Below are 72,089 nucleotides of genomic sequence, written 5' to 3' on the forward strand. Positions count from 1 at the left end.
GGCGCAAGCCCTACAACAAAAGATAAAGTCGCAACAAAGAAAGCAACAACTAAAGCGACTCAGTCTAGCCCAGTCCAAGCAAATCAAGAAAAAAAAGTAACTCCATCAAAAAAACTGATAGTGTCGGATGAAATGGAGTACAATATTGTTGATGACATGAAAAAGACTAGGGCTAATATTACCCTTTATGAATTGAGCAAATTGAAGCATCAACAGAAGATAATGATGAAAGAATTACATGCTGTGCCTATTGTACCTTTGCCTACCACTGTACTCTCTCAAGATTCCCATAACATGGGAAGACCTCCAACTAACGCGATTAATAATATTGATCCAAATGATATCGCCTTAATTGGAGGAAGATGAAGATCTCACACTCCCCCGTTTCTTCTCACTTACGAGATTTTCAACAAAAATGTGCACAATTGTTTGGTAGATTCCGGTGCTTCTTCGAATATTTTACCCAGATCAATATGTGCTAAGCTAAATGTTCAACCACAAAAATCCGCAGTGCGTATAGTTCAGCTTGATCGATCTCAAGTCGAAGTGATTGGTGAAATTAATTAAGTAACCATAAGATTGTCATCTAACCCGAAGGTATGTCAGGTTATTTACATTCTAGTGGCTGATATCCCAGAATTCTATGGATTAATTCTTAGCAGGGATTGGTTCGAGAAACTCCATGGATACTTTGCAACCAATTGGTCGCACATATGGTTACCCTATAACGGTAAACCGAATCAGATAAAGGTTGAACGAGAATTACACCAGAAGTACATAGTAACAGAATTAAAGGGAGAAAATGAGGCAGAATCATATAACAGCAGTATCATAGGTAATTACTCGGTAGATTCTTTTCTCAGTAATTTCAATGCTCATCCATCACCTTACTTAGAAAATTCAGTTTTGTCCCAAGTCGAAATTTTTTCCCAAACTGATAGTTCAAAGTGTGTTAATTTTGTAGATGAACCTGTAAATACATCTTTGTTTTGGAAATTATATTTTGATGGCTCTAAATCTAACAAAGGAGCAGGAGCAGGATGCGTTCTGATTAGTCCAGAAGGAAACAAGACCATGCTTACATGCAGACTCGAATTCAATTGCACAAACAACACAGCAGAATATGAGGCCTTGGTGCAAGGCCTATACAAAGCAATCAGGTTAAATGTCAAGTATCTTCAGGTCTTTGGAGACTCTGAGATTATCGTCAAACAGGTACGTAACACTATACATTGCCTATTAGGTCATTTAAAACACTATCAATCTTTAGTACAAGATCTGACTGAGCATTTGATAGCATTTAATATCTCTTCAATCCCGAGACTCCAAAACGCGAGTGCATACCTTTTGGCTAACGTAGCCTCTAGGCTTATTCCCTCCAAAGATTTTAGTCCAGATAGATTCTCAATAGAATTAATCTTTAGACCATCCATCCTTGACAACATTACAAATTGGAGAGAATTCAATGATGATCCTGATATTGTAATTTTCCTCACTTCTGAAGGATCCTACTCCAATCAGATAATTGACGAAGACCATCACGATCGACAAACACAACAAAATAGCACTGATAATGCTATACCTAAATCGGTGGTTAAGTTAGAAGACTTGTACGATTTGAAAAATCGGTTTAAAAGGTCTACCAATTCAAATCTCTACAGTTCAACTCTGAACTACGAATTAGTAAACCTAGGAACCGATGATAAACCACAAAACATTAATCTAGGCATAGGCCTGGCCCCTGAAGAAAAACTAGCGTATATTCGTCTTTTGAGACAATATAAAAATGTTTTTTCCTGGAATTACGATGAGCTGAAGACATAAGACACTTGTATCATTCAACACACTATTCCTATGATTGACAACGAAAAACCTGTCCAACAGAAACTGAGAAAGATCCACCCCAATTTAGAAAATCAGATAAAGATTGAGCTAAATAAGTTATTAAAAGCCAGAATAATTTTCCCCGTCAGACATTCCAAATGGGTCTCCAATATGGTACCCGTTAGAAAGAAAAACGAAGATATTAGAATCTGTATCGATTTTTGGAATCTTAACAAAGACTGTCAAAAAGAAAATTTTCCTCTTCCACCTATGGAACATATATTACAGGCAGTAGCAGGCTCATACCTAATGTCTTTCTTGGATGGATTTTCAGGATATAATCAAGTGCTGGTGCATCCCAATGATCAGTTTAAAACCACATTCAGAACTAAATGGGGCACATATGCATATCGGAAGATGCCATTTGGTTTGATTAATGCCGTTTCTACATTTCAAAGAGCCATGGACATCACATTTAAGGGTTTAGTCAACAAATCTGTAGTGATTTATTTGGATGATATAACAGTGTATTCCAAGAAGTGAAGCGACCATATCAGAGATTTAAAGCAAATTTTTCAACGATGTTTAAGGTATGGGATTTCACTTAACCCAAAGAAATCTTTTTTCGCATTAAGTGAAGGAAAACTTCTAGGATTCATAGTGTCAAAGTCCGGTATTCACATTGATCCTGACAGAATCAAAGAAATCTCAGAAATATCCCTGCTTCATGATAAAAAAGCCATGCAATATTTCCTTGGTCAAATCAATTTTGTAAAGAGATTTGTACCAGAATTTTCACGAATTGTGTCTCCTTTGCAAACCATGATTAAAAAGAATTCAACTTTCAAATGGGGTCAAGATGAACATGAAGCCTTCAACCTGATCAAACAAGCTATTATTAATGCTCCATCTTTAGCAACCCCGAATTTTTCAGAATCTTTTGTTTTATACACATTTTCCTCAGAAAAATCATATGCTGCGATTCTAACCCAAGCGAATCAAGAAAAAACAGAAGCTCCAATTGTGTTTTTTAGCTCGAATCTACAAGGTGCTGAACTCAATTATTTAGACGTAGAGAAATAGGTCTATGCTGTTTTCAAAACGGTTAAATATTTCAGACCTTTCTTACTCAAAACCCATATTAAGATCATAGCACTGTTTCCAGCGGTAAGAAATATTCTAGTATAGAAGGATATGGGCGAGAAAAGATCGAATTGGATCACTGCTTTACAAGAATATGATCTTAAGATCAAACCAGCAAACATTGTAAGAGGTCAAGGCTTCTGCAAGATGTTGGCTGGAGCATCGCAAATCCCCGAAAAGTCATCCGAAGAGGTACAAATGTATGAGGTAAGCCTGAACGATGCAGAATCATTGTATGCTGATATCATTTATTATCTTAAGAACGGGTATGCTCCATCACACCTGGATCACACTTAGAAAAGAGCTTTGAGATTGAAAGCTAAACAATATCAGCTCATAAATGATATTCTCTTTAGAAAGAATTATGATTATGTTCTTCTTAGATGTCTTGAAAAAACTGAAGCCGAAAAAGTTTTGCAGGAACTCCATGATGGACCAGCAGGCGGACACTACGCTGGAGATGCTACTGCACATAAAATTTTACGTGTAGGATATTACTGGCCTACGCTGTTCAAATATTCACACAATTACATGAGGAAATGTCAAGTCTGCCAAACTACTGCTGGAAAACAAAAGAAGCCGTCCCTGCCACTACAACCGGTAAACATCGAGCAACCATTCAGCCAGTGGGGCTTGGACATAATAGGTGAGATCGTTCCTCACTCTTCTAAGCAGCATAGATACATCCTCACGGCAACAGATTATTTTACTAAATGGGTAGAGGCAGTTCCTCTCAAGACAGCTAATTTTGAAAATATTATCGAATTCATAGATCAATTTATAATCACTAGGTTTGGATTGCCAACGACTTTAATATTTGATAATGCATCATACTTTTCTGGAAATGCAATGACTGAGTTCGCACTTAAAAAGGGATTCAAACTAAAATATTCGGCCAATTACTATCCGCAAGGTAATGGGTTAGCTGAGTCAACGAATAAAAACCTAATCAGGATTATTAAAAGAACAGTTGACCAGAACCAAAAGAATTGGCATAAAGCTTTGATAAATGCTTTATGGGCAGATAGAATGACAAAAAAGCTTCGATCGGCACTTCCCCCTTTAATTTAGTTTATGGGAAAGAAGCGGTTCTTCCGACTCACTTAGTCATTCCCTCTTTGTCTTTAATACAGTACATTGATGAAGTACCTACTTCCTCCATACAGCTAAGGCAAATGGAAATAATCAAATTAGAAGAACAACGAGAACAAGCTAAAAGAACCCATGCTCATCATCAAGCGATAATAAAATCCTCTTTTGATTCAAACAAAATGACCAAATTTTTTTTTCAGATGGGAGATTTAGTTTTAAAATGGGATAAAACTCATGAAGAAAAGGGAAAACATACAAAATTTCAAAAGATGTGGCTTGGTCCTTTTCAGATTGTTGAAGTCATAGGTCCATCAACGTTTGTCTTATAGGATCTAGCAGGTAGAAGGGATTCTTTGCCTGTGAATGGTCAAATCCTTAAAATATATTTTCCATAGAAGATTATTCTTTTGTTTTGTAGAATAGTTTCTTTTTTTTTTCTTTTTCTTTCTTTTATAATAAAATCGGTTGTTAATGGTTACTATCGGTATTCGCGAAGAAGGCACCAATTCTCTTTCAGATTTTGAGCTTTTCGCTTGTATAAACAGAAATGTTTTTGAAAATCTGATCTTTATTATTGACAGACACAGTTAAAAACTTTAGCCTAGATATGATATTAGTTTCAACTTCAAAAAAATTGATGAAAGTAACCTTTAGCGAAGGAATTGTTTTATATCAGCACAATTAAAGGTATCAATAACAAAATAAAGATTCTCTGTAAAACTGCTATTTGCAAACTCTATTGTTGTCGTCCAGAGCTTTCTTAAGGAAAACAATGATATCCTCCCTGTTAAAGAAAATCGCAGCATTCAGAGAGAAAATCCAAGAAACACTATATCTCAAAGAATAAGAGGTCTCATCACGAGCCGACTTATCATGATCACAGATATTATAACTTTGCTGACTTTGCCAAACACTGTCCATCAAAACAGGGCAATGACTCAAGATTATTGAAATCAAAAGACAAGGGGTCTCATCACGAGCCAGCTTGTTCAGCAAAAGTGTAAATCAAGTGAATGACTGTGTCATAATTTGGCTACCAAACCAAGACATTGTTCTTTAAGAATAAAAAAGGAAAAAGTGTCAAAATGGATTTTTCTTTGAGGGTTGTAGATAACCTTAAACATGATAAAGGATCATTGCTGGGTAACAGGTAACCCTGTCGAGGCTATGGACACCTGCTGGCAGCAGAGGCTCTACCTACGGCAAACGAGCATATTTTAAGGCTAGCACACAGAGAAAACTTTATTTTTTCTTTACATGACCAAGTAATGGCTGATGTAGATACAAGGACAAGACTAAGGAAGCAAACAATTAGAAAAGAAAGAAGTTGAAACAAAATATCATTGATAGAATAAGGCATAATGTACTCTGTCTGTCCATAACAAAGTTTAGATTTATGAAAATTTTTCTGTTTTGGAAGTTCAAAGAATTCAATAGAAAAGTAGAGATAACTGGTTCTTTCAAGTGAATCTCCATTGTTGTGACCACCAACAACCCCCCTCCTCCTTTAGTATTAGCAATAACACTAAAGATGTGGGGACCCTCAGTAATAAAAAATCCAAAAAAGATTTTATAAATTTTTTGTATTATACTCCTCAAAGATACATCGCACGGAGAAGAGTCAAGCATTCCTTTATGAGCACATTAAAACAAATGTGAAGAAGTGGCATGAAATTCATCATGTCACATACATTGAGAAGCGCCCATAAATGACTAATATCAAGAAAATCTCTGATGGCCGATATGTGATATCACATATCGCAACATCGCATAAGCAGCACACGAATAACTTGACAAATTGCAGCAATCTGCGATCTGCGATGTCGCGATACTGCGATAACTGCAATCTGCGATCAATGCGATGCCGTGATACTGCGATATATGCGATTTGTGATCTGCGATGCCACGATACTGCGATAAATGCAATCTGCGATCAATGCGATCTATGAGTCACATAAATCACCCATCGCAAATTTCCTCGGCTCAGCACCCAAGAAAAGTTGTCCCTAAACCAAAAAATTGAGCGCACGGCTTAAAGAAAATTAATGAATGTACGTCAAGGTATTCATGAAGGACAGTATTGTGTTTTTCGAAGAGTCAGTTCACTGTGTGTGTCATGATTTTACACATTCGTAGAACTTGAAGTTTTCATGTAAAAATTTATTATGATTACTTTTTCCTTTGCGTGAACTATAGGAAACATCTAAGGAAAAAGGGGAAAGCGCCAATGCTCGGAGAATAGAGAAGGGATGCTCTCATACACGGATGCCACATACAACAAAAACGCAGATTTCAGAGTGTTACTGAACAGATAATGATATCAATAGGTGATTCGACACTCAAGGTCAAGAAACTCATAAAAGCAGCATGTTTACAAAATTCTGAAGCTCATGCCTAGTAAAGGAAAAAGCGCTAAAGGTGGAAAACGCACCAGAAAGGCTCGAATCAAAGAACGAAGGCAGTTTTTGATGCGCGATTAGCGCCTAGCGCTAATCGCGCATCACTAAGAAAATTGTTCAAAAAGCAAAACCCCTAACTTGCTTAGTCATCCACGAGTCCGGAAGCCAAGATAGCAAAAGCAGAGGCAGTTGAAGAGGAATCTGGGCCGTTACCAAGCATACACGCAGTAAATTCGCTCAACCAGAAGATAATTCTCAAAAATATCTTCCAGTTTACTAAATAGAGGTGCTAGTGCTTGTCATTTCTATTTTCGTAGCTCAAACAAAAGCAGAAGACGACCAGCCGACTCTTCCCAGGACAGCACTAAGGAGCAAATGCAGAAATAGTTAGAAATTAGATTCAATTTTTAGAAATAAGTTTGCTTAGATAAAGGGCGGTCATTTTGAATCGTATCTGAAATTTATGTAATTAAGTTGTTTAGTTAGCAATATTTAAACCCTTCTCATGCATTTGGAGAAGGGTCCGGAAATTTGTCAAAAACTTGTCCTCAGAACATGCACTTTTGCACCCTCAGAGGAGGTTTTGATGAATGAATGGATCAAGGTTTACTAATTTTTTCATTTGATGTCTACTACTGATGTTGCACTTCTGTACTCTTAGTAGATATCAGAACAAGGAGAGATAAATCATTATTACTTGAAGCTTATGAGTAGGACCAGTCATAAATGGTACTTTTATCTCTTGGCCATTTCTGCTTATATTCTTAAAGTGATATACAGTTTTTAGTTGTTTATATGTTATTGCATGAATGTGTGAGTTACCATTTGGCACTTTTGTACGGTGGAGTCATTTATTTATGTTTGATATATGAATAACTTATTATGCGATATGTTGTTCACAACTGTTTTGCCTAACTTTTTATGCAAATTGGTTCATCTTAATTGATTTCTATTCTTATGATAGCTGAATGATCTTTATTACCAGTTATTGTCTAAAATCTCTTTAGATCGCATAATAGAAGAAATACACCCCAGGTTAGCATAGATTAGATGTGTTGTTTTCATTAGATTACAATAGCATAGAATTAGATTAAAGTAGCTTAGATCAGAACTCTTAGATCAGCATAATCCAACTTTGCACACACACACCCTTAGATTGGAAACTAGTCCCATTATCCCCATTCAGACCCGTTATACCAAACGGATAAGGAGCTGCCAACCAAGGTCTGGACCGAGTGGGTATCCCCCTTGTTGTCGACCCAATTTTCGAGGCTTCAACAGGATGATGATTTTAGTCAGAACTGGTATGTTTTTGCAAAATAATCTAGGCCATTGGGCATGGAGTCGATGCTGGTGAACTGCTGAAAATGTCTTTTGAGGGAAAAGGTTATGCTACAGAGCCAGACAAGCATCTGTGGAACAATTCTTCAAATCTGTAATATGATGGGATGAAATCAGGGAATGAAAGGCAGCTAAGGATCTTTCACTAAACTGATAGAGGGAATGGTGGGAATATTATCTAGGAGCATTTAAGAATTCCTTAACAACATTCATAATGATAGCATAAATACTAACATGAGCAGTTAAGAATTCATGTTTATGATTAATTCTAAAGAAAACACATTTAACAATAGAGATTGAACAGAGGGTGTACTCAAACAATTCCTCTACTATTCTTTTTCTCTTTTGCTAAGTTAATGAAACATATATTGGAGTTAAGCAAACATAGAAAGACAAAACATAGTTTAGGATAACTTATTGCTCCATCAAACAACACAGGAATTCTGTAGCAGAATGCAGATCATCACTTTGACATCAAACAGTGCAGAGATCAGGAACTTTTCCAGCCATTTGTATTAGATAGTCTGAAAATTTACAAAACAGTGTCTCAGAGAGAAAATCACCAACCCCAAATACGTTGTATGGGGAGGTATATATACAAAAATTAGATACAAAATATCTAGCTGATGAGTTAATAGCTCATAAATTCTATGCCAACCCCTAAGGAATTACAAGTGAAAGAGTAAATGCAGCAGTAAATATTTAGTGCATTAGTTGTCCATCTTGTTAGAAAGTTTTGACTTTTGTGACCAACTGAGTCGGCTGGAGCTGCGCTGTCCAAAATCTGCACGTTTCCATTCTTGGGCTTGCCGTCCCAGTATTTTGCTAAGTCATTATTCTCACCCACTTTGCTAGTTGTCTTCATGTTGCATTAAATTTTGTTGACCTGAGGCTGATTAGGAGAGACAGAATCGAGATCATTGGGGCAAAATTTGCAGCATTGCTTGCCACCAATCTTCTTTAGGCAGTTGGTGTCTTCGTATTTTTATTAGAGTTTCATCTGCCTCTGTGTACCTGTAAAAATTGGGTGGGACCTCAAATAGGTGATTAATTTCATGCTCAATATAAAACAAATTTTCCAGCTTGTCATAGAGGCTCTGCCCTGATGGAGGTCCTGCTTCTTCTGAAGTGCTTGTGGATGTTGTGATCTGATTTGCAATGAAATTGGTCATCCTAGTGGCATACTGCTCACGGGTGAGTAGTCTTCCAGCACCGGTCAGTAGGCTGGGTAATCCTTTGCCTTGTAATGCACCCATTCTAAGCTTGTAATCATCTACCTCAGCCTGCATTTCTTGGCATTTTCTCTCCAAATTCTGCACAAAATTTCTGAGGGTCAGCACCTTTTTGGTTGTTAAAGTACTATCTGTTTTGTTGCTGATGTCTAAGGCTGCCAACTCCTCCTTGGTGTGAGTGTTGAGGAAATGTATCATCCTGCTAGCCTGCTCAGGCATATTTCCTAGTGCTGCTCTGGCCTTTTGGCTTTCGATTTGAGCTTGGCCTATTAACTCAATCTTCCCATGCTCTGTTTTGATTGATTTCCAATGTTTGGTGATAGAGTGGTCAATCCGGGTCCACAAAATTTTCTTTATCTCAGCCAGAGTCTTCTCTAAATTCAATTCCTTTCCCAAGGCCTTTATTCTGTCTTTCAGGGCCTTAATTTCTCTGGTCTGCTCAGCTACTGTCATTTTGGGCTTGTCATATTTTGCTTCAAGCTCAACCAATTTTTCTTTGGCTTGTTTAATCTCTGTTGCCTGAAGCTCCAGATCCTTGACAGCTTTTTTCAAATCATCCATGCTTATGCTAGCCTCAGGAGCTGTTATTGTTGCTGCCACAGTATCTGAAGTTGTTGTAGCCGTTGGAGGGGTCGTTGCTGCCTCTGTAGTTATTGCAGTAGTTGGAGTAGTTTGAGGAGGCTGGGAGGTCGACTCTCCCTGCTTGTTTTGCAGTGCCTTTTCCAACTCTTCTTCCATTTGGACTATTCTTTGATTCATTTGCATTAAGAGGTCCAATGTGTCCTCGGCTTCTTTCTCTTTTACTAGCTCTCCCGTCTGTGGATGCATGGTTGAGGAGAGCCTCATTTTCTTTTTTAGAGCAGCAATATCATCCTCCTTTTTCTTCATTAGAGCTTTGATAGCCTTGGGATTCTTAGGATCATGCCCAGGTCTACAATAATGTCCTCCAATGTTTTGATTCTGTTGTCTTTGGCTGTGGAGGACATTCTTTCTAAATCAAGCTGAGTATTAGTGTTCCTCAGAGACTCTTTTAACTCATGGGCCATTGTGGCCTTGTCTACCAATGTGGCATAGACCATTTCCCCTATTTGCTTATGCAGTTGTATTTGATCCATGGGGTGAATGTCTTTTGCCATAACCTCCAACCTCGTTCTGACATAATCTGCAGCCGACTGAGGCTGTTGTACCTTGGGTTTAAAATGGCAGAGAATCATTTTTTCCTCTTTGATGTCATATGATACCATCAACCTTTCTTGCTTGGCAAGTGTTTCCTTGAGAAATTGGTCATATAACTGCACTCTTAGTAGCTCATTTTGTGCCTTAATTTCTTTAAAGGAGGCATTGATGCTAGCTGGCCTCTTGCTTTGCTGTGTGGAGGACACCTCCATGCCATGCTGTCTTTCCTTCTCTTTTTGAAAAGAGTTTGTGGCTGTTTGTTGACTGTCTTCTCTATCTTTCCTTGGGCTTCCAAGGATTTCTTCACTGATTTCCTCCACAATTGGAGAATCAACCTTTTTCCTCTTGGCTTCGGGCTGCTGAGTGGACCCACTAGTAGGTGTGGACTCATCTCAGTCTCGTTTTCTACCTCTTTCCTCATGGACAGGAGTCTGCAAGGGAGGCACTATTGGTGCTTCTGTTTGTTGTGGAGGAGCATGTACTTGAGGTTGCTCCATTGAAGAGGCAGGCTGTTCTGTGATCACTTCCTTTTCTGCACCCATTATCTCCTTGCCCTTTGCTGTACCTATTGCTGATATAGATGGTCCCAAGGCGACTGGTGTGGCTGCAGCAATGGATGTACCTTCTCCAATTTGATGTGGCAGCTTGAATGTTACCTGCTGCACAGAATCCAAGTCAAGAGTTTTTTCTAAATCCTTGACATTTTTTTCCATTATTTACTCTTGAGTTAATTCCTCAACTAATGTACCTTGCAACCACTCATCTTGGTTGGCATATTTCTCAATTTGTGGATATTTACAGTGGTCATAACCTAGCAGCTTGTATTTGACTCTTCTGGCACTGATAAAACCTTCCGGGTCATAAGGGACCCACCAGAAGCTCCTCTTTAGCTTATATTTGTCCCTGAGAATTTGATCAGCATCTTGCCAACCTTCTTTCTTGTTCATGAAGAAGGGGCCTAGATGGTCTTTGAATTTGAGGTGGGCTTTCTTTTTGGCACTATGAAAGTGGGTGAGATCAAAACTAATGAGTTTCCTATAGTATTCCAAGGAAAACAATCTCATTGGTACATACCTTGGAAGCCTGTAAGGAAAGAGCTCACAACCATAGATTCTGATGACAATATGGTTTTGATATAGGTACCAATCACCTATTTTATAGCTCTTGGACAGCTGCAAGGTCTTCTGAATCTCAAATGACAATCTGGGAGGAGGGGATCTCATTAGGAGGCAAGAGACTGAGTATACAAATTGGTCAACAAACTCACAGTAAGAAAATGGAGAGTTTTGAACTTCATGAAAGACCGATGACCAGAAGATGACAAACCTCTTTTCACCCCTAGAATCCAATTTCTTGATGGGGCATTGGAAGCTTTCAGACTGGTAATACATGAATAAGTGGTAGATATATGATGAATATTTGAATACTCCCTCCCTATCCACTTTCAATAGCTGGTCATGTATTTTATTGGCTATAAACTTGGCAAAGTTATACTTGTAAGAGGGGGGCTGGCCTGGACTATATGCAGCTAATAATACCAACACTGTTTCATCAATGTGCTCACTAGTTTTGAAGCCTAGCACATAAGAGATCATATCAACTAAAAGCTTGCCCACCTCATTAAAATGGACATATAAGAAAGGAGGTGGGCCTGTAGGCTGGCGGTCTGCCCTCATGAATGTCTTGGTGATTTTTTCAATGTCAGCACTGGAGAGTTTGGAGCCTGCATCTAGCAAATAGTTCATGGAGAAGGGGAAAACAACTGAGTCTGCTTGAAATTGAGCATTTGGTTGATGGAGTCAGGATTAATGTGGAAAAGTATGCTCCCAGATGGAGACTTAACAGCTCTTTGAGTTGGCTCATAGTTCTCAGCAGATAAGCGGATGATCTCTGGAAAAATATTAACAGATGGGAGGAAGTAATAAGGCAGATTAGACTCCCATATACCATACATGTCATTGTTGCTTAGATATTTGTTTCTCAACTGGCAAAAAGTCCGCAAGTGGTTTCTTTCACCAACAAGATCTTGGATAAGGTAATCTCTATCAGCAAGAGGCATGGCTTCAAGCTCCTTGTTTGGTGGATTCATAGGAGTGGCACTAAGAGCTGATGGAGTAGCCATTACAAAACTTTCAAGTGTTATCTTTAGAATGAAGTTTTTGAGTAGAACAGGCTAAGGATGATAGCTTGTGAGGATTTGAAGAGGAGTGGCAGAATGAGTCTAGCTGAAGCGAAAGTCTTCAATATTTTGTTGTTGTATTGAAAAGAACAATTTGCAGAGTTTGATTTGAGCTTTAGTTTCTTTTGGAAAACTCTCTGAATTTAGAGACAGTGAGAGAAAATGCAGAGGAGAAAAGGATTACAGCTTAATGTACTGAGAGCTTGAAGCGAAACACGACAAAAGGGAAAAATGTCGGGCAGGTGTGAGACTATATAAAAAATTCAAGCCCGAAAATGGATTCTAGCACGGTGAAATTTTGAATAGTGCGTGGTTCTCTTAAACAGGGGGTGCATTAGATTATTTAGGCCAACATTTACAGGACAACACCATTAAATTTAGGAGTTTGTAGGCAATTCAGTGAAAAAATTCCAGAGAACGGGAAGAACAAGGGCAAACAGGTGGAATGCGGCAAATACCTGGATTAGATAGCGCTGAGGGTGGTCGAGTTGATTGAAGGGTGAAGATTGACGTCGAATTTGTAGGTGGCGGCGTCCAAAGTGATGAAATTTGAAATCTGGAGGCAGTTTGGAGTGAATAGCAGAACAACGTAGTCGCAAATTTTCAATGAAAATGACCGAAAACGGTCACTTTCGGCATTTTTAACAAAACATTTGGTGCATACACGCTTTTGGCGCTTTCCCGTGATGACATCAGCATGACGTCATCAACAGGCCCCAGGTACAGATGGGTGACGTGGACGCTGACTGGGATGATGATGTGGCGGGACACGGTGGCACAGCGTGGGTGCGGGAGGACAGCTTGGCGGGCGACATGGGGCAGCGGTGGGGACCGGGTGTGACGTCATGGTGATGTGACTGCTGACGTAATGGGCGGAGGGCGGTTTGTTAGACGGTGGTTTCTAGTTTCCCCGCACCGCCTTTGAGCAAAAGCGGTTTCGGGGGGAGAGGCCTCCGAACACCCTGGGCTGTCGACATGTGGCGGGGGCCGGCGGGAAAACCGCCCATCCCACGGACGTTAAAGCCCAGCACGTTGTGGGCTGAAAACACTCGCCCATCGTTGGATCAGGCGCGGTGGGAGATCGACGGCTGGCGGGGCCTTTGGTGCGGCATGCAAGTTCAGAGTAGGACCCACCTGTAACTAAATAATATATTGTAACTGCGGGTTCTAACTTTAGCTCAGGTGGGTTTTTTGGGGTAGGATTAATGTGGGTTATTGCGGCACAATGTTTAATCAAAAACATTTAAACATTTAAGATTGGGTTTAGACCGCGGGGTAATTTGCAAGGGTTTAGGTGAGTGGGGGTTTAAGTATGGGCTATTAATCTTAACCAGAGGTTAGATTAATTCCGGGGTAAGGACGCGGAAGGGTTGATTATAGCCCCAAATGGACTAATATCTCCCATAACTGTGTTACTTAGCTATAATGCTAGGGGGTGGGATAGTTAATATTTTTTTGGGAATTTTATATAGTTTTTTGTAGAAAATAGGGGTGGGGATGTAACTAGGGAGCTATATAATAGGGTTAGGAGTTAATATGGGTATGTGAGGTGAAGTGTGAGGGAGAAATTGAGCTTGAGAACTGAAACTTAGAAACCAGAAATGGATGAAGTATGAAGTGAGGGCTTTACACAAGAAATGTGGCTTCTTTTTTAAAGAAGAAGGTCACAACTTGACATGGCTTTCTCAAGGGAGAAATGTAAGAAGGACTGTTTAGGCAGATCCTAAAGTCCTCAAGGGGATATTAGTAAGAAACCTTTTCCATATAGACCATTGTTCTTGCCCTTCTCTTATTGATGAGATGAGATATGATTTTCAATATATCAGATGGTGATAGCTTGCTTCTGCAACCTCCAACTGCCTACCCTGCCTAATAGACCTAACCTTTTTTCTTCTTTTGGATGGGTGCACTTAGCCTTGCAAACCCTGGTAATCCTCTTTTCTTTTGGCTGCCCTCCTATCCAAATCTACCCTTATATCTTCCAAGGGCCCAGATTAAGCAGTTGGGCTCCTTCCTTTCTCTATGTAGCTACTCATCTGCCAAGCTTGAACTGTTTGAACAGGTATTCATTCTCTAGTCTAGAACAAGCAATTTAAAACATGGCATGGTCCAGTTTGAACTGTTGGGCCATCCATCAAGATAGCAGTGGCTCTTTGGTTAGCCACTTGCCTGGTCTTTCTTTGGGGTTTATTTCAATTATTTTTTCTGACCAATTCATTTTATTGCCTTTTGATTATTCTTTTAAGGCATACCCTCTTTACATTTTTTAACTGTCTGTTCCTTTCACAAAATATGGAACCTTTGTAACATCAAATATGAACATTTTTGGCACTTCCACTGTCAATCATGAAAAATGAAACCCTATTGGTATAGGAGACTAACAGTGTCCTGGTCCTCCACAATTGTATCAGATTAGTTGTCCTTGACCTCTGCCAGGTCCTCCTTCGCCTCGGCCTCGTCTGCACCCCTGAAAGCCCATTCGCACCATCCCAGTGCTTTGGTCAGGGGGTTGCGTTTCTACCTGAACTCGATAGGAAGGTGTTCTATCCATCATCAATTCGTAACTTCGGCAATTGCACTCATCATGCCCTACCGGCTTGTAGAATTTGTAGAACAGTTGTTACGGTGTTTGTACAAACTTCTACAACAAATGGCAATGATTAGTTGTATGTTTTCCTGCTACCTGACATATAGCACACCACAATGCAGGTCAGGTGCTTGGTCCTGCTTGGGCTTCCAGCCTCAAGGGCATCGGTCCTCCTCCTGCAATATAGTTCACAAAGACCGAGCAATGGTCTTTGTCATGCCCCTAACCTTTACATTTCAGGTACCATATCTCTTCGCACACCTCCAGTCGAACTATTCTGTCCTACTTAAAACTTTGCATTTCAAGGCAAATATTTTGCAACTGCACATGGATCTCACATCAGCGCCTCATGCAGTCTTATGGCAATATCTAAGGCCCGTGCCTAAGTCATAATCTTTTGTTGTGACAGTGCAACCCTTAGGTGAGGTAGGAGCGAAGCCATGAACCATTCATGGTGCTGTCCATATGTTAAGTTCATACTGGCTTCATAGATTTTAAACTTCAATCTCTAATCTAATTCCCAAGGTGTCTCACCTAGTTTCATCGCGATTTCCTTGAAGCCCACAATCGACTATGCCTCGGATTTAGGACTACTAAACTCTTTATTCAGTGCAGTTTGGATTTCTACCAATCTAGCATTTGGGTTATCATTAGAGTACTTGATGTACCAAGTTAGTGCGCGACCCTGCAAAGTGCTAACCAATGTTGCATTCTTCAGTTGATCATCTGTGACACCCTAAGCTTCCCATATAGCTTTTACAATAAACCAAAACTTGTCTGGGTACTCATTTCCCAAGCCCTTAAACAAAGGCAGCTTCAATGAATTCGCCATGTTGAACCGCGGTGTAGGTTGTGGTGTGGCGAAGTCACAGGTGACGATGGTGAAGTTGGAGGTGGTGTAGGTGGAGGTGGCAGTTGTGGGAATCTCTATCTTATTAATTGAATTGCACTTCAAAGAGAAGCCTACGCTACTCCCTCTTCGTCACCCAATGGAGGTGAAATCAGTAGGCTATATTCAGGACCCTTTCTTGCTTCGTTCCTGTAAGTCTTTCCACTTTGTATAGCTCAAACATCAAGGTAGCTACATAACCCATTTTTCACACAATAAAATCTTAATCCAGGTATTTAAAGACTTCAAGTACTTACTTCGCAGACCTTTGAAAAAGCGTCGCTCCACCTCGTTGTAACTAACTGAGGTATCAACTGTGAATTCAGTCACAAATCCTCCTATGATGCGATCGAGCCAATGATCAATAGCACGGGCGATCTTATCCTCAGAGGCTTCTAGTCTTTATAATAACTCCAGGGTCCAGAAAATAGGATTGTCAAGTCTCCACCTTCCTTGGCTATCCGCTAGCTTCGTGATCCACTCATATAACTCAAATAGAAAGGAACAGAAAAATATCTCGTGTATATAGGTACCTGTCCAACCACTGTTCCTTTGTTAGCCATGGATTTCTGTTCTCTTGTGCCATGAATTCGTGTATCTTCCTATCCAACTAGTCTTCGACCTATTTCTTAGTTGGATTCCAGTGATAGGACATCACACATCTCTCATGTAGATGTCGGTCCCAGCGACAAAACCATATGTTGGCTTCATGGGGCCTGACCCAGTTTCATTGTTAGTTAGCCAAACAAATCCCTACCCTACTGGCCCTTTCGGCATTAGCTCGCAGAGCGTAGACTGAAGTCTCATCCGAAGCAATATAGGGGGATGCTGGAACCATGTTTCTGCTCCCTAAGATGGTCGTGATGTCGGTTTATACCCCCTATTCCTACTTTCGTGTAGCTCACTAAGCTTTAGGGCTCTATTAGTCTACCCTTTATTCCACCCTCCAGTGCCTCCGTGACGGTGTATGATTGACCTTCATGCAGCCTTAACCATGATCCAAGTACTTCCGCGCAGCTATGACAGCGTACTATATTGGTTCCCAAGTTATCTTAAGTGCTCTACTTATCTTACTAATCAATCACAGTTAGCACCGTGCAAATTGATATTCTTACTTGCGTTCACTTAACCAATATTATCACATAAACATTGTAAATTAAACCCAAAAAACAACATAAGTAGATGCATTAACAAGAAATAAATACACAGAATTTGTAGAATACTTCCTTTTATTGATATCTTCAGTTTAATATAGACTTTATCTGCCCTGCATAGATAGCTGTAGGGGTCTGCGCACTCAGCTGCAGACTTCCACCCTAGGCCTCTGCACACTCAGCCACATAGCCTCTACCTATGCTAAGACCCGAGAACACTTAGACTTCAATGCTTCACCTCATTCTTCACTACCTACTTAGAACTACTTAGAGCTTACTTACTTAGCTCCTTTTTATATAATCCCATGGTCTGCGGACCATGGGTAGATCTTTACAGCTGACTTTACACTTTACAAAATAAGGGCAGAAAACCCTTTATGACTCTTGACACCTTCGCGCTTTGCAACCACAAAATGAAGAGAGTTTACAAATTTATTACAAAATTGTCCCAAAACATGGGATTTTATCCCCAAAACTATCCTTGGGGGAACCTGTTCCCAACACTCGTTGTGATGTTGCTGCTTGATGTCCTTGTCCACAAACAAATTGATGTCTTTGTGAGTAGGCAAGCTCATAGACACTTGATCGACTGCATCCCCAAACATGCTCTGAATGATATCTTCGTCTCTGCTCTCCTGGAAGCCATTATACCTGTACTGCTAAGAGGGAGATGAACACTCGCGATAACTGGAGACATGGAAACACTCATAGAAAGCAATTTTTCAGTCAAAAACCAGAATGAACATGAGAACTGACTTGCAACATACGTGGGTTAATGATCATGAAGGTTGTGCAATTTCGGTCGGGCGGTCGGGAGATAGACTGCCAAAGTTGCACAAGGCATAGTTCGGGCTACTGAGAGATTGACTAACTGTTGGAAATGTGCAATGCACAGTCCATTCTGGATGTTGACTACTAGGATTGTGCATTGCATAATTAAAGCTGGGAAGGATTGCTGGCCCAGGGACAGATTTGCGCAATTTCTTGAGCCAAGCAGCCACTGTCCTCCAGAAATGCGCAAAACAGTCCTGGAGGCCAGTGTTGGGTAGGAATGTGCAAATCTGGAGAGGAAGGTGAGCTTTCCTTCCCCAGATTGTGCAATGCATCATTGGTGAAGGTAGAGTCTCGACTAAGGTTGGCCCGACTCACCAACAGGTAACTGAAAGCAACTAAGACAGTAAATGCATGGCGACACTAAGTGATAGTAGAAGTGATTGACAGTGCATGAAAAACATGAATGAAATATTCAACAAACAGATCAACATGCATGTGGGTGAGGAAATTCGTCGGTTGGGTGAACATCTCTGCAGAATAGTTTCATGCATGCGACAACAGTGAGATAGCAACATAAATTGAAAAAAAGCTAGGAAAAGATAGAATACATGTAAACGGAAATAGGCGTTCAAATAAATCAAGAAAAAAACACTCACACAAGCGAATAATCAAAAAGCGACAGAAATGCAGCACAAGGCATGGGAAGTGAGCTTACCCCAAAAAAATTGAGTTGAATGTACTGAATTCTCCTAGATGTGATGTGGGATGTTAGAGCTACAAGGTTGATGTGAGGAATGATCTCTATGGTGTCTAGTTGATGAGTTTTGATAACATTGAGGTTTTTATGCGCATGGCACAAATCTAAGGGAAGTGACACTTGGAGGGAGGTTTTTGAATTGTTCCTTGCATGTAACCTCCAACTGCTAAACATAGATCCCTGAAACAAGGGATGCATTTGCATGCTACCTTGGGAGAAAGAACCGATGCATGCAATTTTGTTTGGATCAGTCCCGAAGGGAACCGGTCAACTCAGTTGCACATGTAAGAGACTGATTGACTGTTTGAGAAAAATGTGCATTTCTGGCTGGGATATGGGCTGGCTGCCTAGGTGATTTGCACAATTTTTGGGCTGAGCAGCTGACTATTTCCCATATTTGCACAAATCCTAGGTTGAATAGCCTGCTGCTGGGAACTTTGTGCAAATCCTGCTAGGAGGGTTGGCTAGTAGGATTGCACAATCCTGGAGCCCAACAAGCTGTCAAAGAGGATTGCAAAATTTCTGGAGGGAAGGTTGGTTTCCCTCCAAAATTGTACAATTTTTAATGGGAATTTTCTCAGCCTACAACTGGACCAAGTCCGTGCAAGCAGCTTGTGAAGGGAAAAGATCAAACTGTGATCGACAGGTTGCCTTTGAGCAAGAGAGACAATGAATCTTGAGGACTTGACAAAGCAACGCAATATGCTGTGACGGTTGGTAGGGAGGCTCCAAAATAGGCTAAGGAAAAATTTTGGAGGGTGGTTGTAGCCGCTACAACACTTGGTGACACAATGGTAGAAATACAGCTCTCTGAATGGACCTTGTTCATGAAAAGAAAGTTTAACACCTCTGGAAGTATTGTTTAGCTCTTAGCTCGTCTTGGCTTCACACTAGCTTGATTGTAAGATGTAGCATCTGCCAAACTCTTGGTTGATTGAAACACATTCTAAGCCAAGGCAACACAATTTTTTCGATTGGGGTTGAGGGGCATATAAGTGCACACGTAGAATAGTCGTAAGAGTCTAAGTTTCATCTTTGGTGTTGCTCCACTACCAGTAGGCCTGGATAGTACCCCGGTGGAGTCACATAGGAACACAGGCATGTCTCCACTGCCAACGAGCCTGGTCAATACCCTGAAGGAGTTAATTGCATCACCTCCCTACACAGGAAGCCTTTCTCTTATTTCGCCTTATTCATTTTTCATTTGAATTTTTTGACTTTTCATTTTTTTCATTTTTCACTGTGCATAACACTTATTCATTTCAAAGGCAGAAGAGGGATCCCAACTTATTGAGAGCAGAAGAGGTTGTTCCAGTAGATAAGTAGTTTATTGTATCTTTGATGTTCCTATTAAGGTTTTTCCCCCTCACCTTACCCTACTCGACTAAGCTGACAGGGGTTAACCCAAAAACAACCAACTAGAGAAGGTGACACTAGTTAACATGCAAGCGTTGTGTTTTCACCAAGGTTCGCTTCGAACAATATGTATTTTCCTTCGACGTATTATGGACTAAATGTAACAAGCTCATCATATAGAGGCGAGATGACAGATAACCAAGTAGTGATAGTTGTACAAGCCCTCTTGTACTTTACCCAGTTTTCTTCAAGAGTCATACATGGTTTCATGCAAAACTAACCTATGAATGAAACAAGCAAACGAATGAACAATCAACAAAGCAAAGCAAGAGTAGAAGCAAAAATCAAAGCGAAGCAACTAAACAAACCAACAAGCAAACAAACAATCAAACAAAGCACGTAAGAATACAAGCATGCAAGCAAACAATTGAAACAAAACACTACTCCTACTCCTTCTCATGAAGTGATACTTCCAATGCAGCCACCAACGCATTGGTAGACCCATGTTGGTGAAGGCTTGGTCCACGAGTAACCCAGTTGTGCAGATCAAAAAACAAAAAAGATATAACAGTGAAAACAGCCACACTTCGTGTTTCAAAGTGCCCATGGGACATAAGTGAGTGCATGTGCATGACGGATAGTCTGTGGACTTATCATGGTGTTGTGTGACACTACGTGCAACTTTGAAGCAAAAGCACACTCTTGACTGAGACATGCAATCAAACTAAAGAAACAAAGATAACTTGCGTCATGCACGAGTGCTTGCAATGTAAGATTCCTCCAATGCATGAGCAATGGTATCGTGTAGTTCGAGTGGAGGAAGTGTGATCTGTGTGTGAGATGGATATTCAATGCATACAAATGAGTGATGAGGAGCCTTGGGTGATTGAATAGTTTCATGATAGAACGCGAGACTACCCTCAAGAGAATGAGAACCTGACATAACCATCAGCTCGGGCTAAAGTGCCTCAACAGTCTTGGGTGTCTCAACTTCATCATTAGGTAGATCATCAAAAATCGGTGGCTTCGAGAGATCAATTGTGATAGATTCATGATTGCGATAAAAAATAGAAGAAAATGGATCATGACCACCACGATAAAAAAAAATCAATGAATTCTTTGGCATCCTCGTAATCAGATAAATCAAATAGAGGGGTAGATGAAAAGCGAACGAACTCATCCTCTGTGTTTTTGGAAAGGACAGATGAAGGATCAAGTGGATTTTCAATGGGTAACTTATCCTCTCCGTTGTCGAATGATGGACTAGCATCCGATGATCCCTACGAGTGATCAATAATGGGTGCATACATGGATGAATACACACATGCAAAATCATGGATGACAGGTTCACCAAAGAGGCTAGGAAAGAACGGAGGGGGATCGGACGAAAGGGAGTCATCCTTCGCCAAGTGTTGATGTCCAAGCTCCCACTCATACTCTCCATGAATGATAATGCATGTTGGTTTTGCAACACCAACTCCTTAAATGGGTTGTTCCTCATTGACAACAAGTGAAGAGTTTGGAATGGACGAACACAAGACAACATCATCTGGAGGAACACCTGAGTGCAAAGACAAAGGTCAAAGAAAATAATTCATATGAGAACTTGAAGGAATCAGAACCAAATCTGTGCGAAAATTGAGTGGAGTGATGTTGGGAGGGTGTGAAGGTTGAACATGTGTACAAACATGATTCTCAGCATCACTGGGTGATGGTGGAACTATTGAATGAGAGGGAGGTGGAAAATCCATTGGGGCAGTGTGTTCCTACCACATGGGATTGCACAGTTCCATCAACGAATAAGGTTGAGAGAGGTTTGACATCAAGGTTTCTCTTTGGACAAGCAGATTTCTTAAGACAATACTCGAACTGGTCCCAAAGATAAGAGAACTTCATCTGGCTTCAGAGCTTGAAACTATAAGTCACGGAAGCGCTGCCAAATATCAATAATGGATTCATGCAGAGCCCTCCGTAGCTATAATAGTTTCTGGTCATGATGGTCTAGATTGAAATGATAGAATGTGTCTTCAATAAGATCACAAAAGTGCTCAAATGAGTGCACGGTGTTAGCTAGTAGGCTGAGCACCCAACAAAATGGAGATTCACGAAGTGTGAATGCAAGAAACAAACCAGCCTATTCATCAGTAAACTCATCTTCGTCATGAATCATGGAAAGAAAGTTATGTAAGTGCTTATGCCAGACCACTTCGCCTTCACCATCATACATGTGAGTGGACAAGAGATCAAATAGTGTCCCTGAGATGGAGACATCTTCACGATTCAAAAAACACCTCGGGGGAAGAAGAATGCAAGACTCCATGAAAGATATGAAAAGGTTCAAAACTGGATGAGAGGACATTGCTTGTCATCAGGCCCTCCTTCTAGCACCAGAAATGTTGATGGTGTTGGAACCGCCAACATGTCAAGGGGATCTCCACAATAAGAATTCCCAATTAGACCTTAGACCATTTGGTGTAGGAGTCCCATTCGTGTGTCATAAGGTAATGCCTTGACCACAATCTCGCACATAGGCAAGTAAGATAACTTTGTCAGTAGAAAGGGTGTGACTGATGCAGAGAGTCAAGGAATGTGTACAAGAGGTTCCAACACTTCGAAGGAAGAGGAAGGTGAAGGTGAGTTCTAGGTTGAAAGGGATCAGTCCCAACTCGACTAGGAACACGCCACACAAAGGACATGCACAACTTCTGGTGGAGTAGTCCACTCAGATGCTGCAGTTACAACATATAAGGTAAGATAACACAAACAACAATCACATCAGTTCGAGACGAGTGTGATGGTTGATACAAAAAGGTTCATGAAAAAGGTCTGTTTGATGTCCGGTAGAGCACTCGACACAGATGGTGACAACATTAACAACATATGCAACACATTAACAAAAAAAATCATATAATTGCATACAAATCATTTCATATAAAAGTATGTAAGTCAAACAACATACATCATTAAGGAAATCGGAACAATCCAACTACAATAAAGACATATGCATGAAAATGTATTGGCTCTTATTATTAAAGAAGTGTAAGTCACAATCATACAATACACCATGTAAAACTTCTATCCCCAATAGTGGAACGTTACAGCCACATCTGCCTACTCCTCCAAAGAGATGTACTAGCTCCGTGCAGTGGAGAAGCCAAGGCACGTTACAATATTATCCAAGCCTTCTTCAAGATAGTCTTCATAGAAGCTTGGCTAACCAAAAGTGTTTACAATGAGTTACAAGGGACTATTTATAACAAAATGTGGGGTGACCCTTGACATTACCCTTTATGATAGTTCAACTACCCTCATGACTCTTCACCTACTCTATGACTGTTACATCCAACTATTGACACTCAACTTACACTTGACATGACTCAACATTACAATGCACATGTACTCATGTGAGACAACATGGCTTGAGTAAGCTTTGCAAGACATCACTGACACTTGGTTCGCTATGATGAGACCAACTCTTTGACATGCTTGTGATGGTGAAGTTGGTGAGTTGATGCCAAGCTTCATGATTCGTGATGGTGTGCATGTACCTCATGGTGACATCTTGCTAAAGCGAACTCCTGCCTCCACTGCAACCGGTGCATTGGTTCGGCTGCTTCATCCAACTCATCTGCTAACATGTGCATGGTATTCTTGGGTACAGTTGAACCAGAAACACACTAATGCATAGTGTTTGTGTTGATCTTCAAGTGTGTGTTGGTGGTCATGCGCATCAAATTGCCGAAGTGCATGTTCAACCCTAGTTGGACTTGCTTCTTGTCTTCGCCTTGGTGAGTGTGTTGAATGGGTTTGATTTCATGTGTGCACTCAATGACATGCATGCTACTAGGTCCTTTGCATGTGATCAAAAACACTTCTCACCATCAGGGTTAAGAATGATGATAAAAGAAGAGAAATCAAGACAGAATAAATACTTATGAGGGAAAAATTTTAGGAACACACTGTCGGCTAGAATCTTAAATTAATTTTAATTTTAATTTTATTTATCATATTAACTATTAAAATTAAAATTAATTTAAGATTCTAGCCGACAGTGTGTTCCTAAAAATTTTCCCTCATAAGTATTTATTCTGTCTTGATTACTCTTCTTTTATCACCATTCTTAACCCTGATGATGGATCCCATTTGGGATTTGAAACGTTGGTATAAAAATGTTCATACTGTGGATTCTACGGTCAATAATTCGAAAGATACAAACCACAGATCTCTTAAATCCAAAAACTTCTCACCATGTTTTCTTTGTGTCAGCTGTTGGGATGGATCCTTAACTTTAACTGGTGTAGTTTGATCCGTGAGTGAATGTTGTTCCCATTGATGTTCCTGTTCTTGTTGAAACTCATTGGACTATTTGTGCAGCTTCATGTTGTTCTTGAGTTGCTTCTTTTGCACATCTAACTCCTTCTTTGTTCCATCTTCTGACTTAGCGTGATATTCATGTCGCGCCATCACTTCATAGCCTGAGTCTCCAAAGTTTCTTTCATTATCAGTGGATCTACTTCATCTTGCAACTTTGCTCTGCCTTTATGTTGTCAATAACCTTCCTCTTGCATTCATTGTGTTTTCTTCATTCGCCGCGTTCATTGAATTTGGTATGCTACCTCCAGTTTTTGTTCATGATGCTTCTCACTGTGATGCTGCTGCTTGATGTCCTTGTCCACAAACAACTTGATGTCTTAATGAGTAGGCAAGCTCATAGACACTTGATTGACTGCATCCCCAAGCATGCTCTGAACGGTGTCTTTGTCTCTACTCTCTTGGAAGCCATTGTACCTATACTGCTGAGAGGCAGATGAACACCTGAGATACCTGAAGACATGGCAACACTCATAGCAAGTAATCTTTCCGTTGAAATCCAGAATGAACATCAGAACTGACTTGCAATGTACCTGGGTGAATGATCATGAAGGTTGCACAATTTTGGCTTGGAGGTCGAGAGACTGATTTCCAGGGCTACACAAGGCATAGTCCAGGCTATTGAGAGACTAACTGACTACTGGAACTATGTAATGCACAGTCCAACCTCGCTACTAACTACTGTAATTGTGCATTGCACAATTACATCTGGGAAGGATTGCTGGCCCAGGGATAAACTTGTGCAATTTCTTGAGCCAAGCAGTGATTGTCCTTCAGAAATGTGAAAAATAGTCCTAGAGGCCAGCGTTGGGAAGGAATGTGAAAATATGGACAGGAAGGTGAGCCTTCCTTCCCCAGATTGTGCAATGTATCCTTGGTGAAGGCAGAGTCCGGGCCAAGGTTGGCTCGACTCGTCGATGGGCAACTGAAAGCAACTAAGACATTAAATGCATGGCGATGCTAAGTGATAGAAAAAGTGATTAATATTGCATGCAAAACATGAATGAAATATTCAGAAAACAGATCAACATGCATGTGGGTGAGGCAGTTCACCAGTTGGGCAAATGTCAGTGCAAAACAGTTTCATGAATTCGACAGTAATGAGATAGCAACAAAAATTGAAACAGATCTAGGACAAGCTATAATACATGTAAATGGTAGTAGGCATTCAAAGAAATCAAGCAAACAAGACTCACACAAGAAAATACACAAAAAGTGACAGAAATGCAACACAAGGCATGGGAAGTGAGCTTACCCCAAAATAGTTGAGATGAATGTTCCAACTGCTCCTAGATGTGATGTGGGATGTCAGAGCTACAAGGTTGATGTGAGGAATGAGCTCTGCAACATCCGGTTGATGAGTTTTTATAACATCGATGTTGTGACACACATGCCACAAATGTAGGGGAAGCGACACTTGGAGGGAGGTTTCTGAATCATTCCTTGCATGTAACCTCCAACTGCTAAACATAGATCCCTGAAATAAGGGATGCCTTTGCATGTTTCCTTGGGAGAAATAGCCCATGCATGCAAGTATGTTTGGCTCAATCTGGGAGGGAATCGATCAACTCAGTTGCACATGCAAGAGACTGCTTGACTACTGGATAAAAAAGCGCATTTTTGGCTGGGAGTTGGGCTAGCTGCTTAGGAGATTTACAAAATTTCTGGGCTGAGTAGCTGACTGATACCCAGAATTGCACAAATCCTATGCTAAAAAACCTATTGTTGGGAAAATTTGAGCAAATCGTGCTAGGAGGGTTGGCTGGCAGGATTGCAGAATCCTAGATCCCAGCAGGCTGTTAGAGAGGATTCACAATTTCTGGAGGGAAGGTTGGCTTCCCTCCAGAAATGAGCAATTTTCAAGGGGAATCTGCTCAGCCTGCAACTGGACCAAGTCCGCGCGAGTAGACTGTGAAGGGAAAAGATCAAACTGTGATCAACAAGCTGCCTTTGAGCAAGAAAGACACTAAAGCTTGAGGACTTGACGAAGCAAGGCAAGTTGTTGTGAAGGTTGGTAGGGAGGCTCCAAAACAGACTAAGGAAAAATTTTGGAGGGTGGTTGTAGCCACTACAACATAATATAAGAATGTGCTCCATAACATATTTATTTTTGCATTCATGATCATGAGAATTAATATAGAATTCCAAGAATATAATTTTTATTCCAATAGAACAATACAATTAAATGTAAATACTTTTCTTAATCAAAATTTTGTCCTAGAGAATTTGTTGTGTAAGATTGATTCACCTCCTAACTAAGAGAAAATTCCATGGATTCCCACCCCAAGCTAGGTTACGGTTCCAATAATGTGAAATACACCTACAAGCTCTTTATCACACTCAATCCATGCCACTATTCACTAGTCTTTCCAAAATTATACACCTACCATAATTCTCTTGAATGGAAGATCTTTAAGCATCTCAACCAACAATCGTTTTTCCTGATGGACATACTTCTTTAAGCCATCATAAAACAAGCTTATCCATTTCCATTCGCTTCTAGTCCTTTAGGAAATCCATGATCATGATCTTGGGGTCTAAGATCTAGGAGGATTGAATTCTAATAGAGGAGGAGAAAAAACATACATATCTATGGTGAAAGTAGTCACAAGAACATTGATAAACATGCAAGATCTAAATACATCACAAAAATATGAAGAGAGAGAGAGTTGGAGAAGAATAATTACATTAAGAAAAACTATTACATGCAATGAGGCTAAGTTTTGGATCTCTCCATATCAATCTTCACCCTCTTCCTATTTCCTTCTTATTGTTGAGAAAATGCAACAAGAAAGTCCCAATATGATTTTGCCTTGGTAAAATTGAGAAAATCCAAATTTCCACATCAGCAGACAACATGGATGCAGTTAACTTGTGTGAAATGGATCTTGTCACTCAATTAGATTAGTAAATTCAAGTTAGATGGCTTGGATTTTAGTTAAGCATGTGTGATTACTAATTTGTATCAATCAAGGTCAATTATTTCAAGTTATTTTCAGTTAAAATAATTCTAATTGTTGGAGGAACTAGTGGAAGGTTAGTTGTGTAGTGAGACTTCAATCTAACTCAGTGATTGTCTAGTTAACTAATCAATCAACCCAAAATAGCTAGTGCATGCAAAGAATTCTAGTTCCCCAATTTTGGTGGAGATTCAAAGGCAGTGTAACATTAGTTGTAGACTAGTCTTGTGGGTACAGGTGTTGCCTGTAGTCAAATGATCAACCTTGGGAATTACGCAATAAATTTGGAGGAAATTCCTAGGCCTAATTTCCTTAGGAATTGTGCAAAGAAATAGGGTCCAATGAGAGGAAGAAATTGACTAAGTCTGGGTCATAGCTTCTCAATGAGAAGAGAGTGAGGTTATTAACTTGTAGATTGAGCTTAGATTGAACTAGAAATTGTAATACATCTCTATTCATTAGATTAATGCAAGCAGACATAAGGGATTTTTAGAAGATTTATTTCCCTTAGAAAAATACTATGCATGTGTGTTCTTTCTTATGGCATGTCTATGATTGATGTTCTAAATTATGAATTGAATTATGCAGAGTAGTAGAGTAGGATTGTGTCTTGTTATTTAGATTAAAATTTCATGAGTAGTGGCATTTCTACACCATAATATCTACATGGTATCAGAGTTGGATTCACATTAGAACATGAATCTCAAATTTGGTTCTTAGGAGGTTTGACTTAGCTATTCAAAGTAGCGGGATCTCTTCAGATTTGGGAAGATGACATTCAACAATTTGAGACTAGAGTATGCCTTGGAAGGAAAATCTAATTTCATTGCATGGAAATATCACATGGAGGTGGTATTGGATGACAATGGATTGCTATAATATGTCAAGGCAAACATTGCAAAACCACAAGCATCTGATGCACAAAACCTACCTCAATAGAAGAAAGATGTAACCAAGGTGAGGAGAATAATCTTGAGGGAGTGCAAGACCACACTGTCTCAAATCTCCATGGGAAAGAAACTCCTTACACAATGTGGTATACATTGATAGATCTATTCTAGAATAGTAGTGATCATAGAAAATTAACCCTCAAAGATAAACTTCAAAATATCAAGATGCAAAAGAATGACACTATTCTATACTATTTGAGTAGATTTACACAAGTTCATGATGAACTTTGTAGGTTATAACCCTATACAAAAATTACCTGCAAATGAATTCTTAAAAAACATAAAATATACAATGGAAAGAAACAAAAAAAAAAAAATACAAAAATATTTTCCCCTAAATCCCAAAATCAGGACTACCGAATTGATTTTTCATCATATTCCTTTGAATGTTACAATACATATATATACATGCCAAATCATTCATAAACCCCAATCCATTAACCCTGGATTAGAACATAATCATAGTTCCCTTGAATGTATCTACAAAATACCATGGGCAGAAAAACATCATGCCCAAAACCATGTGTGAAACCCATGCACAAAACCATAAGTAGGTTTTCCCAACTTATATAGGGTCCAATTGTTTTTCCTGAGGTGCTTTCCCAAACCCCATATAGGGGGGCTACCGCCCCCTTGAAGACCCCTTGTTGCGCTCGGTGCAATGAACAGGGGGGTTATTGCCCCCCGCCCCCCTCCCCGTGACCCCCTAGCGCGTCCGACTAGTTGTGGAAAGAATATAACACACACCCAAAAAGCTTGTAGGGGTTGGTGTTAATGTTGAAAAATATGACTTGGTAATCCTAGCTCTTCTAGGCCTTCCCAAAAATTGGCATAGCTACGAAGACGCGATGATTGAGAAGGAGAAATTACCAATTTTGGAATGCTTATGGTCTAATTTGGTACAAGAGGAGATAAGGCATAATACTAAAGATGGAACTTCATCTAAGGGCGAGGATAAACAAGAAATTGCATTGGTTGGAAAGGGAAAGAAGGGTAAAGGGAAGAAATCTCAAACCAAACTGGAATTTAACCAAGGGGGTAAGAAGAAAGACATGTCCAAAATAAAGTGCTTCAATTGTCATGAATACAAGCACTGTGCCACAAAGCGTCCACACAAAATTTCAAGTAAGAAGAAATTAGGAGGAGTAGAAAGTGAATCTTTGGCTTCACAGTTCGAGCTTAACTTCACCCTTATCGCATGCATGACTAGAAAAATTATGGGAAGTGTGTGGTACTTTGACTCAGGTACATCGTTCCACATGACAGTGTGTAGAGAGTTTTTCAGTGACCTGGAGGAGAAATATCTCCAGATGCACATCGATTTAGGGGACGATGAAAGGTATAGTGCAACAAAGATTGGTACAACCACCTTTCAGAGGGAGTCAAGATCCCCTCTTATACTCAAGGATGTCATGTTCATTCAAGGCCTAAAGAAAAATCTCATCTATGTTGCAGTTTTGGAAGACCGTGGTTATGATGTAATCCTCAGCAAAGGGAAAGAACTCCTGAGATACATAGCCACGGGACGGGTGAAGCAGGTTGGGGTTCATGTGAAGAACTTGTATAAGCTAGATGTGGAATATTGTGTTGCATTAAATAGTAAGGTCGAGAAAGTTCAAGCCGTGATGTCGGTAAACTTTGGAATATAAGATATGGCCATTTGCATCATGGCGCCCAGAAGATTATGTAGCAAATAACCATTGACCTCCCTAAAGGAGCACTTGAGCAACAAGATGCATGCAAATATTATACCTTGGGGAAGTATGAAAAATACACATTCCATGATCAGGATAGAAAAGCACATGTAGTCTTGGAAAGGATCCACTCTGATGTTTGTGGACCTTTTTTGATAGCTTCCACTATGATATACAAATATTTTTTCATTTTTATTGATGACTTCTCAAGGAAGTGTTGGATCTTCTTCATGCGGAAGAAGGATGAGACATTCTCCAAGTTTGTATAATTCAAGGAACTAGTTGAGAAAGAAATTGACAAGAAGGTGAAGGATCTCAGGAGTGATAATGGAGGTGAGTACATTTCAAAGGAATTAAAAAATTTATGTGTGAAAGAAGGAATTCAAAGAGAGTTGACAACACCCCACAACCCACATCAGAATGAGGTAGCTGAGAGAAAGAATCAAAGCATTGTGGGAGCGGTGAGATCTATGTTACATGATCAAGGCCTACCAAAGCATTTGTGGGTAGAGGCATGTAACACAACAATGTACTTGAACAACTAGAGTCCTCATCAGATTCTTTGTATGATTAAATTGGAGGAGGTCTTCTCGAGAAGAAATTTGGATGTGTCACACTTTAGGGATTTTGGAGCCTCTGTTTACTGCCATGTCTCCAAAGAATCAAGGAAGAAGCTTGAGCCGACAAAATAGTTGGGGGTATTTGTAGGTTATACAAAAACTCCTCACAACTACTGTGTGTACTTACCTTTCCTCAAAATGATAGTTGTGCGAAAGGGATGTAAAGTTTTATGAGGAGAAAGCAATAAAGTGCTCTCTTGAGAGGGAGCTTTAGATCCCACTAGAAGAGGAGCTTTTAGATCCAAAGGAGGAGCCTGAATAAGTTATGGAGCAACGAAAAATTGAGGAGTAGAGAGTGGAGACATCCACTCAAAAAAAACCATCTAAAGAAGGGAGAAAAATAACTAGGGAAGCTAATAGACATGTTCATGATGTTAGGGAGAATACTTCAAATTTGTGCATGCCAAGGAGGTCACCTGCGAGGTACATTGGCTACATGGATCTAATGACTGAGCTTGTAGAGACTGAGCCATCCTCTTTCAAGGAAGTTGTTGAGAAACTTGTATGGGATGATGCGATGATGGAATAATACAAATCCATTGTAAAGAAATGTGTTTGGGAAGTGGTGCCAAGACCTATAGATAAATCAGTAGTGGGTTCGAGAAGGATCTTCAAGGTTAATCATGCAATAGACGAAATCATAGACAAGTATAAGGGCATATTTTTGGCCAAAGGATTCTCTCAAGTTGAGGGAATTTAATATGAGGAAACATTTGCTCCCATAGAAAGTCATTCATCCATTAGATCAATTATTGCACTAGATATGCAGAGGGGGTGGAAGATCCACCAAATGGATGTAAAAAAAAAACTTCTCAATGGTGTTATTAAGGAGGAGGTTTACATCAAGTAACCAGAAGGTTTTAAGACATTTGATTGAGAGTCTCATGTGTGTAGACTCAAGCGACAATTGTACAATATCAAACAAGCACCTCATGCTTGTTACACCAGGATTGACATCTATCTCACTAGTTTGGGCTTCACCAAAAGTGAAGCAGATGTGAACCTCTATCATATTTTGGTAGAAGGTAAATTGCTTATTATTGTCTTATATGTTGATGATTTAATATTAACTAGTGATGAGCAGCTAATTAGATCTTGCAAGGAGGACATTGCAAGGGAATTTGAAATGAAGGACATGGGTCTCATGCACTACTTCCTCAGGTTGGAAGTATGGCAAGGCGATGGGAAATTGTTTGTGTCTCAAGGAAAGTATGCAAATGAGATACTATAGAGATTCTGCATGGATAGTTGTAAACCCATGCTAACACCTCTAGAGACCCACTGGAGGAAGGAGGATGTCACTTCAAGTGAAGAAGTGGATGTTACCATTTATCAATAGCTAGTGGGTTCACTAATGTATCTTGTGAACACACGACTAGATATGTGCTATGTAGTCAACCAGCTAAGCCAAGCTATAGTTAGGCCAACCAAATTATATTGGAAGGAAGTTAAGCATGTTTTATGGTACCTCAGAGGCACTACCCATTTTAGATTATGGTACAGACATATAGAGGGAGTGAAGTTGTGTGGCTTCATAGATATATATTGGGTAGGGAGTCCATTTGACTGAAAGAGTACATCAGGTGTAATTTTTAGTGCTAGGTTCGCAATTATTTCTTGGTACAACAGGAAGCAAATATCTATTGTGCTCAGCTCAGAAAAAGTAGAATACATGGTTACAAATCAAGAAACATGTGAGACGATTTGAATGAAAAAGATACTTGTGGGACTATTTGGTCAGATGATGGATCTAACTATGATCTATTGTGATAATCAGAGTTGTATTAAGCTCTATGGGAATCCTATATCTCACAGTTGATCCAAGCATATAGATATCTAGTATCACCATTTACGAGATTATGTGTAGAGGTGGATAATGTTGGTACAATACATTCTGACAGAGGAACAAGATGCTAACATTTTGACAAAATCTTTGTCAAGAGGGAAGTTCAAGTTCCACAGGTGTAGGATAGGAGTTGTTGACAATCTATTTCTTACTGAGAGGGAGTGTTGAAAAAATGCACCAAGAAAGTCTTAATTTGATTTTTCCTTGGTCAAATTGAGACAATTTGAATTTCCACATAAACAGAAAACTTGGATGTAGTTAACTTGTGTGACATGGACCTATTCACTGATTTGGCTTAATAAATTTGAGTTAGAGGGCTTCGAGTTCAGTTAAGCATGTGTGATTGCTAATTTGTAGCAATAAAGGTCATTTATTTCAAGTTGTTTTCAGTTAAAATAGTTCTAACTGTTGGAAGAACTAGTGGAAGGTCAATTATGTAGTGAGACTTCAGTCTAACTCAGTGATCATCTAGTTAACTGATCAATCAACCCAAAATAGCTAGTGCATGTAGCGAATTCGAGTTTTCCAGTTCTGGTGGAGATTCCAAGGCAATGTAACATCAGTTGTAGACTAGTTTTGAGTGTACAATGTCGCATGTATTTAGATGATCAACCTTGGGAATTGTGTAAGAATTTTGGAGGAAATTCCTAAATAATAGGGGTCTAATTTCCTCAGGAATTGTGCAAGGAAATAGGGCTCAAGTAGAGGCATAAATTGACTAAGTTTGGGTTAGATCTTCTTATTGAGACGAGATATAGGTTATTCACTTGTAGGTTGAGCTCAGATTGAGCTAGCAATTGTAATACATCTCTATTCATCAGATTAATGCAAGCAGGCATAAGTGGTTTTTAGCAGATTTATTTTCCCTATAAAAATATTATGCATGTGTGTTGTTTCTTATTGCATGTCTGTGATTGATGTTCTAAATTGTGAATTGAATTCTGTAGAGAAATAAAGAAGGACTGTGTCTTGCGATTTAGGTTAAAATTTCACGAGAATATGTAATTCTACACCATAATTTCTACACTTATAAGGTGTCTCGTTGATAGAGTCAACTTCAGTTAGGGTTTTCTTTGTTAATTACACATATATCAAGTTCCCTTTTACATTTAAATGTGAATTTATGACTTATACACATGAACTTAGAATATAAACCCCCCTAATATTCAGATAAATCCTCCCCCCTTAGAAAACGATGATCCCCATCATTCACCCAAGCTAAAAAAAGAGGGACCCCATTAATTATAATATGTTATGAGCCAATGAAGAGAGAGAATACACATAGATCTTCCATGAAACTAATCATAAGGACATTGATAAAAATTCAAGGACTAAATATATCACAAAAATGTGAAAAGAGAGAGAGAGAGAGAGAGAGAGAGCCAATTTTGGGTCCTCTCCTTCTCAACCTTCACTCTCTTCCTGTTTACTTCTTAGGGTTTTCTCCATTAGTTACACATCTATCAGTTCCCTTTTACATATAAATATGACTTTATGATTTATACATCCAAATTTAAACTATAAACCCCCATAAGATTCATATCAATCCATCTCAATAATTATAATAATGCATGAAACAAGAGTGAGAGCCAATAGATTTCCCCTAGATGGTCCAGTCAACTGCTGCGCCTCAACGCATTTCAGGGAGAACTAGCTAGCTCTGGGTTCGAGTGGCATTTCACCCCTAACCACAACAAATCCGCTGATTTTTCAACATCAGTTGGTTCGGACCTCCACTTAGTTTCACCCAAGCTTCATCCTGGTCATGGATAGATCACCTAGGTTCGGGTCCATAAGCAGTGACAATTGCCCCATGAAGACTCGCTCTCGCTACGGCTCCGGTGGATTCCCTTAACCAAGCCACTGCCTATAAGTCGCCGGCTCATTCTTCAACAGGCACGCGGTCAAAGATCTAATTTTCCTCCCACTGCTTGGGAGCTTACGGTTTCATGTTCTATTTCACTCCCCGATGGGGGTTCTATGGGAGACCAATAATGGCAGTCCTTGGCTTAGACACAATCTAATATCAACACATACATAATGGTATACATGTTAGTATCTTCCCTAACCCCAATAGGCATTATATCCATAGATCATTTCTTTATTCTTGTCACCAGAGCATCTAACATAGACAAATTTATTCCAACTCAAGTTTCAAATTGCTAAGAGAATGTACTACTATCATGGAATAATGGTGGACCTCTTAGTGGAATATCAAAAAAACGATGGAATGGTTAAAAAAGGAATAATATGATCTTCCTATCAATATTTATATACCTTTTGGTGTTTCATGGTAGTAGTATGCCCTTTCACAAAGAATGTGACATATTTTATTGCATTAAGAGGCGCATTCTACAGCCTAGTATGACTCCGATGTGTAAGTATGTCACGTCCTAAAAAAATAACAATTTTTTTTTTTTATTAATGTCAGCCAAAACATTAGGTTAAATCTTAAATTATATATAGCTTGAATCTTTAGATTATATATAACTTTTTTGTTTTATTAATAGATTAATATTAATTATTAAAATAAAACTATGTATTGTTATATATAATTTAAATGGATACTAAATTATATCATGCTTTTAATAGTTCCTTTTATCATATGCATGAATTTGGATGGATGCTAAATTTATCTTTAACAAAAAAATTTACCACATTAAAATTCCAAATTAGGTAAAATATTAAACATCTTTACTTAGATTTACTAAAGCCAATACTATCTCTTAAATCAAAGGAAAAAAGTTAATTCAACACAAAGAATCAGAAATCTTGCTCCAAAATCTTTTAATATTTATTTTAATTAAATATTTGTAAAATGAATTTTTAAAGGGCAAAAGCATATCCTATGGATATATTAAATTCTTTAAAGACATAAATATTTCCACATCAAAGTTATAATATTTGAAAATATCAGTTTGATGTAGTTTTATTATAAATTTTCTTATCATGTCATAACAAACATTATTAAATCTAATATTAATATTATTAAATTTAATATGATATTAAATTTGTTATAATAATATATATTAATATATCATGATATATATTAACTCTAGATATATATATATGGAGGGAAGAACAAAGACATAAAGTGATAGAGGTGGAGACATAGAGGGAGTGACAAGGGAGAGATGGAGATAAAATGAAGGAGAGGGGATAAGAGGAATGAAGAGAAAGAGTATGAGAAAGAGAGGAGTGAGAGAGGGAGAGAAGGGTAAGAGAGAGAGAGACACACACAAAGATGGAGGGGGGAGAGGGGGGGAGAGAGGGACAAGGTTGGAGAGAAGAGAGAGAGTGAGAGAGAGATAGGGGGAGAGAGAAGGAGGTAGGAGAGAAAAGGAGAGAGGGGAAGGACTAGAGAGAGAGGTGGGGAGAGGTAAGGACAGAGAGGGAGGGATAGAGAGATGGAGTTAGAGGGGAAGAGAGGGATTGAATAAGAAAGATAGATTGATAGAAAAGTGGAGAGAGAGAGAGATAGAGGGTGTGACAAGGGAGAGATGGAGAGAGAGTGTGTATGTTTTGGGGTAAGATAGAGAGACAAAGAAGGAGAGATGGAAGGAAGGGGGAAGAGAAGGAGAGAGAAGGAGAGAGGTAGGGAGATAGTGACACAGTTGGAGGGTGAAGAGAGAGAGAGTGGGGGGTGTTGTTGGGAAAAGTATCCAATACAGAATGACCCTATCCCACTCTAAGGGTGATAGTACCTCAACAACAATCAAAGCAAAGCTATCTAAGATTTCTTCCTTATGAAAGTAAAATAGGGGAGAAAGAGATCCACTAACCGATGTCTTTCGCTAATGGTTGATCCAATCTTCTCTCCTTGCTGCTTGCTCCCAGCTCCTTGCTCTTTCACTGGCCCAGCTACACCAAGATCCTGCAAAATGGCAAGAGAGGGAGACTACAAGAAGCATACATTCATAATTGATTCAAGGTGTTATCACAAAATCAAGCACTGAAGGCTGCCAATCAGCAAGACTCTGTGAAACTATTTCAAACCAGGCTTTTGACTAAGGCTTAGCCTCCTTAGTCTGAGAGGGCTCTCTCAAAGGTTATGAATGTAGACTTATGACAAGATGGCTAACTCTTATAAGACACATAAACAAGTATGCTGGCTGGACAACATTGAATTGATTCCCATTGGGCTTATGGAGTCACTCATATCTCAGTAAACAACAACACTATCTTTCATAGAAGTCAGGGCACTTTACATCTAAATGTTCAAACATAACTTTGAAACCACAGTTTGCAAAGGCATACAGGAAGTCAGAGCATGATCCATGAGTTCTGAGTGATTATGCATTAACAAAACTGTAAAAGAACATTAAAGAAAATATACCATCACACATTTGAACAAGAAGATCCTTTGTGAATCCTGAGAAGAAAAAACAGTCATTTGCATTACTGAAATCTGTTTATACATAAACCAAAACAGTCCTCTCCAAAACATCCAACCCCTTGTCTATCTTTGTTTCCACTATTTATAAAGTGCTTATTCTATCTCATTCGAGCTTCCTCCTCCAGCATGAGGGGAGCTCGAGGACTACCTATGATGACACCTACTAACTTTTAACTAACTAATAATTATAGTTGATTACTAATTGACAGCGCTGGAATTATAAAACAATTAAAATTCTAATTCCACCAAATCTTCTAGACTTCTAAATTAAATAGAACTTAAACTCCATAACAGCCTTGATCTTCAATCCCCTTCGTTATTTGACATCTGGAATCTGGCTGAGATAGCTGTGATGAACCTTTAATTCTCCATGTTTGATTTTAATGACACATCTTCTCGGTTACCCTGAAACATAGGTCCCTGTTTGTCGGTCTTTGATGTGCTTCATAATTTTCGAATCCAAAGATCTTCCTCTAAACTCCTCACAAAATTGAATAGCTGCTATTGCCATTCTTCAGTTTCACCTTTGCTATGCTGGGATTCAGAATCACATTCTCTGTATCCTCCATAAGGCTAGAGTGGGTTACCTTCTTTTCCTCATCAATGATCACCTCAATCTTAGGCCTAACATAATTATTAAGAACTGAAGCACACAAAATCGATGCCCTTTTTATATTTTTTATCTTTGTCTCATCCTTTGTCCTTGCATTTGTTCATGTATCTCAGGGTACGTGCTGCCTCATCCACAAGCTCAACCAGTCCACTCTTGGTCATTCGAAATGCCAGGTTAAGATATCCAATTGAATCGCATATTACAACGTCAAAGAATTGTAGAAGCCTTCTCTTTAGCTCCAATGACACATTGCCAACAGACTGAGATTGCATGAAAATACCCTTCTCTAAAGTACTGGAAATTGCAATGAAGTCTATGACAACACGAAAGGCTTGAAACCCTGTCATTTGGCCTGTGATGCACTTTCCACCTCCTTCTGTTTTTAAGTATGCTAAAATTATAGATATAATGAATCCATTCAAACAATCAGGTCCATTGATAGAATTTCTCTGTCTAGCCCAAACTTTAAGTAATAATAATGCTTCCACAAAAGTTTTTGATCCAGAAATGTTATTTTTAAGGATAATACTGTTGGAATGATCCGTATCACAAAGTCATTTGCAGTGTCATTGTCCATCTCTCCTGGATGTATAATCAAAATTGGTTTTCTGGCATCATCTTGAAAAGTTGACCAGCCAATGTTCTTAACAACAGAACACGAGCTCAGATGCTTTTTAATCACTACGAGATACAGACACCTCTTGGCATGATAGCGATGATTCAAAAAATCTTTTTCATGAAAACAAGCTTTGGGGATTTCAGAAGATGAACAGTCTTAACAAGACCAGTACCCGCATTGGCAACCTCCTCCAATATATTTCTCACATCAAAAATTGTTGGATTAGGTTCTTTACGTTTTCTCTTTTGGGCCGCATCCTTTGAAAAGGGAACTTCCTTGTTCCATGTTAGGCCAATAACCTTACTTCCAAAAGCATCATGCCAGATATTAAAAACTTTTGGCATGTCAGTCTTCAGGTCATGCAGGAAATATTTCACTGGATCAAAGCCAACTAGCAAGTGGTTCCTGGCTTCCTGAAATCCCTTCCTAATCACCAACGGGGAAAGATATGGGAAAAAATCCATGCTTGCTTCCTGGGTGGTCACAGGCAGTGATCCTTGCTTAATATCAGCATTAAACAAAATTTGACTTGGATAGGCCAATTTATCTCTGTGAAGTAGAATCAAGGCATCATAGCACTGTAAAGGTGTACGAAACAAGGACTTCCACCCTTCCAGCACCTCCCCTCCAACAAGGCGAGTTAAAAGTTCAGCACTGCTTTTCGCATATGCAATAAGCCTTTTAAGACTTATATTGTCTGGAAAGAATGAGGTCCAACTCTCAGATTCCCAATCATATGGGGTTGCTATGTACATTGCTGGTCTTGTCCTATTTGCACCAGATTCTCCCAGAGAGTCTTTTCGTTTAGCAATAAACTGGGCCATAATTTGTCCTTCTTCCTTCATTGTTAAGTCTCCGTTGACATCAACAACTAAAGGAGATAAGGCCTAGTCATGATAAGCAACAGGGCGCAAAAACCTTAAGAAGCCTGTCACTCGTGAACAAGGAGCAGAGAATGGGAATGGCCTGACAAACAGATATGCAACCAATAGCTCCACCGCTTCATCTGCCAAAATTCCAGAAAACATATGCGAACAAATCCATCTTTTGGCAAGCCGCACAGTTGGCCCATAAACTGGATGCAAACCCTGCAATCCATTTAACATGCTCGAATGCTGGCTACGAAGTAGAAAATCTTTCTCCAAAGGAACACAATTGGTATTTTGTAGATTTCCAACTGGTAGGACACCAAAAATACCTTGTTTCTTTATCAGACTTTTGTCTTTCTCATACAAAATCCTGAGACGGAATGCAAACCCAGCCATCAGTAAATCTACAGCATCTTCAGCAGCTACATACAGTATGCCCCACCGCTTCTGCATACTCTCAGCAATTTTGAGACCGAAAGCAGATTTGGTTTTCTCAATTGCTATTTCACCAATAGGCCACTTCCCAGAACCTTCCAATTGAATCATGACCTCCAGAGTTTGGATACAGGTTGGCACTAATATGTCAGAATACTGCCATTTTTCTTTATCTGTGGCAAGAGGATGAGGCATTGGAGGGAATACAGAAGTATGCCTAAATGCTGAATCTAGTGGCTGAACACTAGAGATTCGCAATGGCAAGTCCTCCACACCCCGCAGGCATTTGAATAGAACATCTAATGCATCCAGCAAAGTTGGAGTGGAAGCAATTGGGTCTGCAGAAGTAGGAGCTTTGCCTCCCTGTAATAATGTAAAATCCAACTGATCTCCAACAATAGAAATATCTTGGGAGGATAAAGACAGATGTCGACAGAGAGTGTATTCCATTATCTTCTTTATTATTAAATGTTTCTCCCAGTATTCACATTCCCATACTGCTGTTTCTGCAATTATTCCATCCTTGAACCGACGCAATTCAGATTTTTCTAGCTTCCTTAGCTTCTTTCTTGACCATTGTTTTCCATATTCAACTCCGACCGACTCTCTGCATGATTAGAAACAGGGTGATCCTTTCCACGAGTACACGTATCATTCAGCACATCTATTTGCGCCATGATAAACTAAAACTTTAATGCTTCCTTCCGCAATGAACCGAGCAATCTCGTTCCTCCATTGAATAACAGCTACCATGGGACAAACAACAAGGGTGCCTTTAACCTGAGGTAATACCTTGCAATCACTAAAACTGTCACCTTCTCAGCAACATGTGTCAGTATCACAACACCTACTCGATCTAAAACACAGCAGAGTCTGATAAGTATGACAGCTGGGTGGAAAAATCTATGGATTCGAAAAAATCCCCAATTTCGTAGCGCAACCAGTGCAAAATATGAATTATGCGCTACGAAATCACCTAAAAGATGTTGCGCTGCGAAATTGCTAAAAGGATCTATGCGCTGCGGAAACACTTTGTCCTTAAGCTAGTCTGAGCAATTTTGGCAACAGAATTTTCAGTGATAACACAAGGATTAGAATAAATCAAATACACAAGCATAACAATACATCATTGAGACACATGCATATAGAAGAACCTCAAATGCTTTATTAATGGAAGAAGTAAAGTTCAGGAAGTGATACAACCATAAGAGGCCCAATCCAGAATCACCTTCCCAGCAGAAAGAAATCTCCTCTTCACCTCCTTCAAAGCAAATCACCCAATAGTTCTAAACTCAAACCAACAACAATTCTTTACATTCACAAGATTCCAGCCCCTCTAGACCTCATGAGAGAGATCTATATATAGGAGTTTTGGAGAAAGGATGAGTCAGCTTGAGACTGGCATGACGCTAACTAGTGTCCTCTCTCACTTCAGTTATTTTTCAGTTCTTGAGTCCACTTGGAGGTTCTTGCTTCCACTTGGAGATCTAGAACCTCTTACTCATCACAAGTCGAATTCCCTGATCCAAGTGTCATTTTGGAAGCTTCCTGGGCATTGACACCTTGAGGAATGACTGTGCCACATGTCCAAACTCGCCCAACGCAGGTAGCCTTCTTTGTAGTTGACATTCAACGCAGGTAGATAGTGGATCAGTTGAAATTCAGCGCAGATGCTCAGTGGAGCAGTTGACATGATCCAGAATTGGCTTGTTTTTGAGTGTTTTCAGGTGGAGAACTTTTATTCAGTGTTGTGGTTTGTTGACCTTGTTCCTCTAGGGGTAGGAACAACATGTTTAGGGACTTTGGATCCCTTAGATTATGGACATTTCATGCTTCATGATGTAAGGCACAAAAATGTCTATAACAGTTGCCCCCTAAAGTATGAGGTCGTTTATCGGGTGAAATGCTTTATCAGGAGGATCTGAAGTTCATTCAATCGCTGAGAGGTGACCTGTAATAAGATACAATACAATACATTATTTTTCATACTGCTTTCATGATCTAGCTGAGGCAGGCATTCCCATGCTCAGCTTTATAAATACATTTTTCTGTACATAGAACAGACAATCGTCTGATGGTAGACTGATATTTCTCTGCTGAAATTATCATCCTTTGAGTAGGATGATCATCTGCTGCACATGTCAATGTCTTTATTTCCTGAATATATATCGCAGCCCGGATGGATGAAACTAGATCCGGGGTCTTCAAACTCGTTCGATCTTCACTCTAAGTACAAGTCGATCCATGTGAGAATTGCGCTGAAGTCGAACATGGAAAGACATTGCTTGATTACCGGTAAATGATGTAAACCGTTAACAAGCGCGAGAGGAATCACCGATAATGATAATGACCCTCAAGTTACTGCAGTACAATTCACGTGGTGTGAATAAAGGACTTGGCGTCGAACACCACGCAAAATCTTCTGGTCGAAGGTCATTGATGTATACCTGTCGCCGGAAGTGAGAAACTTGCCATTGAGGCATGCAAGCTTCAAAGTACTGAGGGGGTTGTTCCTAGATCAACTTCTTGGATAATGAGCTGAAGGCGACAAGAAGCGATCCGTCAAAGGAGGGCCTTAATGGATCCCACATCAGTGACACGGAACGGAGCTACTGATTTTAATGGAGGTTAAAACAATCTGTGAAATATGATTCAGGGTGGCGGTCATGAAAGGATGAAAGATGATGTATGGTAGTGGATGGGACACGGTTGACTCTTTCTAAACAACATCTCTTGAACATATAATGACACTGATACGATGGATCGGTAGCATTACCCCAAATGTGGATGGTTTGGCGAGACCTTGGTGATGAGACCGGTGAATGAAACAACCCAACCCGATGTAGTACGGAGGAAAAGTGTCATGTTCAAGAGCGACTTGCTACCATTAAAGCTTTGAGGTTCTCCCAATTTTTCCCCAGTCATTTCTGACCAATACCTCTTTAGTTTTGTCAAGCTTGAGGAGGATGACATATGCTTGTTCTATAACCTGCCCTTCGGGCAAGCCCATCGCTATGTTTTAACGAGCTTAGCGATAGGGAAACTCGTTCTCGTCTAAAGACAAGTTTGTCGCTATTTAATCATTTTAACGAGTCTAGCGACAAAGACAACTCGGTCCTTTTCATTTTTAGAGAGTCTGAAAAGATACATAAAGTTAACTCCAAAATTCCTTTTTCGTCATTTAATCCCTTAAGTTCGAAAAAGTATAAAACAATACAAAAGGGATGAGTTTTCGATAACTTTAACGAGCCGAATAAAACAAGCGCTCGACCTTTTTGTGCAATAATCCCTCAGGTCCAAAAAGATTAAAATCTAGAGGAGGGATAGCTCTTCCGGTCCTTTTAACGAGCTGGAAGACCAAAACTTGGCAAACTTTTCATATTTTACGAGTCAGATGAAAAGAGCTTAAAGAAGACTCGTCTTTTGAGGAACGAGTGATAAATAGGGATAGCAACTGATTCCAGGTACAGGTTGGAATTTTCCAATCACGGCAGTGTCACAAGGATGGCTAGGTGAAATCACTCTTCGCAGCTGTTTCTCAAAATGGGTAAACAATCATATGGAGGTGAACGATCGGCCAAATGAAAGTGGAGGTGGCAGGTGCAAAACACGACCAAGGCTTTTTATGGCTGATAAATTTACGATCACAGTGGTTATTTATCGGGATAGGTTCATTTTTTATTTAAAAATGAGCTTAAACTCTGGAGGAAACATTGCTCACTGCTTATATTTATTTTTTAACGAGCATGAAGACCGCGTTAAAACTACTCGGATCTTGCATTTATGTTTTAACGAGCATGAACTTTATGCTAAAACTGCTCGAATATATGGTCAAATTTTGATTTTTTACCATTACTAGCTTTTCTCTTTTCAAGGATAGTACTGCATTCTCAATTGCTGCAACAAACTTTGTTAGAAATGAATAATATTTGCATGAAAATGAGATTATAACCCTAATATTTCGCTTTGAACTACGTAAAAAGCCATTAAAAGGTGTTTTTACCTCTCATTTTACCATTTCATTTGCATTTGGTTTGTTCGAGCTCTGGAGGTGCCTCTTCCCCCTTGATTTTCACCAGCTGATTCGGGGAGATTCTGCGGACGATTTTCAGTGCCTTCTGGACCAGGTAGGAGCTAAACCCTAGCTCTTTCTTTTCATGGTTTCCTTTTTCAGTTAATTTCCCTTACATGGCGAGAACAAGAACATGAAGAGGAGGACATGATTGCCCTCCATGACCCTGTCACGGTGAACGCGCTGCGGAATTGTGGCTTGCTGAAGTTTTTCCGTATCTCTAGCATGAGAGCACGTATCACTTTGCTGTAGTATATGCTTGATGCTTTGGATCCTATTAACCAAGTATTCTAGATTAGGGGAAATTCCATCCCCTTGACCATAGAGGACATGTACTTCTTGACTGGATTGTCAAGGCGAGGTGCCCCCATTTCCTTGTCAGGTACGGCCCGGGGGACCGATTCCGTGAGAGATTATGTCCGCCAGTATTGCAGGGAAGGTTCCCAGCCGAGCAGAGACAGCAAGGTTTTTATCCGTGAGATTACTGACAGATCTCTCAGGTCCATTCTGTATACCATTGGTAGGATAGCGCAACTCTACATGTTGCCAACAGATCTTATGTGCAGCATGCCTTGGAGTGTCTCCAACCGAAAGTATTCAACTGGTGCGATGCAGTACTTGTTCAGATGAAAAGTCAGTTGACCAAGGTAAAGGACGGGAAGCTGAAGAACTTTGGATTTGGTTCTATTCTGACTGCCTTCGCCTTGGAGAAAATCCCACTGATGCAGCCTCAGTACATTATACTCGACTTGCCTTCTCCGACCGAGCCATGCATGCAGAGGTGGGTCGATCACATGTCTAGGCATGCTGGTCAACCTCAGATTACTTTTACTGATGCCTTCTTCAGGTGGTTCGAGCGCCAGGAGATGGTCTTTTCTGAGTATCCATATGTGGGTATGGATTTCCGAGGTGATCCGGATTTGGTGCTACCGGATGGCGAATAGTGGGGCGCTATTGGTAGACTTTTGACCATATCACTATTTACTGTTTTATTCATAATGTTGCTGTGCTTTATTCTATCAAGACTTTTAATCATACTCTTGGGTGCATGCAGATGTTGGTCCTGTTCGTCCAACAGTTCGTCCGAGACCGCCAGTTGTTGCCCCAGCAGTGGAGCCTGCTAGGAGAGTTATTCTTCGAGACCTTGACGATACTGAGACCCTTATAGTTGTGCAGGAGCAGGTTGAGAGCCTTACTCTCGGTATTCCGGATGTACGGATCGATGAGTTACCTTTACAGCTGCAGCGGCATACTACTGGCGTGCCTAGACGATGGACTCGTCTCTTGCGCATGATTTCACAGGCCGTGACGTGCTATCATGAGCACCACTAGGCTAGGGTGCCCCCTAGCACTTTTTGAGTTTTAGGTCATATGACCAATTTTGTCTTGGTTATAGAACATTATGTATGAACTATAAACAGCTTATATATATTTTGATTTTCGAGTTTTATTCTGTTTGAGTTATATGATCCATATGTACAATCTTTGATGATGTGTCATTTTTATAAATGTTGCAAATGTCTATCTAACACATAGTTTGCTAATGAGTCAGTTAATGTGTTTAAGTTTCTGGAAATATGTTGATATTGAATTGAATCAAATTGTCTTTCCAAAATCTTAACCCTTAGGAACATGCGATAAATAGCTGGATTGCGAACGGAATATATACCATTGAGTTGTAGTATTACGAGCTGTGAGTCTAGCCTAACAATTAGTTGGCATATGCCACGTGTGATGGCATCAGAGAGTATTTCTATCAACGCGCTATACTCAGCGATGTTATTCATTGATTGCCCAATACACACACCTCTGAAACTTACTAACTCGCCGCTTGGATCAAAAATGGCCCAGGCTGCAGAGGATAGGTTCCGCGAACTACGACTCGCTCCGTCGGCATATCCAACACATGTCTCCAGAAGGTTCGACATCTGCAACAAATGGAAAAGGTGGATCACTCGACCAGAACAAATACTTTAGCGAAACCAAAGTACAACAAAAGCATGCAGGTTACTATTTAAGCATAGTAACACTTGAGGTACAGCCCGTTACGGGGCTGCGCCAGTGGAATTCCGTCGTAATCCATTAACTCGTAGGCTCCTTTTGCTAACACCCTTCTAACAATATAGGGGCCCATCCATAAGGATTTGAATTTACCTGCTCCCAATTTATCGGATTCTTGGTCATAAAGCAAGACAAAATCACCTTCTGAGAAGACACGGGGCTTGACACTTTTGTCGAACTGAGCCTTGACTCGTTTCTTATGGGCTTCGTTAGCCAAAGCGGAATCACGACAGGTTTCATCCAATTGGATTAATTCCAAGAAATGAGCCTCTTCTTCTGAAGTTCCCGGGAGAAGATCGATTGCGAGTTTAAGCGACGAAATTTCGCACTCGATTGGCAAGACTGCTTCCAGGCCATACACCAGTTGAAAAGGTGTGAACCCGGTTGCGTTCTTTACCGACGTTCGGTAGGCCCACAAGGCTGAGTACAGGATTAGGTGCCACCTTCTTTTATGAACCCCGATCATCCTTCGCAACATACGCTTCAGGACCTTGTTGATTGCTTCAACTTGTCCGTTGGCTTGCAGATAATACGGGGTAGAGCTGTCATGAGATAGCCCTAGCTTGGCAGCTAATTCGACCATCATGTGATTGCGAAAATGCGACCCATGATTTGTAACTATAGCCTGTGGTACGCCGAACCTGGCGACTACATGATTGAAAAAGAAAAGGGCAGCTGTTTCACCAGTGTTATCCAATGTAGGCATCGCCTCGGCCCATTTGGTAAAATAGTCAACAGCGACTATAATATACCCATGCCCCCCAGTCGAGGTGGGGTTACATTTCATGAAATCGATGCCCCATTTGGCGAAAGGCCCAACAGCAACTATTGGCTGTAAAGGTGCGGGTGGTCTTCTGGTTTTGCTATCAAAAATTTGACAAGCATGGCAACTTCTGACTGCGATTATGCAATCTTTGAACATGGTTGGCCAGAAGTATCCTGCTCGTAAGATTTTTTGTGCTGTTGCATATACAGATTGATGCCCCCCACACACGGCTGAATGACATTCATTCAGGGCTTTTTCGGCCTCTTCATGGGTAAGGCACCTCCTCAGAACTGTATCGATACCACGATGGTAAAGTGTATCACCGACGATCATGTAGTCTTTTGCTTGGTACCGTATACGTTTTTGTTCGGAGTGAGAGGTGTTTGGCCTGAATCTTTGGGTTTGGAGATAAACTATGATATCTCCATACCACTCATCGCTTGTAGATATCAGAAACAAACTTTCGTCCGCGATTGACTCTTCCGATGTTTCATCGTTGGACGACGATGGGAGATCACACAATAATTCTGCGAAAACTAGAGCTTTATTTGATTTGGATTTTACAAATTCCAGATCAAACTCTTGAAGGATCGCTATCCATTTTGAATATTTTGCCCCCAGCAACTGTCGCGACAGTATATAAGTCATGGGGTTGCAATCTGACAAGATGGTAGTTTTCCGAAAGAGGACATAATATCGAAACCTTTTAATCGCTTGAACAGCTGCAAGCGCTAGTTTTTCAACATAAGAATATTTACTTTCTGTATCATTTAAGTTTTTACTTAAATAATATATAGGATGTTCAATTCCATCGACTTCTTGAACTAAAACCATCGCAATGGTCGTATCCGCTACAGCTAGATACAGGTTAAAATCTCTTTGATAGTTTGGGGCGTACATTAATGATGCTTTTACTAGACAATCTTTCAAAGCATCAAAGGAAGTTTGCGCCACCTGGTCCCAGACAAAAGGTACATCCTTTTTCAAAAGACAAGAATAACCCTTAGCAAGTTCTGCGTAATTTGGAATGAACCTCCTCAGAAAGTTTGCTTTCCCTTGGAGTTTCTGAATCTGAAGCAAATTTGAAGGTGGAGGCAAATTAATGATTGCCTGAACCTTGCAGGGGTTGAGACGAATCCCATCCTTAGAGACTACAAAGCCAAGTAAACGACCAGAACCGACGCAAAACACACATTTGTGTGGATTGAGTCTTATCTTGTAGTGTTGGCAACGTAGAAATATTGCTCTTAAATGCTGCGGATGATCAGTCCGTTTTCGCGAATGAGCCGGAAGGTCGTCGAGATAAGGTTGAACAATGTTCTTGATGTCATGGAAGGCATAATTCATTGCCCTCTGAAACGTCGCCCCTACGTTCTTTAAACCAAAGGGTAATTTTCGATAAGCGAATGTGCCCCACAGATAAATAAATGCAGTCTTTGACTGGTCCTGTGGGCAGATATTTATTTGATTATACCCGGAAAATCCATCCATAGATGAAAAGATTTCACATCCGGCACATTCATCAATTATCTGGTCGATGAAGGGTGTAGGGTAGTTGTCCTTCGGACAAGCTTGGTTTACATCCCTATAATCGACACACACTCTAATCGTCCCTTGTTTCTTCATAACAGGGACAATATTCGATACCCAATCGGTTAGAGGAACCGGGTAGATGAATCCAGCATGGAGAAGTTTTTCAACTTCCGCCTTAATGGCAGCGGCTTTCTTGGGGTGCACCTGCCGAAGCCGTCGTCTTACTGGTTTGACATCAGGATACATTTTAATTTCATGTTCAACGATACTTGAGTCAATGCCTGGCATTTCATCATATGACCAAGAAAAGACATCTATGAATTCGCGAAAAAGAGCGTTATATATTTCCAGTTCTAAAGGGGAACAACCTTTGCCGACATAAATATTCTCTACAACATTTGTTTTAGTCGAGATATTTATGGCTATAGTCTCTTCAATATTGGATAAGTTTCGCTCGGAATCCACCGTATTTACAGTATTTGTTAGGAATTCAAAAACTGAAGGGCGTTAAAGTTCACTTTGAGTATCTTCTTCATATTCTGGAAGAAGGGAACGATGGTGGTGATCATTCCATGGTGCCCCCTCAATCAACATTGATTGTAAGATTCCTTCGTCAGTCCCATGTACTTTCGACCAAGGATCTAATGGGGTTCCATATTCTCTAGACCTATCTACCCAAACGCTTGACGAGCGTTGATTTGGGTTCGCCTCCCATGCTTGAAACATTGATTGCTACAATATTTCTAAAGAGCTTGGGAGCAAAACAACTGCATGATCCATGTTGACATTGTCTTTTGTGACCTTCGTGGAAGATATCATGTTGCAGGTTGCTACAAACGGTATATTCCTGTGTGAATAGGAGGTGGTAGCGCGAAATTTCCCATCAATGTGGGGTCTTTCAATAATCCTACTCTGATATCTTGAAGCGAATGGTTGCTCTCATGGATCATGGGAATGCTTCCTGTAACTTGTGAACCATTAGGGAGGAAATTATGTTGGTCGACGACCGTAATCCCTCCTTCAAACGGGAATGCGATCTTCCTAAAATAAGTCGTCACGACAGCTGCCATGGCATAAATCCATGGTCTTCCCAGTAGGATGTTGTAGTCAAGATTTCCATCGATGACCTCAACATCAATTTCTACTGTTTTTCCTCCTAGTTCAACCTTCAAGTTATTAAGGATACCGTACGGGGTATAAGTCCTTCCGTCGAAAGCTTTTAATGTCATCGAAGATCGTGAAAAGGTTGGAGATCCTAAAGTTTTCCAGCAACTCATCGACATAATACATGTTGATGCTCCCTCATCAATAATTGTTCTGTGAACAGTTTTGTTGAGGGCTTTCACTTGAATAAGGAAAGCTAGTTGAGCTGGTAACTGAGGATCATATCGTTTGTGATCAAAGGATACAAGATTGGAATCCTTAGGATCAACCCCACCAATTGCTGATAACAATGCCTGCCTTTGGGATGGACAATTTTGTAATACCTCAAGAGTTGACATAGCGGATGGCGATTGGGCCAAATCTTCCACTATGTTATAATGCTGCGCCACCCTGGCGCGAGGATTAAATGTCGACTTGTGTACTACACCCTTTGGCGGTTTTATTGTTAATTCAGGAATGATGGGCGGTACAACTTCTGTCGAATTTGTTGTCGAACTACTTGGTTGATCTTTACCTTTGTCGTTCGACAGCTGAGGATTCCCATAATCTTTGTTCCTTGTCGAAATCAAAGCATCATTCTGTTGTTTTGAAATCGACAACATAAGTACTTGCGACGGGGAAGCATTTCCACTATCAACCATATTTTGACATGGGTTGGGAAACGGATCAGTTAACACAGCTGAGGTTTGGGAACTTTTAAAGAACCTCTTTAACTCAGCTTTTAATGGACAATTCTTCGTGTAATGATCCTCTTCATCACATATTTGACATGGATAATTTTGTTTTCCTTTCCCAGGTGGGTTTGAAGAATTTTTTCCAGGAGATGACTCACCCTGTTTCTTCTTCCTCCCTTTGTTTTGCTTCTTCTTGCTTCCTGGTTGATTGGTTTCTTTGCCTTTATCTGCTGATACGGAATTTACTTCCGAAGCAAGAATTTCTTCTTTTTCATTTTGATCTGAATTCTTACGGGCTTTCTTTGACGAAGCCTTTATCGATTTCGCGTTTGTCGTGCCAATCACACCGTCACCGACATGAGAGTCACTATTTGATTTAGGAGGAGGAGGAATTGAAAATTCTGGTCTAGGGGCGTCGGGTATTTTGTCGTAGAGCGTGCCGGACTGAGTATAAACTAAGTCCAAATACTGTGCACGAGCAATAACTTGCTCCTCTGTTACGACTCCCCCCTTGGCCACATCTTCTGTTATAGCAGGAAGTAACGACTTTATAAACCATTCAGCTAACAGCTGATCGGGAACGTATGTTTTCACCATCCTACGACGACGACGCCACTCATGTATATGATCAGATATATGGGTGGCAGTTGTCTGCTTGAAGTTGGTTAATATTTCTGTTCCCGTTTCATACCTTATCGGTAATTGAAAATGGGTTAAGAAAGTCGTGGCTAGGGAACTAAAATTGTCGAACGAGGCTCTAGGTAATTCAATATACCATTTAGCCGCTGGACCTGTCAATGTCCTTTGAAAAAGGTGAAGCCTTATCGAGTCATCGTTTAGGGTGTTTGACGAACACCACAGATGAAAAGTCATCACGTGATTCGATGGGTCTTCACCTAGATTTCCATTGAATTTAGGAATGTCAGATGGAAGTTTATGAGGAATCGCTGGCCACCAAGGGGCATAAGCAATCGGATCGTTGGTTAATCGGTGTAAATTGGGTAACTCTAAAGTTGCCACGAATGGTAACTGTTGATTCAGGTTAGGCGAAGCATAACCAGGGTACGATGGAATCGCTTGAGCAGTGGGCCTTTGCATACCAACATAATGTAATTGATGTTGGTATGACTAATACGGTTGGTGGACTTGACCACTATAAAGTGGTTGGTTTTGACCGTTTTGGATATATGGTTGTCCACTGTTCGCAAAGATCTGCTGCTCAGAACCTTGGTATACCTGCTGGAATTGTGGTTGTTGGTATTGCACTAGCCACGGTTGTGAAGCCATGTTTTGTTGTGCTATGCTAACCGTTGGACCAAGGTGTGGGGTAATTGTACCCGTTTGGACCTGTGTCGCCCCACCAGTTGGCGATTGTGGTTGTGACTCATGGTCAAGTGGCTATTGCATTACAACCTGAGAAATCTAAGGTTGACATGCAACAGGTATCGCTTGAACTTGTGACACTGTTACAATAGCCGGTGTGGTCGGGATGTTCGTCATAGGTACACACTGTTTCATAGAATATACAACCCTTGGTTGTTGAGGTAGCATAGGTACCCAACTACTTGATGCAATTCTAGTATAACCTGAATACTGTTGAGAACTGCTGTATGGATATCCTCCCGGAGGAGGTAATGAAAGGGCATACTGCCCCCCATACGGTAGCAATCCAGAACTCAGAGGGATTGTTTGTCCTTGAGGACTGGATGGCCCAAATTGACCTCCATGAGGATCAATCTGTCGAGTCTCAACGTAACAGTTGTCGGATATTATTCCGGATGAACAAACTGGAACATACCACATTGTCGTCATAGTCCCTTGGTGGACTCCTTCTAGCGGTTGCGAGCTAGTCAGGACAGATGGTATGCCGGCAAACATCGTTGGAGTGACGGCAGGGGCTTCTGCTGTCGCTGTGTCGTTTGACACAGTCCTAGATGATGACGGTTGTTCAGACATTTTAAGTCTATCCAATAGATTGCCTAGCGATTCTACAGGAACCTCCACTTGTGGTGGATTAAATTCTGATGAAGGAAATAGAGTGACCCCGACTCCAAAATGGGTTGGAGTACTTGCTTGCGGATCCTCTGCAATTTCCTCTATCGCAATCAAACCTGGTGGAAGAGGAAGACTGTCAGGTCCGTAAAATATTTCTGGTGTCGAAGAAGTGGTTGTTTTGACAACGACAGTCGTTTGAGGAACAAAACTCTCTGGACCGGTTACAGATGGAACTGGTTCAGTTATACAAGTATTTGTCCCCAGACTAGGATCAGTGTTACTGTCCTTCTGTGGCTGTTGAACTTCTTCTATAGAGGCAGGGTTTCCAGAAATGTTTGTAGTAACTGGAACCTCAGATGTAGTTGGAACACTTGTTCTAACTTTTATCGGAGATTTTGAACCAGTTAAACGAGTTCGTTTTGTCCGTACTGTTTTCGATTCTGGAGACAAAGACGGTTGACTCGTAAGCCTCCGCGAACGACGGGGTTTCAATTGACTTTCTTCCACGATTGCGGATTACTCGATCAACCAAAATATTAAAAGGGGAAATTTGTGTTTCCGAATTGAATGAATTTTATTAGACGCTTTTAGACACAACTTGCTTTTTCAGTTTTAAAGAGTCGAGAAAAAGCTAAAGATGACTCTAGTCTCCTTCGATGTTTTAACGAGCCCGAAGTGACAAATGCTCGGATGGACTTTTTCAGCTATAGAGTTTGAAAAAGGCCAAAAGAAACTACTCTGGAGATCTAGGCAGAGGGTGTGCCAAACTTTTCGCAAAACCACAGAATACGTTTTATGGTACGAGTGGTCGATCTTCGTGAATGCTGTGTTCACTGCATTGCGATCAGTAGGGCGATCGACACGGCTTCCTAAGGATAAAAGATATATGCCTATAGGGGTCTCCCAATATATACGTGACAGTGCGTGGGAGCACAAGTCTGTATTAGTGCCACCGACTCTCAAGAGGAATCACCCACCTTCTTCGAGATCGACAGTCACTACGTTTAACGATGCCGGAACACGTCTCTAGCTTAGACCTCTATGTGTTTGCGTTATGTTTCAAAGCGTTATTAGGTTCATTCAATATATTTTAAGTTGATCTTTTTAAAGTTTTCCTTTCAAGGTTCACCACGAGATGTATGATACAAATTCCTAAATGCAGTCTAAAGATGAGAAGCAAGCTTTTTCAATATTTCCAACTTATGAAAATCTTAACTACTGAGGGAAAAGAAAGACATCATCTTTTCACACAGATCATAGAGCACACACTAATGCACTTTTTCCTAAATCAACATGCAAACTTATCAAATGCAAAATGCACAATGCAGGTATTTCTTTTCCCTTTCTTAATGTTGATGTACTACAAAAAGAAAGCTGTTGTATAACTTTGAATTCAATTTCAAGTGAAAGCAAACAAGATTTTGTCCAAAATCAAAAGACACCTTAAGATTTACTTGTTTCAACACTAGAAATACATAAATTCAAACCATATGACGAAAGCAAAAGCTCAATTAGCTATGAACAGCAAACAAACTAACTCTTAAGATCAAAACGACACTTATCACAGGTCTAGATCTAAGAGGCCATAGCAAGACTAGTTCACTTTCGTTATGGGAAACTGCAAATGATGTAAGAAATACACAAAGAACAAATACAGTTTCTTTATACAACTGAGGCGGAATAGTGGCAAAGAAAGGTGGTTTCAGATAGGTACATTGACTGATAACAGGCTGCAAAAACAAGGATGAAAACAGGGCAACAGAAAGCAGAGAACCCCAGTTGCACAAGGCCACACTGGTTCAGCGCAGGTAGAACACTGTCAGTTTGACATTCAGCGCAGGTAGCCCCTTTGGGACCTGCGATGAAATGCAGACTGCCTTCACAGTGCCTGCAATGAACAGAGAAACTCTCGTTTCTCTTGGTTTCCGGGTTACAGATTGCTAAAAAATCAACAGTTTTTGGCCAAATCAAAGCTATCAATCAAGTACACACTAAAGGATGAAAAGGAGGATGAAAAGCTATCACTAAGAGCTATTCAGAGTCCTTTTGGATCAGCTCTTCAAATCATAAACATGCCCAGAAACCGAGCTAGAGTAGCTGCCCTCTACTTTGCATTTGAAAGATCCAAATGCAGTTTCATTCGGTACTCCCTGTGTTTAGGAAATGAATAGCAAAAACACAAACAACCAACAAGATACGATCCCCAGCGGAGTCGCCAATTTGTTGTTGGGAAAAGTATCCAATACGGAATGACCCTATCCCACTCTAAGGGTGATAGTACCTCAGCAACAATCAAAGCAAAGCTATCTAAGATTTCTTCTTTATTAAAGTAAAATAGGGGAGAAAGAGATCCACTAACCGATGTCTTTCGCTAATGGTTGATCCAATCTTCTCTCCTTGCTGCTTTCTCCCAGTTCCTTGCTCTTTCACTGGCCCAGCTACACCAAGATCCTGCAAAATGGCAAGAGAGGGAGACTACAAGAAGCATACATTCATAATTGATTCAAGGATTAGAATAAATCAAATACACAAGCATAACAATACATCATTGAGACACATGCATATAGAAGAACCTCAAATGCTTTATTAATGGAAGGAGTAAAGTTCAGGAAGTGATACAACCATAAGAGGCCCAATCCAGCATCACCTTCCCAGCAGAAAGAAATCTCCTCTTCACCTCCTTCAAAGAAAATCACCCAATAGTTCTAAACTCAAACCAACAGCAATTCTTTACATTCAAAAGATTCCAGCCCCTCTAGACCTCATGAGAGAGATCTATATATAGGAGTTTTGGAGAAAGGACGAGTCAGCTTGAGACTGGCATGAAGCTGACTAGTGTCCTCTCTCACTTCAGTTATTCTTCAGTTCTTGAGTCCACTTGGAGGTTCTTGCTTCCACTTGGAGATCTAGAACCTCTTACTCATCACCAGTCGAATTCCCTGATCCAAGTGTCATTTTGGAAGCTTCCTGGGCATTGACACCTTGAGGAATGACTGTGCCACATGTCCAAACTCGCCCAGCGCAGGTAGCCTTTTTTGCAGTTGACATTCAACGCAAGTAGACAGTGGAGCAGTTGACATTCAGCGCAGATGCTCAGTGGAGCAGTTGACATGATCCAGAATTGCCTTGTTTTTGAGTGTTTTCAGGTGGAGAACTTTTATTCAGTGCTGTGGTTTGCTGACCTTGTTCCTCTAGGGGTAGGAACAACATGTTTAGGGACTTTGGATCCCTTAGATTATGGACATTTCATGCTTCATGCTGTAAGGCACAAAAATGTCTATAACAGGGGGGAGAGAAAGGGAGGTGATAGAGAAAGGGAGAGAGAGGAAGGAAGGGAGAGAGAACTTGAGATAGAGGAGAGAGGGAGGGAGAGGGAGTTGGACGGAAAGAGAGAGGGAGGTAAGAAGAAATACGTAGAGAGATAAAGGTGGAGAGAGAGAGAGGGAGTGATAAGTGTTATCGGAAAAACTAGTGTCCATTCAGAGCTGCTAGTCCCACTAAGATGGGTAGCTATCTTAGAAACAAACAAACTAAAGTTACTTGTGTTTTCCTTTATAAGAGATAAATGAGAGAGAAGCAGAGAGTACCAACCTCAGTCTTTCTCTAGTCTCCTTGCTTGTTTCTCTCTCCCTTGATAGAGCTTTCACCACTCCTTTCTCACTTGTCTTGCTTCAAAGAACACCTCTAGAGTCAAAGCAGAAAAATACCATCAAAGCATAAAGATCTATAACCATAAACAATGTAGGATCAGATGCACATTAACCATATAAATGCATATACAAATACAAGATTCAGAGATATACAAGCATATGGAGGAAAACTCAAATAGCTTTATTGATAGAAGTAGTAGAAGAGAGGATTACAACCAAGCTATTTGATCCAGCATCATCCTCCCAGCATGAAATCCCTCTTCACCTCATACAAAGCAAGATCACCCAACAATGTCTTCAAAGAGAAACCAACAACACTTCCTTGCAAATTACAAAATTCCAGCCTTTTGATCTCTTGGATGAGGGATCCATATATAGATGTTTACAGGAGAGTGAGTCAGCTTCTGGGATTTTGATTAGTTTCATTTCACTGATAGTTCTTGGTTCCACTTTGAGATTTCAGATCTCTTACTCATCCTTGGGCAAATTCAGAGAGGGAAGTATCATATGAGCAGTTTCTAGAAGATTCTCTGGGTTGCCACCTAGCAAACTGCTTCTGCCATTTGTCTGCTCTTTTTCATCACACCCTATAGAAGGGCTTTCCAGTATGCATTGCACCCCCCATGTGTAATAGGTGAGATGCATCACGCCCTATGCATGGAGCAGTCTATATGGTCCAGTTTTGACCAGTTCTGAGCAGTTTTTCAAGAAGAACTTCTAGGAGATGATGTAATCAACTGACCTTGTTCCTTTAGGGTATGAAACAACACTTTTAGGGGTTTAGAAGCCCTTGGTTTATGGACATATTTGATTGGGGTTGCAGTGCCCAAATATGTCTATAATAATTGCCCCATAAAGTATGAGGTCGTAAATCTTTTGATGTCAGGTGAAATGCTTTATAATGAGGATCTAGGTTTTTCAAACTGGAAGGTGACTTGTAATAAGATACAATACAATACATTATGTTCACAATATTTTCATGATCTATCTGAGGCGGGCATTCCCATTATCAGCTTTATAAATTCATATTCATGTACATAAGACAGACAATCGTTTGTGTGGAAGACTGATGATTCTGGTAGAGCCATCATCCTTTAGTTTGGATGATTATCTATGCAGCTATGCATTTGATGTCTTTATTTTCCTGAATATATCGTAGCCCGGATGGATGAAACTAGATCCGGGGTCTTCAAACTCGTTCAATGTTCGCTCGAAGTACAAGTTGATCCATGTGAAAATATGTTCTGATGTCGAACATGGAAAGACATCGCCTGATTACCAGCCAATGATGTAAGTTGTTAATAGGCACGAAAGGAATCACCGATAATGATGATGACCCTCAAGGTATTGCAGTTAATTCATGTGGTGTGAATATATGAGTTGATGTTGAACACCACGTAAGATCTTTCGGTCGAAGGCCATTGATGTAAACCTGTCGTCGGAAATGAGAAACTTGTCATTGAGGCATGCAAGCTTCAAAGTACTGAAAGGGTTGTTCCTAAGTCAACTTCTTGGATAATGAGCTGATGTCGACAAGAAGTGACCCGTCGTAGGAGGGCCTTAATGAATCCCACATCTACGACACAGAATGGAGCAAATGATTTTGTGGAGGTGAAAACGATCTGATGATACAAGGTTCAGGGTGGCGGTCATGAAAAATGGAGAGTGAAGGTATTGCAGCGGATGAGACGTTAGCTATCTTGGTGAATTCTCTGAGCAACTTCTCTTGAACATATCGGCGACACTAAAATGGATTGGTAGCATTAACCCGAGAAATGGATGGTATGGTGGACCAATGGTGATATGACCGGTGAACGAAATAACCCAACCTGAGTCAATCATGGTGACGGAGTGAAAGTGTCATGTTCAAGAGCGACCTGCTACCAATGAAGCTATTCAAGTTTTCTTCCCTTTTTCCCCAGTCATTGCTGACTAGTACCTCTTTATTTTTGTCAAGCTTGAGGAGGATAACATATGCTTGTTTTATAATTTTCCCTTCGGGCATACCTGTCGCTATGTTTTAATGAGCCTAGCAACAGTGAAACTCGCTCTTGTCTGCATGGACAAGTTTGTTGCTATTGTTTTAACGAGTTTAATGATAAATTTAACTCGGTCCTTTTCAATTTTAGGGAGTCTAAAAAGAGACGTAAAGGCAACTCCAGTGGTCCTTTTTCATAATGTAAACCCTTAAGTCTGAAAAAGTGTAAAATAATATGAAAGGGATGAATTCTCGATAGTTTTAACGAGTTGAACAAGACAAGTTCTCGATCTTTTTGTGTAATAATCCCTCAGGTCCAAAAAGATTAAAATCTAGAGGAGGGATGGCACTTCTTATCGCTTTAACGAGCTGGAGAGGCCAATTGCTCGGCAATATTTTCATATTTTACGAGTCAGATGAAATGATCTTAAAGGAGACTCATTTTGTGAGGAACGAGTGATGTTTTTGGATAACAACTGGTTCCAGGTAAGGTTTGGAACTTTTTAATCATGACAGTGTAAAGAAGGTGGCTAATAGAATCACTCGTCGCAACTGTTCCTCAAAAGGGAATCAAATGGAGGCGTATGATCGACTAAACAAGAGTGGAAGTGATGGTAAGAACATGACCAAGGTTCGAAAGCTGATAATTACGCGTTTGCAATGGTTATTTACTGAAGGTGGGGTTCATTTTTTAATGAGCTTAAACTCTATGGGATCATTTGCTCATTGCTAGGTTTATTTTTTAACGAGCTTGAACTTCGCGTAAAACTTCTCATGGCGAGGTTTATTTTTTAACGAGCTTGAACTTTGCGTAAAACTTCTCATGCCATTCATATAATAATGATGTCTCATCAGTAGGTTCATTTTTTAGGGAGCTTTCCCCATGCACAACTTTGCTCCTGAGCCTTTCGTTATGCAAGCTAGGAACGACCAACCTACGAGTTTAAAGGGTTAAGAGCCTACAAACTAAGAAAATAAAAGGTCATTTTTCACTTGCATGCAAAAAGGTTTGCATGCCCCCAGGTATAAAGTAGAGTTTCCAGGTTACCATATGGAAGTTCTTGCATTAGCAAGATTGTTCCATCCACGTCGTAGAAAAAACGCTTCCTTGGCGATGTCCATCGAAATAGACAAAGGTGAATGGTGGGAGCTTCCACTCACATAACGTTTGACGAGGGAATCCTTTTCCAATCCGAATCCATTTTCCTAAACGGACAGGGGTATCAGACTAGTCACATTCCTACGCGGAAACTTGCCTTATATATGGGGTTTTCCTGCCGAAGCAGACCAGGGCACATGCCTCCTGGGTTTCAGTCATAATCACCGAATCACTCGCGATCATTAGGTGGACGGACTGGAGATTGATTAGACATTCCTTGTGCAAAAAGACCAGTTAGGGATGGAATTTGACTAATAGTTGTGTTTGAACCAGGGAACGAAAGCTGGTCTACGAGCTAGACCACTCTGCCTTCATGTGGAAAACACATCACTCGAAAGAGTGAGGAAACAATAGCTCCCATGCTATAAATGTAGTCATGCCCAAGGAGTAGATTGTAATCTAGAGGTCCTTGGACTACCATCACATTTAAATGAATGGTTTTCCTTCTCAAAGTTATAGGCAAATTTGGAAGGATCCCTAACAGTCGACTGGTTCCTTTGTTGGACACTGTTAGATTTTGAATCTCAAGCAGAAACGATGGCGAACGAAGTGCTTTCCAAGCAGTTGAGGAAAGGATACTCACAGAAGCCCATTCATCTATAATAATACTGAACATGATCATTCTGTAAGCTTGTACTATGATTCAGAATGGTACATTAGATGGTAGGTGGGGTCTACCTAGTAGATTCCAATCGAAGGAAACGACTAGATTGCTTGGAGGTGGGACCGAATAAACGGCCGAATAAATCTCTGACGAAATTCCTTCTTGCGGTAAAGGAATGGGTAGATTTCCCCCATGTTCATTGGATTCTGTGTTTACGAAGAGAATTTGAATGGTTTCGTTCTTATTCTCCTTGGTGACAGTATCATCTTAAGGTGGACCTTTTGCAGACAAGATTAGGTCCACTACCGTCTCGAACCTGTTGACTTTGGTCCAGTGTGGACTCAGAGGGTTTATCTTCAATGATAGGTGCTTCGACTGACAAAAACGATGTGTCAGTTAGATTTTCAACTAGCGATGGACTCGGCAAGAGTTTTTTGTATCCGGGAGGAAGTCGCTGCGGTGAAGAAGGACAGTTATCCAAGAGTCTCTTAGCTTCGTCTAGGACGGGACAACGGTGGAGGGCATGATCACCTTCACACAGTCTACAAGGAAATTTGGATCTTCCTTTTTGTCCATTGAGTTCGTTTTCACTAGTTGACGGTGTGCTCTCAACATGATCATCAACGGTTGAAGACACTGGATTGTGAAAATGGGGAGACCAATCCCTCAAGATCCGTGGGATGCAAGGACAATCTCAATGATAGTGGTCTCCCTTGCAAATGACACATGGAGATTTAGGTTTGGAAGTTGGAGTGTGTGGATTTTTGCCAGATGATGTACGGTTGCCCCCTTTGCTAATGGATTCTTCTTCTTATTCTCCTTCCCTTTCTTCTTCTTCTTAGTTACTTGGTTTTTAGCGTTACTAGCTTCACCAGGCGAAGAGGAAGAAGGAGAGGGAGAAACAAACAAAGTAGAAGATTGGGGAGAAACTTCATTTGGTTGTTGAGGAATTAGGGTGTTTTGAACGACAGAGGTCAAGAAAAGCCATACTGGAAGGCCAATTGTGAGTCCTGGAAGGGACAATGTAGCCATGTGTGGAGCACCAACATCCCCCCAAGAGAAGAAGGGACTAGGATTTCCCCCAAGGGGAAATCCTTGATTGACAGACTCCATTTTCTCAACCTAAGACCAACGAGGGAACATTGATTTTATTCCGATTAAAATAAATTTTATAACGCTTTGACACAACTTGCTTTTTCAATTTTTAAGATTCGAGAAAAAGCTAAAGATGACTCTAGTCACCTTCGATTTTTAATGAGCTTGAAGTGACAAGTGCCCAGATGGACCTTTTCTTTTAAGGAGTCTGAAAAGGAACGAAAGTGACTACTCTAGAAATCTAGACAGAGAGATTACCAAACCAATCACAAAACTACATAATACTTTTTACGGTACAACTGTAAATCTTCCTGAATGTTGTGTTCAGTGCATTGCGATCGATAGGGCGGAAAACACAGCTTCCTAAGGATAAAGGATGTAGCCTATTGTGGTCTCCCAATATATACTTGATGGTACATGGGAGCACAAGTCCGTACTAGCACTTGTCATCTCAAAGAGGAGGAATCCCCAACCTACAATGAAAGTGGTAGTTACCAGGCTTTACGACACTGGAATACGTCTCTAGCCTAGACTTCTAAATGTTGTGCGTTAGGTTCCAAAGCGTTTTTATGTTCATTGAAGTTTATTTTACAGTTGATATTTCTTAAGAAGTTTGCCTTTAAGGTTCACTACGTGATGTAGATATACAATTCCTAAATATGCAATCTAAGATGATAAAAAATCGTTTACTTTCTTTTTGCAATGAAAATCCTAGCTACTAAGGAAATAGAAATGAAATTCTTTCAACATAGAGTAGGGAGCACACACTAGATGCACTTTTCCTAAATCAACTTTAGCATGTAGTCTTAATGCAAATGCACATGCATGTATTGTTTTTCAGTTTCCTTAATGTGAGAATGAAAAAAAGAAAACTAAGTATAGATCTGAAATATCTTCTTTCAAACCAACAATACTAACAATTTTTCTTTTCAAAAAACAATAGTAAGGCCTAGATGACACTTTGCGATTTCGAATTTAAAATTGTTTTCGACACTTGAAATACTATTTATTCAAATCAAATACAATGTTGAAAGTCTAATCGACTATCTAAAAGAGGAATGCTTTGTGACACTCTTTTTCTTGATTGAAAACAACACTTGCGACACTTTCAAATCAAAACACGACAGTTCAATTAAGCTACTATTTGCAAAGGAGATCTGTAAATGATGAAAAATACATGAAAAACATTCACAATTCCTTCTGATGGAGGCTGAATAATGCAAAGGAAGATGGTTTCAACAAAGATATATTGATCATAGACAACAAAACTATTGAATAAAGTTGAAGACAACGAAGAAAAAACCAAAATCTGGAGGCAGAAATAATCTCATTCAATCATCGCACCTGTAACACAGGGAAACAAGGATGCATCTCACCTGCAACACATGGGAGGTGTGATGCATCCAGGTTGCCAAGAAGAGACAGTGCAATGGACCTGGGATGAGATTGAGCTTGGTTTTCACTCACAGTTTGCAACTAAGTTCAGGGATTTAGGCTGAGCTAATGATTGTTAGTAAACACAAAGTATAGGGGCTAATCTAATGAGGTTATTTGAGCTACCACCAAGGCACTTAGGATGTTTTCAAGCTAGATGTTCATTTCATAAACCAACCCAGAGATTGACTAAAGCAGCGTTGATCTACTTTGTAGTTGCACAACAAAATTAGTTCGAAGGCTAGTTGGCTTAACTTCAGGCTCCGTCTGTGGTTTATAAATCAAACAACAGTAACAAAACAAACAAACTATTCGCTCCCCAGTGGAGTCACCATTTTGTTATTGGGAAAACTAGTGTCCATTTAGAGCTGCTAGTCCCACTAAGACGGGTAGCTATCTTAGCAACAAACAAACTAAAGTTACTTGTGTTTTCCTTTATGAGAGAGAGACGAGAGAGAAGTAGAGAGTACCAACCTCAGTGTTTTGCTAGTCTCCTTGCTTGTTTCCTCTCTCCCTTGATAGAGCTTTTGCCACTCCTTTCTCACTTGTCCCGCTTCAAAGAACACATGTAGAGTCAAAGCAGCAAAATACCATCAAACCATAGAGATCTATAACCATAAACAATGTAGGATCAGATGCACATTAACCATATAAATGCATATACAAATACAAGATTTAGAGATATACAAGCATATGGAGGAAAACTCAAATATCTTTGTTGATAGAAGTAGTAGAAGAGAGGATTACAACCAGCTGTCTGATCCAGCAGCATCCTCCCAGCATGAAAGCCCTCTTCACCTCATACAAAGCAAGATCACCCAACAATGTCTTCAAAGAGAAACCAACAAGACTTCCTTGCAAATTACAAAATTCCAGCCTTTGGATCTCTTGGATGAGGGATTCATATATAGATGTTTACAGGAGAGTGAGTCATATTCTGGGATTTTGATTAGTGTCATTTCATTGATAGTTCTTGGTTCCACTTGGAGATTTCATATCTTTTACTCATCCCTGGGAAAATTCAGAGAGGCAAGTGTCATATGAACAGTTTCTAGAAGATTCTCTGGGTTTCCACCTAGCAAATTGCTTCTGCCATTTGTCTTCTCTCACTAATCACACCCTACAGAAGGGCTTTCTAGTATGCATCACACCCCCCCGTGTGTAATAGGTGAGATGCATCGCACCATATGCATGGAGCAGTCTGTATGGTATAGTTTTGATCAGTTCTGAGCATTTTTTCATGGATAACTTATGGGAGATGATGTAATCAGCTGACCTTGTTCCTTTAGGGTATGAAACAACACTTTTAGGGCTTTAGAATCCCTTAGTTTATGGACATATGTGATTGGGGTTGTAGTTCCCAAATATGTCTATAACAATAAGGGAGTTACAGAGATAGGGAGAGAGGAGAGAAAGAGGAAAGAGAGATAGAAGGGGGAGAGAGAGAGAGTGAAGGGGAAGAGAGAGGGAAAGGAATAGGGGGGAGAGACATATAGATATGGAGAAAGAGTGTGTATGTTTTGGGGTGATATAAAGAGACAAAGGAGAAGCATAGGGAAATAGAGATATAGATGGGAGGTGAAGAGAGGGAAAAAGAGAGAGATAGAAAGAGGGAGGGAGAAATATATAGATATGGAGAGAGAGAGAGTGTGTGTGTGTGTGTGTGTTTAGGGCGGGTGAGATATAAATACAAAGAAGGAGAGATGGAGGGATATATAGATATTGATGGAGGGGGAGAGAGGGAAGAATATTTCTTGTACTATATGCATTGATTTCAGTGTAGATTATGATTGCTAATCATATTTGATTGCTTGCACTAGATGCATTTATTTTAGTGTAGATGTTGATTTCTAATTATATTTTATTTCTTGCACTAGATGCATTGATTTCAGTTTAGATGTTGATTTCTAATCCTATTTGATTGCTTTCTCTAGATGCATTGATTTCAACATAGATGGTGATTTATAATCTTATTTGATTGCTTGCACTAGATGCATTGATTTTAGTGTAGATGTTGATTTCTAATTATATTTGATTGATTGCACTAGATGCATTGATTTCAGTGTAGATGTTGGCTTCTAATTATATTTGATTGTTTGCATTATATGCATTGATTTTAGTGTAGATGTTGTTTTCTAATCCTATTTGATTTCTTGCATTAGATGGATTAGATGTTGTTAATCTTGAGACTGTAAATTATTAAAAATATTTTTCAAGATTAGATGGATGGGGGAGAGAGGGAAGAAAATTTCTTGCACTAGATGCATTGATTTCAGTGTAGATGATGATTTCTAATCCTATTTGATTTCTTTCACTAGATGCATTGATTTCAATGTAGATGTTGATTTCTAATTATATTTGATTGCTTGCAATAGATGCATTGATTTCAATGTAGATGTGGATTTCTAATCCTATTTGATTGCTTGCACTAGATGCATGGATTTTAGTGTAGATGTGGATTTCTAATCCTATTTGAGTGCTTGCACTAGATGCATGGATTTCAATGTAGATGTGGATTTCTAATCCTATTTGATTGGTTGCACTAGATGCATTGATTTTAGTGTAGATGTTGATTTCTAATCTCATTTGATTACTTGCATTAGATGCATTGATTTCAATGTAGATGTTGTTTTCTAATCCTATTTGATTGTTTGCATTAGATGTTAATCTTGAGGCTATAGATTATTTAAAAAAAAATCAGGATATATTAATAGGTAGAGGGACACTATTAAGAAATAATTAGCTATCAAAAGTTGTAACACCTATAATTAAAATGAAACGGATGTGCACATAAAGTGCAAATTAATCCTTGACAAGATCATCTCCCTTCTTCATCACCAACTAATTACTAATAGACAATTACACATATTCAATATATATTCAAAATTACATATATTCAAAATTACTAATAGAGTAATTGCATACAACAATGTATTCAAAATATTTATAAGAGGAAAATGTATATTTATAAACATCAAAACAAATCAAACTATTCTCGAAGGAGATGTGATAATTGTTTGGAGAAACAAATAATGTAAATATTTTACAAATTTGGCCACTCATTAAAAAAATTAAAAAAATACATTATTTCTTGACTTTGCAAAATAGACTATAGATAAAAAAAAACCATCAAAATATTCTTGAAGGAAATAAATTATTTCAAACATAAACAAAGAAATCAATTATTTCAAGAGTAATCTTGATGCACTAAATTATTAAAACTACTCTTCAAGATATATTTTGTAATATTTGGAGAAACACTATTTAAAATTAGTTAGTTGTCAAAAGTTGTGATACCTAAAATTAAATGAAATAGACATGAAATATCACTCTTCTTGCAAAATATTGACAAAATTGTCTCCCTTCTTCATCACCAACTAATTACTAATAAACAATTGCATACACATATAAAAATATAACATGAAAATTGTAACATTCACAAACGTTACCATCCAAATTCAAATGATGTACAAACCGTTCAATGAAATGACACAGAACAAAATAAAGAAGAGAATGATATGATCATGCCAAGCAAAGAAAACATAATGTCAATTTTGAATTTTATCTCAAACATACACATAATAATGATAATCTAAAAATGTGACATTGTTTCCCTCAACTGGAACTAGCTTAGATCCATCTAACACTAGATCTATCATGCACTGAGAGGGATCAAACCCCTCAAGGTGAAAACCTTTCCTCAAGTTCTACACACCAAAACGAAGGTTTTCACCTCGAGGGATTTGATCCCTCAAGGTGCATGATAGATCCAATGTTAGATGGATATAAGTTGGTTTAAACACATGTGGATAAGTGATTGTGATTTTACTAGATGACACATGGCAATAAATTATGTCCTATTATTTATTACTATTTATTACATAACCAAATATATATAGAATAGTAATTAAAAATGGGGTGCTCCGCAGACCATGTATTCCCTGGTTTTGTAATATCTTTTACTATCGACTAGTAATTGATATCAAACAATATTATAGAATCTATCCTCACTCCTTAAATGTTATTCAAAGGTCATTTTGTGCTAAGAAGTTCTAGCTCCATTTAGTACACCATTACACATGACAAATACATAAACATATCATACACATAATTTGGCCAACATAAACATAATCACCATCTCATACATTCAAATACATTCAAACCTACATGCCACAACAATAAATATCAAAGTTGTAGTCTTCGTATCAAGGGCTTATAAATAAACTTAATTACCCCCTTATGGTTTTGTTTCAACAATGTTTTTGTATGAGTAGTTTTCCTCATATTACAAATCATACCATATTAAAACATGCATTTACATGCCATGAAAAACCCTCCATATTTAGACATTCATCCCATGTTACAATTTCCCAAATTTAATATACATCCTAGTCAAAACTTTGCAACACCTATTTAATCCTTTGATATTGCATGCACCACATGGATGTATTTTAATAATATCATTCTCAATTGGTTACCCCATACCTTGATCATTGAATCACTTAAGTGGCTTCATTACCTTTCCAAAGGTTACAACTTTCAACATGAATAAGTTTTAGATAAATTTATCTAACACATTAATGTATCCCATCTATATGTCACGGGAGTGACTCATTTTCTCATTATCAATCAAAAGAAGCCTATATTTTTATATGTCCATTAGTGGATATAATCCGTTCATGCTCAATACCCACCCCAAAAGCTCAAACTCATTATATCTCACTAATATCCACCTAATATCAAACCCATTTCATATGCTAATATAATTTGGAAGTGTAACGACATATAATCTCCTACCAACTATGTAAATATGGTCTCACCACAATTATTTAATGTTATTGTAATATACAAGAACCCTATCCAATACTCATCTAAAGCCAAAATACCTAAACAAATTGATAAAACTTAAAATTAAAACAAGTAAACCTACAAAGAATTCAATAGGTTATTGAAGTCCTACTTTATTATGGCATAAAGAACTATTGTGAATTTCACATATAACATAACATTTTGATAAAAATGTTCGAAAACAACCTAATCGTTTATCACAAAAGTATGATTCATCAATTACTAAATATAACCAATAATATTTTATATATAACCTTTTATTAAAAAATATTTAAAAAACTTGAATCCCAAAAATCTTAGTGTCATCCAACCTTAAAAACGAAAACCTTTAAATAAATTGTTCATAAATATATAAATAAGTAAATAAACACCCACTCATATATACGAGTAAAAGAACAAGTTTAAAGAGAGCCTAATTCTTCGCGACATTTCACTTTTGGATTATATAATTTTACATTTCACTTTTGGATTATACCATTTTAAATTTGAAATTGATATAACCAAATTGGTATATAAGATTTTTTTATTTGTCGTAGGAAAATTGGTATATAAGATCTTTTTATTTGTGAGATAAAAGACTTATTTTTATTTCACGAGGGTGTGTATATTTTATACCAGTGGAAATTGAACTTATAATTTTTTAACAATAATTATATGTTTTTACCTTCACATTTACATGTTATTCATGAATCATGTTAATTAACAATGGTTTACAAAATAAATGCACAATTAAATATGTTAGGCTCAAGCATGTCTAATTTGAAATAAGTTTTTCAAAATTTTAATTTAATTATAAATAATTATTAGGTGGATAACTAAGATTTAACCTCCATGGAATATATTTTTAATAGTAATAAAAAATCAAAGGTTGAGACTTATCTCTAAAGTAGTTATACATTTTTTTGTCTTTTACTTAAATTGATTAATTAAAAAAATTGCCATATGCACAAGTGTGACATGAAATGTGTTATGGTTTTTTGTACATATGGTATTGATAAGTCTTGGTATTGGCCTATGCTATTGTAACATACTAACAAAGCCTATTTACAAATTAAAAATCTTTATGATAAAGTGGGATGAATCTCCATGATTAAGAATCTAGTTACATGTGTTTTTTAATGTATATATGTTTAACTTATATATTAATTCTATTTAAAATTACGAATACTACTAGTAATTTAAAATAAAGTTATAATTTAATTAATTTTTATGATTTTTTTTAATTTTATCAACCTAATATGTAGTATGAAGTAAGTGTTTTATGTTTATCATAAATCGATGCCTATTAGTCTTTACCTGCCATTTAATTTATATGACTAGACTAATTAACTAAATAAATGTAACAATCTGTAACAACCTCAGCCATTTCCCATTATGAAATGCATTGTAAATGTTTTATATAACTAATTAACAAAAAAATGGGGTGAGTAATGGGACACATATTCCAAACGCTGAGGAGGTTACTTGCTTAGCATGTTGGAGATTTTTTTGCTATGGGAAAGAAAATTTGAACTAGCTATGTAAGCTCTTGAAGGTTGGATGGTGGATTTTAATGGCCTGGTATTTTCAGATTTTATGGAACTACAACAATAGGATGAGAGCCATGCTACTTTGGAACATTAGACAAGGCCGTGAGGACTAGAAAATTAAAGAGAAAATGGCAAGTTGCATGTTCATGAGATGTGTTGGCCACCCACTACATCAAGCTAACCAATAGAAAACAACATAGGAGACAGTTGGAGAAGTGGTACTTTCTTACTAGTTGGCAAGACTGTGGTAGGTAAATGTCACTGTCAACAGGGAAGGAGGGAGAAACTTCAACCTACTGGGAAAAGCACAACTAGGGAAAGAGAGGAGGCATTTGAGTAAGGAGAGATAGTGCAAGGGGCAAGGAGAGGATTTGTGAAACAAAAGAGGGAAGAATTACTTGAACAATGGACAACACAAGGTAGCAGAGGGATTGGAGTTGTTGGAGTAGTGAAAAGGAAGGGACTTGAGCTACTGGAACAACACAACAGAGAATATTTGAGTTGTTGGAATAACACAATAGAGAAATGAATTGTGCAACAATGAGGAGGACCAAGAGCTACTGAGACAACATAGTAGGTAAAGAAGAATTCAGATAGAGAAAAAAGTGCAATAAAGGAGTGGTGTTTTAGTTGGAAAGGGAGCAAGAAGAAATCACTTCCAGGTGAGGAATTAATTGCCTTTCGAGTCCCCAATTAGCTAGAGGGGGGAGATATGGTGTTTCTTAGAAAAATTCCTAAGTGCTGGGCTAGAGGAATTATTCCTGGAAAATTCTTGGAGCATTTCTGGATGCTTCTTAGTTGTAGCTTGATTTTATTATGGGTTTTGGATTCCCAAAGTTGGGTGGAACTATAGTGTTGAACTTTGAAGGGTGGGGATGACTGGTCTCTAGACTACATGTGTACCTTGTTGATTGGAACTCAGTTGATGGGTGGAGGTGGAAGAATCTCTAGAGTCCCTAAATGAGTTGGAATTTGTATTTAATTTCATTGAGTAAGACCACCTTAGTCTCTGGAATCTGGCTCGGGAGTGACAGGTGCAAGTGAGCTTGGTTGCAGCTTGTATATGGTTGGTTAGAGAGTTATTGTTTCAAACTTAGTTTCCCAAGAGCTTTCAAGATAATTGTTTTTTCATGTATTTTCAATAATAATGGATATGCGTTTACATTCTGATTTGAAATGGTGTTATTAATGTATGGGACATGATTTGTGACTTTATTGTCTATATGATTGACTAATATGTTGTTGTCACTGGTTTAAAGATGTTGGAATAATGTGTGTGGAATAAGAATCTCTAGAGTCCCTAAATGAGTTGGAAATTTTATTTAATTCCATTGAGTAAGACCACCTTAGTCTCTGGAATCTGGCATGGGAGTGAAATGTGCAAGTAAGCTTGGTTGCAACTTATCTATGGTTGGGTGGAGAGTTATTGTTTCAAACTTCGTTTCCCAAAAGCTTTCAAGATAAGTGTTTTTTCATGTATTTTCAATAATAATGGATATGTGTTTACATTCCGATTTGAAATGGTGTTATTAACATATGGGACATGATTTGTGACTTTATTGTCTATATGATTGACAAATATGTTGTTGTCACTGGTTTAAAGATGTTGGAATAGTGCGCGTGGAATAAGAATCTCTAGAGTCCCTAAATGAGTTGGAATTTGTATTTAATTCCATTAAGTAAGATCACCTTAGTCTCTGGAATCTATCTCGGGAGTGGCAGGTGCAAGTGAGCTTGGTTGTAGCTTGTCTATGGTTGGGTGGAGAGTTATTGTTTCAAACTTAGTTTCCCAAAAGCTTTCAAGATAAGTGTTTTTTCATGTATTTTCAATAATAATGGATATGCGTTTACATTCCAATTTGAAATAGTGTTATTAATGTATGGGACATGATTTGTGACTTTATTGCCTATATGATTGACTAATATGTTTTTGTCACTAGTTTAATGATGTTGGAATAGTGTGTGTGGAATAAGAATCTCTAGAGTCCCTAAATGAGTTGGAATTTGCATTTAATTCCATTGAGTAAGACCACCTTAGTCTCTGGAATCTGGCTCAAGAGTGACAGGTGCAAGTGAGCTTGGTTGCAGCTTGTCTATGGTTGGGTGGAGAGTTATTATTTCAAACTTAGTTTCCCAAAAGCTTTCAAGATAAGTGTTTGTTCATGTATTTTCAATAATAATGGATATGTGTTTACATTCCAATTTGAAATGATGTTATTAATGTATGGGACATGATTTGTGACTTTATTGTCTATACAATTGACTAATATGTTGTTGTCATTGGTTTAAAGATGTTGGAATAGTGTGTGTGGAATAAGAATCTCTAGAGTCCCTAAATGAGTTGGAATTTGTATTTAATTCCATTGAGTAAGACCACCATAGTCTCTGGAATCTGGCTTGGGAGTGACAGGTGCAAGTGAGCTTGGTTGCAGCTTGTCTATGGTTGGGTGGAGAGTTATTGTTTCAAATTTAGTTTCCCAAAATCTTTCAAGATAAGAGTTTTTTCATGTATTTTCAATAATAATGGATATGTGTTTACATTCTAATTTGAAATGGCGTTATTAATGTATGAGACATGAGTTGTGACTTTATTTTCTATATGATTGACTAATATGTTGTTGTCATTGGTTTAAAGATGTTGTAATAGTGTGTGTGGTCGTACTAATTATATTTTAACAATAATCAACCTAGGAATCCTTTCTTATTGTAGTGACATGCTTTTGTTTGATTACAAGCTCTTGTTAGCATTTATCAGGCTTCTAAATGGTAATGTTGAAGACCTCTTCCTCTTTAGACCTACTGCTCTGTTTATATTTCGCATGGATGTCTTTCCAAATTTTTCCAATTAAATATACCCCCATTCTTGGGTCTATACACTATGTTCTTATTACACCAACCAGAATAAAAATGTGCTCTTGGTGTTTCGTGTACCATAATGATGCATCTTTTATGCATCTTTTTTATGCGCATAATGAGTTCAAATTTCTCATAGATGAGATCCCCATTTCATATGCGTCTCAGTGTTGTGGCGATGGTAGATCTAGGCTTTTAAATCTGGTAGATATTCTACTTGATCCCTTCAATATATTAGCCCCACTAATGGGTTGAGTCTAGATAGAGAGCTCAATAATTTTAATATCCAAGGGGGCAATAATAGTAGTTCCAATAGAAGGGTGGGCCAACCGCCAACTCAAAGTGCTATGGAATTACGTGCATCGAAACATTGGTTATAGTTTTATATATAAATATATATATTACGTATGCTAGATGTATGTAATGCATATTAAGTGTCCATATCTGATGCAAGGCGGACTAGTATATGTGTTTACAATGCATATACCTATGTTGGGTGTAAACTAGTTGTGCATTGCAACAATGGGTCGGGTATAGGAAAAAGGTACATAGTTCATATCAATGCTACATTAATCATTATCGAGATATTATCGGTGCGGGGAAAAAATCGGAAAAAATCATAAAAATCGGGAAAAAATCGGTAAAAATCAGGAAAAAATCGTAACATACAAAAATATTCATTTTTTTAATATCTAAAGCATCTACAACACAAAATAAATACATTGACACATAAATATGATAAAACAACTAATATATAATATGTTTAATATCATTTCTAGTGCTACATCACACATAACAATGAATCATGTCCTGAGTAGTAAGTCCTGACTCATGACTCCCAACTCAGCCTCAAAATATCAACAAAAAATACAATAATGTATCTCATGAGTCATAATGTCATATACAATGAAATGAACCAAATAACTAAAGTATAATACTATTGATTTCCTCTACCCCTCTTGCGATAAAATGCAATAGCTTTCCCTTTCCCTCTAGATGTAGATGCCGGTGGAGTTGGAAGTGGACTCTGTTGTGCTCTAGAAGTTGAAGAACTAGGAGCTATAGGAGGTAGACCACGTCCTCTACTGGTGGCAGTGGTAGATGGTGTCACCTCCTCCTCCTCTTTCTCTGCCTGCTCCTCCTCCTCCTCCCCCTCCACTACCTCCTGCACTAACCAATCATCAGCAAACTCCATGAGAGGCCTCTTGGCCTCAACCCTCCATGTAGCAGTGGTGTCAATCCCATCCAATGAGATGGCCTCCATATCCAGTGTCCTCTCAAGTTTCCTCACCCACAATCGAAAATTTGCCTCCTCCTTAGCTCTCACTCCGTTTTTCTCCTCCAATCAGCGAATTCAGCTCCCAAACGACCAAGAGTGTTGTTGGGAAAAGTATCCAA

At 39.2% G+C, this 72,089-nt stretch overlaps 2 protein-coding genes across 2 annotated transcripts; both read right to left on the minus strand.

The window, feature by feature from the left end:
* Positions 1-38,073: 38,073 nt before the first annotated feature.
* On the minus strand, positions 38,074-38,817 carry LOC149143086 (uncharacterized). The gene has a single exon (XM_089451669.1). It carries the CDS (start codon positions 38,815-38,817, stop codon positions 38,074-38,076), a length of 744 nt encoding a protein of 247 aa, XP_089307795.1.
* Positions 38,523-39,726, minus strand: LOC149143087 (uncharacterized). The gene has a single exon (XM_089449392.1). The coding sequence runs from the start codon at positions 39,724-39,726 to the stop codon at positions 38,860-38,862; it is 867 nt and encodes a 288-aa protein (XP_089305518.1). The 3' UTR covers positions 38,523-38,859.
* Between the last annotated feature and the right edge of the window lie 32,363 nt (positions 39,727-72,089).

This window comes from Pinus tabuliformis, chromosome X (assembly GCF_031772625.1).
Source record: "Pinus tabuliformis cultivar Carrire ecotype Pingquan chromosome X, CPIR1, whole genome shotgun sequence".
In the NCBI taxonomy this organism is placed as follows: domain Eukaryota; kingdom Viridiplantae; phylum Streptophyta; class Pinopsida; order Pinales; family Pinaceae; genus Pinus; species Pinus tabuliformis.

Coding starts and splice junctions, on each gene's coding strand:
- LOC149143087 (XM_089449392.1), bottom strand. CDS start 39,726: ATGGAATACACTCTCTGTCGACATCTGTCTTTATCCTCCCAAGATATT.
- LOC149143086 (XM_089451669.1), bottom strand. CDS start 38,817: ATGAAGGAAGAAGGACAAATTATGGCCCAGTTTATTGCTAAACGAAAA.